The sequence below is a fragment of the Lactuca virosa genome, chromosome 3 (assembly GCF_052849685.1).
Source record: "Lactuca virosa cultivar CGN04683 chromosome 3, Lactuca_virosa_CGN04683_v6, whole genome shotgun sequence".
Lineage (NCBI taxonomy): Eukaryota > Viridiplantae > Streptophyta > Magnoliopsida > Asterales > Asteraceae > Lactuca > Lactuca virosa.
The window spans coordinates 43,685,545-43,757,633 of NC_136428.1; the positions used below are offsets into that span (position 1 = coordinate 43,685,545).

At 33.7% G+C, this 72,089-nt stretch overlaps 3 protein-coding genes, 1 long non-coding RNA gene and 1 pseudogene across 18 annotated transcripts in view; 4 read left to right on the plus strand and 1 right to left on the minus strand.

Moving 5' to 3' along the window:
* LOC145165576 (uncharacterized) overlaps positions 1-1,606 on the plus strand; it is a 5,896-nt gene extending 4,290 nt beyond the window's left edge. For 14 of the 15 annotated variants that reach the window (XR_013740130.1, XR_013740136.1, XR_013740126.1 and 11 more), the window contains 5 exons: positions 81-144; positions 271-320; positions 414-595; positions 863-1,037; positions 1,427-1,606. This is a non-coding gene — a long non-coding RNA (uncharacterized LOC145165576). The remainder of the gene's footprint in view (positions 1-80; positions 145-270; positions 321-413; positions 596-862; positions 1,038-1,426) is intronic. The other variant, XR_013740128.1, reaches the window with a different exon arrangement.
* Positions 1,607-19,674: 18,068 nt separating this feature from the next.
* LOC145165579 (putative serine/threonine-protein kinase PBL15) lies at positions 19,675-22,472 on the plus strand. The gene is made up of 5 exons (XM_079084323.1): positions 19,675-20,214; positions 20,313-20,448; positions 20,549-20,685; positions 20,805-20,928; positions 21,897-22,472. The coding sequence occupies exons 1-5, from the start codon at positions 19,804-19,806 to the stop codon at positions 22,358-22,360; spliced, it is 1,272 nt and encodes a 423-aa protein (XP_078940449.1). The 5' UTR covers positions 19,675-19,803; the 3' UTR covers positions 22,361-22,472.
* Positions 22,420-24,584, minus strand: LOC145165578 (Pentatricopeptide repeat (PPR) superfamily protein). The gene has a single exon (XM_079084322.1). The coding sequence runs from the start codon at positions 24,324-24,326 to the stop codon at positions 22,494-22,496; it is 1,833 nt and encodes a 610-aa protein (XP_078940448.1). The 5' UTR covers positions 24,327-24,584; the 3' UTR covers positions 22,420-22,493.
* An 8,433-nt stretch (positions 24,585-33,017) lies between these two features.
* Positions 33,018-35,994, plus strand: BMY2 (beta-amylase 2). Its single transcript, XM_079084324.1, has 9 exons — positions 33,018-33,420; positions 33,607-33,834; positions 33,921-34,001; positions 34,108-34,311; positions 34,389-34,742; positions 34,837-35,097; positions 35,165-35,365; positions 35,448-35,676; positions 35,776-35,994. The coding sequence occupies exons 1-9, from the start codon at positions 33,058-33,060 to the stop codon at positions 35,799-35,801; spliced, it is 1,947 nt and encodes a 648-aa protein (XP_078940450.1). The 5' UTR covers positions 33,018-33,057; the 3' UTR covers positions 35,802-35,994.
* A 420-nt stretch (positions 35,995-36,414) lies between these two features.
* On the plus strand, positions 36,415-37,523 carry LOC145162290 (PRA1 family protein E pseudogene; annotated as a pseudogene).
* Positions 37,524-72,089: the final 34,566 nt, after the last annotated feature.

Here is a 72,089-nt window from a genome sequence, read left to right on the forward strand (position 1 = left end):
CTTAAATCAAAGATTACTAATTACATCATAATCAGTAATTGACAATGGATATGAGAAATGTTTTTGCTTCATCTTACCAGGTTGTGGCAACATCCTGAGAACAGAACACTATTATCTAATCTACTCATTAAGAATTCTTCCCAGGTATGTTTTTGTAACTTATGACTCTTGATAATTCATCATGAATTCGTACAATTTATTAAAAAAGATACCTTGATTACCTTTTATCCTTATTTTTACTATGTTTTTGTATTTTTTTAATAATGGCAGAGACCAAAGATTCTTACTGTTGAAGAGAAGCTAATGGTCCTAGAATGCAAGTAAATTTTGGGTCTTCCTATTTCTTTTTTGCGTTATTTTCTAGAATTAATTTGATGTGTTTACTGTCTCATGGGTACAATCGTCTTTTTCAGGGATTTAGAGAGAACAATTGTGGAAACTGAGATGGAAATAACACTAGCAAAAAGTCAAGCTTTTCTTAGTAACCACTTTAAGTGATCTTCTAACAAAAAGTTTCTTGCTGTGATTGCCATTTACACTGGAATTGGTAACAATATAAGAAGAAATGCTTTCAGAGGATCATGGATGCCTGAAGGTCGGTTCATAACAAAATAATATTGAAAATTCTTTCTAAGTTTTTTTTATAGGTATAGATATTGATTTTGACTTTGACTTTGGATTTCTGATGGACCTCTGTCACTATGACAACCCCGCAACTGTATTATTGTTTTTTTTAAAGAGCCAAACCTCAGTAAACTTTATTAAAAAAGAATAAAAGAATACAACACAATCAAACTAACATCAAACCATTTTTGAGTAAATTACCAATTTTTCCCTATGCTTCTCTATATTTCTGTTTTAGGCCCATCTCTTTGCAATTATAGTCCATTTTTTTTACTGGAAATGGATTGGAAGGGGGAGCCAAAGAATTTGTTATTCGAGATTGGAATCCCGGAAATATCCCAATGCAAGAGGGTGTTGTCGCCCAGCCTCACCACCACCACCAACAACAGCAACAACATGTTTACGTTTTTGAGGTAATTCTTTTACGAATAGTTTTTAATCATTATATTGTGTTTATGGAGCAAAAAAAGAGCTTCGTTATGTCATATGTGATCTTAAATTCCGTAAAAAGTTAGGGCTAATGAAATGCAAAAAAATTAGCAACGTACTTTTTTTATTTGTTTTTATTTTTTATTTTTATTATTATAAGATCCTAATTCCATTTTGTTCTGTTACAACATTTTTTTATCAATGTCTTGTATTTTGAGAATCAAATTCAATTATGTTTAATGTACTTTATATTCTAAAAATATTGCATAATCTACTCAGTAATGTACTTCTTCAATGATTTTATAAAAAGAGATGAAAGTAAGATGTTTAATACGGTAATTGTACTTACTTTCTTTCGGTTAATGCTTCTCAGAAGGGATGTTGGATCGATTGGAGAACAAAGAGGTTGTGGGATTACATACACATTATTGAATCAACGGTTTTATTTGCTCATCCATGAACTGCTAAGGGACTATAGTTTTTTTTATGTTTTTCATTACTATTTGTGTATGCTATATCTTTGATATGGTATGGTAGGCTTTGAATTTGGTTTCGGGTTTCTTTTGAAAAGAAATTGAGTTTTTACTCTGCGGTTGACAGAAACGTGGTAATGAAGCTAATGAATATTAAACGCAGTACCATTTAACTATAACAAAAAACCAACATTGAAGGATTCCGGAAAAACGTCATTGAAGGCTTCCGACCCCCGCAAAGCGGGGGACACTTTTCTAGTTAATTATTAATTATCGATGTCGATCGTTTAATTTTTTAAAAAAGAAAACTCTATTTTTTGTTAATGTATTTAATTTGAGTATCATACAAAACTATTTATCCTACTACTTTTTGATCAAAATGGGAAGGATTTTATATATGTCTTTTTTAAACATCAAAATATCATATTTACCCAACTTAATTTCTATATATCATATTTATCGTTCATAAAATTTCTAAATATCATATTTACAATTTATAAAATTTCAAATTATCATATATGTCATTCTTAAATATCAAAATATCGTATATGCAGTTTTTAAACATCAAAATGTCAATGGTAATATCTAAAATATCCTCCATCTACATCATGATAAAAATATTCTCCATCTACATCATGATAATAATCAACAACAAGAAAAACTAAACAATCAAAATATACATTTTATAGAGAGGGTTGAAGATGAATCTTTTTGTTTGTCAAGAGGACGACATTCCAACAATTTAGAAGTTCACATTCCGTTATCATAAACGTAAGGATAATATGGTTAAAATTTTTAATTATTATAATAATCCTAAGGTATAAAAAATGATTATAAAATATTAAAAACATTATAAAAAGGATTTGGGCAAATATAATATTTTGAATGTTTATGAAGGATAAATATGATATTAAGAAATGAAAGTGGGCAAATATGATATTTTGAGGTTTAATCGGGGTATATATGAAATTCCCCCTAAAAATGAATCCTCGCTAATTTTTTTCTATCAAGGTTATCTTGCCATATTATCTTGCAAAATTGGCTTTTCTTCATAAATTTATATTCATCGTATTTGAATAATTAATATACTTTACTTAATGTTAATTTAAATGAACAAATTAACTTTTATTCAATTATCTGTGCCCTACATTCATATTTTGAATAATATATACAAGACACCAAACAAGGTGGAGTGAACATACCTCATGCATGGCATCATCGTCTCTATGCAACCACTCCAAGTAACTTTTCCCATATTTAATTTCCAATCTATATTAATAAGAAAACAATAAAACGTAATTAAACAAGATTAAAAATTCTATTTTTCAAGTAAATACTACTAGTGAACAGAAAAACACATTAGTGTCTAAATTTTACAAAACATTGAAACAACTTAATATCTCTGGCTAACATTAAATGACAAGTCAGATGAATATTTTCGTTTATCATTTTCAAACTTTACATTGACGTCTTAGTTTTCAATAAACTTTTTCTATTTTTTATAAAGTAATGTTACTGTATATCAACTTTTCATCATAGTCAAAGAATATTTGTTACTGTATGACTTCAGAACAATTATTTGGTACTGGGATCTTGACTAAGATTCGTGCCTTCAACATGTAAAAGCTCTCCATATAACAACAATCAATCTCTGCTACTAAGATCGCTACAAGAAATAGCTTGTTGAATGTCAAATTGTCGACGTTGTACCTCAACTACGATGACGGGCAGCGGTCGCAACAATTTTGCAGCTGTTGGAACCGGTTGTGATACCATGCCCGTTGCCGTAGTTTCTGTGGGCAAATTAATTGTGTTGACGTATCATCGCAATAGGTCAATGAAAATCATTTGAGAATAAAGTTCCTAAATTGGGCAATGCCCGACATCGGACCTTAGTCCGGACATACTAGCATACATAAACGGGTCGGCATTGGTGCTTTCGACCCGTTCCTACAGGAGGAAACTCACCTCGCAAAACTGAATGCAGAATCTCACGGTAACGAATCTCTAACGGCTGCTCCGACGACTCCTCGAGCTAACATTACCAAAATAACACTTAGTCAAAATCCAATACTCCTTCTTAGGGTAAAATGACCATTTTGCCCCTAATCTAATTTGGTCCATGATTAAAGCCCAAATCCATAACATACATGGTCCAATTCTATATAGCCTTTCCAAGCCCACTAATGGCCTACTTATGGCCCAATTTTCTAAATTGGGCCCAACTCCTCAAATGGGCCTTCCCCTAAGCCCAAACATGTTCTTAGCCCAATAACTGATTTCTGATGGCCCATTATGGCCCATAATAACAAGGTCCATGGAATGGCCCAATCTGAGGCCTAAATGACGAAACCCTAATCCAGTGAGTACGCGGGGCGTACTCCTCTATATGCTAAGCATACAGCTTGCATGGCTTGTACGCTGCGCGTACGGGCTTGTACGCCCAGCGTACAACCCTATTAAGCCAAAATCTCCAAAAAGGCTTAATCCCTTAAGACCTGTCACACCCCGAAACCGATGGCGGAAACGTTCTGGGGCGGAGGACGTCATGTGTAGCATCACAACCAATGAATAATAACAATCATAGCAACACAACCAGTACAGTGAATACTAAAATAAAAATGTTTACATCAGTTTGAAACGTTGTTTGAATTACATTCAATAGCTTTGTATAGTATAAACTTAAAACTCTTATTGCTCCAGTTCCTCGAAAATCCAGCAAGTACCTGTCTACTGATTTCCTGAGAATACAAGCAGTTTGAAAGAGTATCAGCATAAAGCTTGTGAGTTCATAAGCGGTGATTTGTAGTGAAAATCGTTGATGAGTTCGTAAAATATTTGTATAATTCCAAGAAAATCCGATATTTTCTTTAGTGAGAAAGTAGTGATTTCAATTCTGTATAAAACCATGAATGTTTGTCACTGAAAACTGTAGTGATATGCAAAATTATTACTTCATGTGACTAGCTAATGCTAATCATGATGTAATAGCATTTCGTGCGTGAAACCATTGTATGCTCGTTTCTGTTTGAAAAGCCTGAAAGTTCTCCAGTTGTAGTGTGTATTAGTTCTATTTAATGTAAATAAAACTGTTGAAGAGTGTTAAGTTGTAAACTAAAGGTGATTTATACATATTGTGAGTCGTATAACCATGCTTGATATGACTAGAGACCTTTCCAACGTTCTACAGGCGTCGAGTTAAATGACATTTGTACATCTCAGGCGTGCCCGCCTAACTGTAGCTAGCAGTCCAGATGTGGGATTGTCAGTCCCGAATAGATCTATTCACAAATATCACACTCTCCCTCCAGGAGACTCTGGTTATACTATGATAGGATTTATCCCTGTACACCTAAGGGTATAGTAGTGAAGTAGCGCCTCACAGTATCGTACAATCTAGTTTACATGTAGTGTAGTAGCGTTCTACCGTAGTGGAAATCTGTATGTATACCGTATATAGTGATAATTACAGTTATGAATACCATGATAAAGTAGTGATGTAAACTGTAAACGGTTTCTGTCTTAGTGCATATGTTTAGTAGTGAAAGTTTCTATACTTGATATATTTTAGAAAAATCCCAAACTATACCGATAATAGTTTGCATGTAAAACGTAGCGAATAGCGTGTCCGGAAAAACTATGCAATTTTAGTGAAAACGTCCCTTATGCTCAACACAGTGCAAAAGGGTTAAAGTATGAGGTTCGCATGAGTTTTTGAAAACATTTATGTTTGGCTTGTATTCCCCCCCCCCCCCCTGAAAACATTAAAAATATGGAAAATATAGGGGTATGAACTCACAGTTCTTGCGTGAAATCGCTGACTGAAATGAAGATCCTCGAGTTGTTGCACGTGACACTTAACGGAATCCTATTATCAAATAAATACATATATGTATCTAAATTAGCGATTTCGTTAGATAACGTGTTAGAGGAACACTTGTATTCGGTTGAGGAATGTTACCGGGACTTGATCGAATCAATGAAAGTGGGTTTTCAGCCAAAAACACCACTTAAAAGGTGTTTACGACCGTGAACTAGGGTTTACGGTCAACAGACAGTTTACGGTCGTAAAGTGGGGTTTACGGTTTCTGAAGGCTTGGTGAGTTTACGGCCGTAAACTCAAGAACAGGGTTTACGGTCTTTGAAGGCTCGGACCGTAAACTCAAGAACAGTGTTTACGGTCTTTGAAGATAGACCGTAAACTCAAGAACAATGGTGCTGATTTCGAAGAGATAAGCGTTTCCAGACGTTCCGAAGTGACTCCAAACGGTGTTTCTCGATGTTTCCCGAAGTTTGAAGGTGTTTTTAGGTGTTTACGGTCAAGGTTCTTAGAGAGAGAAGGAGGGAGTTTTTGGCCAGAAATGTTCAAATGAAGGTGGAGGTCTCGTATTTATAGGGGTTTTGTGGTCGGTGGTGGGGTCCACTCTTTACTGGCCGTAAACGGGTTTACGGTCGTAAACGGGTTTACGGTCGTAAACTAGTTTACGGTCGTAACCTCACTTAGACCGGAAATGTTTGGTTTTTCGAGATATTCGGGTTCCCGCGCGATTTTTGGTTCCGACTCGTAAATAATTTAATTATATATAACTAGATTATTTTCTAAACCAAGAAGTTTGACGGAAAAATTAATGAATTCGAATTTTTATTAACGGAAATCGAGTAACGGAAACGGACGAAGTTTCGGGTTGTCACAAGACCTTAAGCTCCAAACACAGATCTGAGTCCAATAAAGTGTCTTAACCCATAAAGTCGATTACTTGGTGGCTTGCAACCCACCAAATGGACCCAAACTTGAAATATGGCAACTAACTTCCATGAAAATGACTAAAACTCATGCATGACCACAATAAGACCTTCAAGATGGAAACTTTTCTATTCTTGGGACTCATATAGCACTAAGGGTGGCAACCCTAAGCCTAGAAACATATTTGGACCATAAAAATCCATTCTTGGGACCAAAAAGGTCCAAAACACCATTATCATAGATCTAAGCATACATGAGGCAAGTTGTAAGCTTTTTACCTCAAATGAGTTCTAAATGGTGATGATATCTCAGATCCTTGAGCTCAAGCTACTCAAGTTCTTCTTCCCCAGCTTCCTCTTTCTTCTTCCAAGCTTCAAACCACCAAAATGAGCTTCACAATATCAAAATCACACAAAGATGGATAAGGTTAGGGTTATAGGGTTTCTGAGTTAAGGTGGCTGGTAAGGAGGCTAGGGTTTGGGACATAATGAGGTATTTATATGGCTTAAACCCTAAAAATTAGGGTTTTGAGTCTGCTCCTGTACGCGCATCAACCCCCTGCATCCAATGCCTTCACTTCGCCCCGCATACGCCAAGCTTACGCCCAACGTACGTCTTCAGTCGGCCCAATATACAGCGGCCCACTCACTAAGGCCCAACTCAACAATCCAATATTAATCTCATAGTCCAACAATTTATTATAAAGAACTTAAATAATTATCATTACCTCAAGTCACGGGTGTTACATACAGGGCCGGTCCTGACGGTGGGCAACCCGGGCGACCGCCCAGGGCCCACGACTCTTAGGGGCCCAAAATTTCTGAAATATATAATATATATACATATATAAAAAATAAATTTTATGTATATGTCTTCTAAGGGCCCGACTACCAAATTAACCTAACTTTAGCCCAATGAAATAACCTCTTTTTATCTAGACTCTGGAATGCGTTTTGAAGTAACATTAAGCAAACACTGCCGTTTAGGGTGTCTTTCAGGAATCTACATCAGGTGGGAACCAATTAATCAAATCGACACCTCGTGAATCCTAATCGTTGCCTCGTGAATCCTAATCAAAATAATGATTCATAATCAGTTATGTCGCACGACTTCTTCCCTTATCGTAGTCTCTTACCATACTTCAGATTATAATCAGTTATGTCGATTGAATGCAAATTTGCAAAGGACCCGACGAATGAGATAAAAACCATAAGGTTAGTTATAGATTTTTTTTGTTTGTATTTTTTCCTCTAATTCTTTTGTTTTTCAACTATTATTAGTTTCTGATTTGATTTCTTATTCATGTTTCTTATATTTTTTTATTATTTATTTTCTGATTTTGTTTGTGCATCTGTGTCTCAGATTGTTGGAGACTGGACTGTCAATTCTTTCTAGCTTTTACCTACGTTTCATATTTTTTACTTAACAAGGTAATTTTTTTGTAGATATTTGATTCAAAACTCAAAAATTTAAATCCAATTCTAATTTTTCTGATGTTTTAGTGTTGTTTCTGATTTTATTTTGTATTCACGTTCCTAGTCCTGGTATCTAATCAAATGCTGAAAGCTTATATTTTTTTTTTCTGGTTTTGGATGTTCTCAGATTTCTCGAGACTTGACTTTATATCTTCTACCTACGTTTTAGATTTTTTACTTAAGAAGGTAATATTTTTTGTTGATATATGATTCAGAATTCAAAACTTTAAATCTAGTTCTAATTTTCAGATGTTTGATTGTTTGTTTCTGATTTTAATTTGCAGTTGCACCTTGATTTAAATTGAATATGATATTAGGCTTCTACAACTTTGAGACATAAATCATATACCAAAAATCAGATGTAATCTTTTCCCATAAGTAGATAGTGTTTAACTATTGACAATCTACAATGTTTTCCAAAAAACATTTATCTGGAAGCCAAAAAAGGAAGAAACGAAATTTTTTTTGATGCCTTTAATCAAACTTATAAAGGGTCCATGCATAATTTTTTCAAACCATTAAGTTCGTCTAGTTTGATTGAAGAAAAACTAATTTGAATTAAAATGATACTAATTTCTCTTTTAGGTAATGTTGTGGTCATATTTATGTTTCTAATATTAATATTGATTTTTGTGGATTTTGTAACGATGTGCTTATTTTTAAATTAAATTTTATTTATTTATTATTCTAGGGGCCCATTTTTTCTTTTCGCCTTGGGCCCGCAAGACGTTTGGACCGGCCCTGGTTACATATTCAAATCAACTCAAACCCCTTCCATTCCACTTATAACATTTCAAATGATTCACAATGACCTTAACACATCTTAAAATAAGTCCTATAATATTCCATTGACTTCCAAATAAGTCTTATTTCATCCATGACTTAATTCATAAAGTCTTAATGTATCATAAATTCAATGGTGAACCATAAAAACATCAAATAGCCACTTTAGGACTTAAGATACAAATGATTTTACAATTTATAAGTTCACTTTCTTATTCTAGTTCATCATTTTTTCCCAACATCACGATTCCAAGCTAGTCAATGGAATTGAGAAGCTTTAACCCAACCATAGTGTTTGTGAGTGCAACCAATTCATTTTGTTACTTTTGAAAACTCTTAAAATATATATTGTTAAATCTTTTGCTTCCATTAGATCAATGCCAAGTTATTTTAAGTCTAGTTTCATTAAAAAAACTACATCATTCCATTCCACTAGTGTTTCACCATTGGAATCATCAATTTTACTCATAAACATTACTAGAAACTTTGGAATCAATACTAGAACTCATGGATTGATAAATACATTAATTAGCTAAGATCCCATGGATTTATATCAAATTTAGTGGTTAGAAACTAAAGTACAACTAATTGTAGCTTACGTACAACATTAGACATGGTTTAGGGCTTTAAATCACCAATTCATCCATAGAGATGAAATCTGGTACTTCTATGGTGAGGTAATGATTTAATGGTGATTAACCATGTGTTTCTAGCATTCAAACATGAACAAAAACTTATTACAACTTGTAAACTTCTCATATCTTATAAACTTCGGATTCCATCAAGGATCTAGGGTTTTAGAATCCCATGCTCCATCAAATGATGAATCAAGCTCTAAAATGAAAAAGAGTTATGTTAGAAACATATTACATGATTAATTCAACACTCAATAACTCCTAGAGATTTCCATAAATAGGCTCCATTTTCGAATTTGGTGTCACACCAAACCTAATATGGGATATTTTGAAGAAATTAGGAAAACTAACGATGAGAATTACCTTTCCAAGCTTGCACACCTTTAATCTAATCTTCTTCAAATCCTTTAAAACTCTCTCTATTCACAAAAGCTTCTCCACAATCGCCCATATAACTCTCCATTTCCCTCAAAAATCATGTTTTTCATCTAAGAGAGTGTTTGGCGAAGCTTATTTAAAATGTTTTGAACTTTTTAACTTATAGTGGTGTCAAAACGAAGTTTTTAAAAAAGTGTTTGGATTAGCTTATCCGGTGTCAAAACGCTATAAGTTGAAACCATTTTTAGTGTTTGGCAAAATGACAAAAAAAAAAGGTTTTCTAGAGATGTGGGACAACTATAAGTTATTAGAAGTTTTGATAAGTTAGGGGTTAGTAACTTATTAAAAATGACTTATCTCCGGTTCCAAGCTACTATAAGTTGTTTTTAAAAAACAGTTTATCCAAACACTCACTTTAACTTATACCGGTGTGAAAACAATAATAAGTTAAAAAAAACTCATTTTCTAAGCTTAACCAAACACCCTCTAACTGGGCGAGAAAGAACTAGTTCATCAATATTTTTGGTCATTTTGCAATACAAACCTTCCATCTTCTTAGTTTCTAGTAAGTGGCACCATTTGTCAAGGGTTTCAACTACAATTCAGAGTTTAGATTTTTGCCGCACATTGACCCTTTTTCTAACAATTAATACATTAACCAAGTCAAACCAAGCTATAAAAAGTTTGGTAATTTGACACTTTTAGACCCTCTTGTCTTATTTTCAAGTTAATAGTTCTATTAACTTCTTCATACTCAAACATCCACTTAAATATTACTTAATTAATTATTTTCCTTTATTATTTATTATTTTAGTGGTTTCTTTGTTTATTTATTAATTTTATTCTGTTCAGTTAAATTATAATTTTCTATTCCTGAAATAGGATGTTACAAACTATTTATTATTAGACAAAACTTCAAAAATGGTCCCTGTGGTTTCTGAAAATCTAAAGTTTAGTCCCTAATTTATAAAAACCTCACAGATGGTCCTGTGGTTTCAAAACTTTTAACAAATGGTCCTTTTTGCTAACTCCGTTAACATTTAGTCGTTAAGTGAAGGGCATTTCTGTCATTTCACAACCACAGTGACCATTTATGAAGTTTTGCCTTATTTTAAAAATAAAAAATAAATCAATATAATTATTTAATATTAAAGGCCCCCCCCCCCTCTCTCTCTCTCTACCCAAAAACCCATTGATAGGCTGCCGACAAGGTGTTGGAGTAGATCGTTCTCTTTCTTAATCAGAACAGAGGAGTCGATGGTTCTCTCTTTCGATCCATATCTAGTAAACAAACAAGATCAGAGGATTGATTTTTGTGTGTTCATCAAAAAAAAAAGATTTACAGACATGTTAAGATTAATGATCAATTAATGGAGTTGCCAATATTAGAGGATCAATTTTTTCTTTGTGTGTGTCCTTCCCGCTGCTTCTCCTTATTCGTCTGCGACTGTCACACCCCCGAACCGTCGGAACGGACGGCGGAAACGTCCGGGGGCGGGTGACGTCATGCGTAGTATCACAACAATCGTATCATAGCAATCAAAGTAAACACAACCATTACATTATAATATGATTATTTACATCTGTTTGAAAACATAGTTTGTACATAACAGCATATAACAAAAGTAAAAGATAAAGACGAGACTCCAAGATGCTCCGTCTTCTCCAAAAGTTGGCAAGAGTACTTGTCTAAGGTTGCCCTGAGAATACAAGCAGTTTTAAAATATCGGCATAAAGCTGGTGAGTTCATAAGTATTTAGTTCTGGTGAAAGAAATGTTTCTTTGATCCTTTGAAAAGTGTTTCCCAAGAAAATCCTATATTTTCTTATGAAATATGTTTGATTATCCATTAGTTATTTGTTAAACAGCCTGTTTATGTAAGGTTGAGTTATCCCAGGAAAATCCTATATTTTCCTTAAAAGTTGACAATTGGTTATCTGTTCTTGTCTGAGGTGTACAAGTATCTACCATACTTGTATCGTTAGATGTAGTTTCCTTGAAAAACCCTGTTTGCTCTCTGTGAGGTGTATTAGCCTTAATTCATATATAAAACTAATAAATAAGTGGTGAACTAAATCCTAAGGGTATTAACAATACCCTCTAGTAATCGAATCGGTTATTACTTTGAGGTTAGCTCACTTGTTTCATTATTACAAAAGTAAATTTTGTTATCTAGGTTGCGAGTGTCATAACCGTACTTAGACTTGATATGGCACGTAACGGGGCTAGTATCTTTTTATGACTTTGTCACCCGTAGACCTGACGGTCCCACTGTAGCTAGCAGCGAGGTGCGGGATAGTCAGTTCCGTATAGATCTATACACAACAGTCACACTCTCCCTACAAGAGATTCTGGTTACAAGTGCTACTCCTACACTCTCGAATTCGGTGGGAGTGTTACCAAGGACGTGTCTCCAACTTTAGACTAACAATTTGCATGTAATAATACCGAAAATCATGTTTATGATGTGTATGAATCCTTTATAAAATATCACATTTTATGACAAGATTCACAAGTTCATTGCTTTAGTTTTGAAAACTGTTTCTACGTGTTGATTTCTTAATCGTTTGGTAAAACTGTTTTCTGTGTTAAAAGCATACTGAACATACAATTATTTTATACAAAATAATATACTTTGAGCACAAGTTTCCTTGTACTTTTGCTTGTATTCCCCCCCATGAAAACATGAAAAACTCGGAAAAGCGTAGGGGTATGAACTCATTGTTTGACGTGGGATTCGAGTGTAAGTTGCTAGGAATTGCTGAGTGTCAAATAAAGCCTCAGGCACAAACGGATCCTATTTAGCATGTAAAAGTACATATATGCATTAGGTGAGGGCATAACACTAGTTGTTATGGAAAGAACCACCTTAGGGACTAGGAAACACTTAAAACTAAGTGTTAGAATCACATGTGATTGAAGAGGGGAGTTTGCGGCCGTAATCAGGAGTGTACGATCCATGGGTTTACGACCCAACTGTTTACGGTCCATGGGTTTACGGCCCATGAGTTTACGGCCGTAAACACTTGGCGAAAGGTGCGATTTTCGGTGTTTCAAGGTCCTTTCTAGCCTCTAGGAAGTGTCCTAAGCCTCGTGCCCAGTTCAAGGAAGAGTTTAAAGGTCAATAATCGACCAAAAATGGAGTTTACGGCCATTGAAGGGTGTACGGCCGTAAACCCTCTGTGTTCATGCATTTCAGGTCGATTTTTAGGCGAAAATCGATGGTTTCTAGTAGATATCAAGTACAGATGGTAGTTACTTACTGTTAAGAAGTTTGGAATGAGGTTTTTAGCCACCAAGAACTAGTGTGTGTTCTTGGTGTTTTGGTGAGAGAGAAAATCTAGAAAAAGATGAGATTCATGAGATAGGAACATGGATTTACCACTAGAAGTGAGATAGAAACACAATCAAAGTGAAGAATCACTTACATTCTTGAGGATCCTTGAGCAATTTTGAAAATTGTAGAGAGAGAGAGAGAGTAGAGAGAGAAAGCTCCTGAGATGTGTAAAGTGTGAAATGAAGGCCACTCATCCCTTATATAGGGGTGAGTTTACGGCCAAGGGGTGGGGTGGGGGGTTTACGGCCGTAAACTCCTCTCGAATGGGTGTTTGGCTCGAATGCTACGCTTTGACTTTGAAAACCTCATTTTCGAATCCAAAACTCGATTGAACTGAGCTTAGAATATTTCGTTAGACCAAAAATAATACTAACGTGAACGGAAATAAATCCGAATTGATTTATTTAAAACGTAAAGTCCTTCCCAAACTAAGAAATTTGACGAAATTAAATAAAAACCCAAGTTTTATTAACGGAAACTGGGTAAGGATAACGGAAAAAGTTTCGGGTTGTCACAGCGACTCCATCCGACGGAGTTTCCCAATACCAAAAACAGTGTCGTTCAAGACCAAAAAGCATAACCCACTTCACTTTCTGATTATAAACCAGAGCATGTACAATAGCTTGCATCGATACTTCCTCCCTCTTGACTGCTGACTGCATCTCTTCCCTCCTCCATCTTCACCATCAACATCCATCTCTTCCTCCTCCCTCTCTACCAACCACCTGTGTCATCTGAATTGCCCCTTTGTGACCTATTTATCGTAATCTGAATTGCTCATTCATGACCTAATTATCGTCATCTGAATTGCCCCCTTGTGCACCAAAAATGTTCAATTTTTTGCATAATTGATGGAACCCAACCTTCAAAAAGTTTTTTTTAGCATTTGAGTTCATTTGATTTGGCTAGTGTTCCCTTTTTGCATCTAGGTTTCATCTATGTTGGTAGTCGTTGGTCATGGTGGTAGTGGGGGGCTTTGATAGAAAGCATATGATTTATTGATCTGGTTTCATCTGGAAGGTTAAGTTGACGATGGGACCAACGTTTCCAATGGTCGACCCATTATCTTCATATGCCTCTTCTCTGAAAGTACAACTATACAGGGAAGCATGGTGCAAGGAGACACCATTTGATTTAAATGTGAAAATGGATTAGTCTATTACCCTTAATCGTTGCAAGTTACTTTTGCATTTGTGGACTCTAGGATTTTTTTATCTTTCTCGGTTGCACTTGAGCTCCCTTGATTCAACAAAGGAAAATTGCAATGTCAAATCTCTTTTTCTCCTTTTGGGTGATTTATTGTGTGTGTGTTTGTTGAAAATGGTATATATGTGTTTGATTTACGGTGGTAATTAGAGTTGCGATTGTGATTCTGATTAGATTAAAGAGATGGGCGTGTTGAATGCCCTTTAACTTTTTGGTTGAAGAAATGAACATGTTGAATGTTCTTTAATTTCTGGGTTGAAGATATGAACATGATGATTTTGACATAGTTAAAGAGATCAACGTTCTTTGATTTCTCATTGATAGAGAGAGAGAGAGAGAGAGAGAGAGAGAGAGAGAGGAGGGGGTGGGTGGGGCCCTTTAATATTAAATAATTATATTTATTTATTTTTTATTTTTAAAATAAGGCAAAACTTCATAAATGGTCCCTGTGGTTGTGAAATGACAGAAATGCCCTTCAATTAACGGCTAAATGTTAACGGAGTTAGCAAAAATGACCATTTGTTAAAATTTTTGAAACCACAGGGACCATTTGTGAGGTTTTTATAAATTAGGAACTAAACTTCAGATTTTCGGAAACCACAAAGACCATTTTTGAAGTTTTGAAACCGGGCTAGATGTTTTGGACAATAAAAGGAATACAATGTTCGAAAAAATGTTACAATTATTTATTTTTGAATGATAAAAATTATTAAATGTTATTATAATTATAATATTAAAAGAATTTGTTTGATATATAAATTGATTTGAAGGGCTAAAATGACTTTTGGATTTTTAAAGTGGTAATAAATAGCATAATGGAAATCTGAAATGCAAATAAGTTAAATAACATTTAATCAAATATGAAAAAAAAAATACAAGTTTAGGGGATAAGTTTGACATTTCGAAAGTAGCATAAATGTCAAAGAAAACAGGTTTGGGGTAGTAGTTGACAACAGACCAAACTTCAGGGACTGTTCTTGAAAAAAAAGCCCAATTCTTGATCACATGTCTTCATTCTACACGATGAAGGGGGCTTCTTACTCGAATTCATACTTGCAAATTAGGATTTCTCAGAAATATTTACTCTTCAACAATGTTTTAAAAACCGGTTTTTTAGTTGAAACAGTATGGTGACCGGTTCCCGGTTCGACCGCCGGATGAACCGGTTTCTATATTTTTCATTTGTTTTCTATTTTCCTACACATACATACATATTTAAATTAAGAATTTGATGTTTACAAGTTCAAACATTAAAAATAAGTTGTAAATGAATCCAAAATACATTAAAATAACATATAACCATAAGTTTTAGTGTTTTACATCAATTCATATACGTCAAAAAAAAGTATAATACTGAAACGAAATATAGTTTTAGATAAATACAAACACATCAAAAACTTTATAATATTTACCACATGTTTTTATTTAAAGAAAACTAAATAGATTTGAAAAAAAATCACCAAAGTTTATTATGTAAATGGTTTTTCTTCATGTATTTTTATTCGGTTTAACCGGTTCAACCGGTTTATTTTGACCGGTTCAACCAGGTTTTTCTAAAAACCGGCCGGTTCAATCCGATTCAGAAATCAATGTAAAACCGGTGATAGTTGAACTGCTCCCTCCCCCGATTCCCGTTCCAACCGGTTCGACCGGTTGGTTCAAACCGGTTTTTAAAACATTGCTATTCTCTTTGACCTTTTCATTTTACATGAAAGTCCAACCATGAATGTAAATGAAACCACCGGAACCATCCTTGTAATGAGTTTGATCAATGTTTTGAAAACAAATTTTTATTTGAATTGAGTCTCGTTGACCGGTTTAACCGGTTCGACCGCCGGTTCAACTCAGTTTTCATAATTTTTATGTATATCTATTTTCCTAAACATATATGTATATCAAACCAATGATTTTCATATATCTAGCAGTGGTAGTGGTGTTCATTGGCCTATAAGTTGTGTACATTTCGGTTAACCTGATCGATCGAGCTGTTCAATTTGCTTTGGAAATTGGTTGTTTTTGTAACAGGTTAAGTGAAATCCAACTATCGAAGTCCAATAAACCGGTTCAAACGGTTTTTTACCGATTATATAACATCGATTCAACCTACTTTTTGAAGAAACCATACAGTCCGATCCGGTCTAGAATTTAGCATAAAGTTGGTTGTTGTTGAACCGCTCTCGTCCCTAGTTCCCGACCCGAACAGTTCAAACCGGTTTTTAAAACATTGGTTTTGATAAATGTATTTGTCTATGAGACTTTTTTTTAAACCACGGATGCCAATCATGTGTCTAATTATTATTAAAACTACTATATCATAATGTTTTTTTCAAAAAAAATATTAAAACCTAATGATCCAAATGAAAATTTCATTTTCTTTTTGTAAATTTCACCTCAGCATTCATGACCAGTTAATGAGTTAAGAGTTCATACTTCATAGAATCATAGGTCTTCTAAAAATAAGCAACGACCTTTATACAAAAAGAAATAAACAATAATTTTTTTATGTAAATGCTTTTAAAACAATGGTTGTTTTTGTAAACAAATCTTATCTTTTTAAATATTTGATTCTAGTTAAAAAAAAACTTGTTTACGTATCATATTGAATGATATATTTTTTCTAAAAGAAATAATTTATCATTTAGGATAATATTATAGAATAAAAAATTATATTTCTATTAAAATGGTAAAGTTTATGAGATTCGTCATCATAGTGTACTTGCTCTTATTGTCATGTTTTCTCATTGTACTTCTATAAAATCAAGATTAAATAGGTGCCGACTTGGGATCATGCATGTCTCATTGCACCTTTTTGCAAAGAAATATTAAAAAAATATGAGAAACGGATAAGAAAAATATGGTTTTATATCTGTATATTAATATATTATTGATTATATATAATAATACAAATACACACACATAATATCATATGTTATTTTATTTTAATTGGATTCCAAACAAATTAGGTAATATATACGACTAATTTGTGACAAGATGACAAAAGATATAAATAAATGAAATTTTAATATTTTAATTATTTTCTTATTTATCACAAATAACTTGATTAAAATTACATGTAAATTTAAGACTATGATTAATATAACACATTTAGATAAACTAGAATCAAATAATTGTAAAATTTCATTCAAAAATAAAAATTGTATGATTACAAGTATCGATGAATACGTAATTAAGTAAACAATAATGGCATGGGATTCTTGACCATTGGTGTCATTGATGGCCTCACTCAAACAAGAAAAGGCCAAAAATGAAAAGTTTAATATTTTGGGGATAATTCTGGCAAGAAATCGTTCTTCCCGTTTCATGAGTTTTTAATTCCAAAAGCACCCCACATGTTTGAAAATTGTGCTAAACAACATCCATGTTGGTTGCGAATGCCTTCAAATGTATTTGGTATTCAACCACCCAAGTTTAACATAAACTATTTAAATGTTAATTAATTACAAGTGGCAACACTAAGTCAGTTAAAATATTCACCCACTTAAATTCTCATGTACACCTCTGAAAAATGAATTAAATTAGCAAATTGATAAAAGAAATAGTTAAAATTTTCTAGATATATGTTTTACGACCAAAGGACTTATAGGCGCTATCAGGTGTTGTCCACTCTCCTTGAGGTTAAGGGTTCAAGTCGCTTCTTCTGAAACATAGGTGAAATTAGTAGTGGTTTAGGAGTAGACTAGAAAATTATCGTTCCAAAAAAATATGATTTACGATAAACAATTGTTAATGACCATAAATATTAAATGATTTCATTACGCCTAGTTCCCAAGGTTTAGTAAAGAAGAGAACAATAAGAGGAAAGAAAGTAAAGAGAGAAAAGAAGAGAAAGAAAAATGCAGGATAATTGTATTTTGTGTTATCGAGTTGGAGAGAAATGAAAGAAAAATTAAATATTTTGTTCATTTCTATCTAAATCCTTCCAAATTGAAAGGAAATTTTTTTCTTCCATGAGTTAAACTTAGGAACACTTTTTTTTATAACTTCCTTCTTACTTCCATTTATTTCCTTTTTTTCCCTCGTTAAGTTGAACTCATGAACAGGATGTTAGAATTACACAAATCAAATGATTTCTTTAGACCGGAGGACGGTGTGGTCACATTTCACCGTCACCTCGGCACCACCTTATTTTCTTCTCATTTTCATTTCACTCTTCAATATCCAGGAAATTGTCACACTTCACTTCATTTTACTTTTTTTGATAAAATAAAATTACTATAATTTTAAAAACTATAATTTAATAAGAAGAAATTAATTAAAAATAGTTAATAAACACAAAATTAATAAAAAAATATTTCATTGATCAAAAATAAAAATTACATAACCAAAATAAGAAACCATTATTAAAATATAACAATAATTAAAATACTACGTTATGCCGAATTCTAGACAAAATGTTAAAATGATTGGTATTTATAAAGTGGTAAAATGTTTTTTTTAATTAAATTTGTAGCGTTGAAGAAGAGAAAATGAGAGAAAGTGGAGTAAAATCTCATGGTTAGGTTCTTTACATCTCTTTCACCGCACTAGCAGTGTGCAGCGTGGTGAAAGCTCCAATTCACCCCACCAATCCACCATACGATACAATGGGGGTACTCCTTACGTCCTTAAAGTTACACTTGATAATACTTGTATCTCTAGCCTAGACATGTAAAAAACAAATCTAGGTGAGAGTATTAGTTGAATCTCTAGCCTAGACATGTAAAAGAAACAAAGAGGGCCACAACAAACAAGTCAAAACCTAATAAATAGGGAACAAATCTTTTAATCTGTACTTGACATTCACATTCATATATGTACCAAATCTTTTTGTAACTCAGGGTTACATATTATCAATGTTTTAAAAACCGGTTTTTTAGTTGAAACGGTATGGTGACCAGTTTCCGGTTCAACCGGTTCGACCGACGGATGAACCAGTTTCTATATTTTTCATGTTTTTTTCTATTTTCCTACACATACATACATATTTAAATTAAGAATTTGATGTTTACAAGTTCAAACATTAAAAATACACATAAAAATAAGTTGTAAATGAATCCAAAATACATTAAAATAACATATAACTATAAGTTTTAGTGTTTTACATCAATCCATATACGTCAAAAAAAAGTATAATACTGAAACGAAATATAGTTTTAGATAAATACAAACACATCAAAAATTTTATAATATTTACCATATGTTTTTATTTAAAGAAAACTAAATAGATTTGAAAAAAATCACCAAAATTTATTATGTAAATGGTTTTTCTTCATGTATTTTTATTCGGTTTAACCGGTTCAACTGGTTTATTTTGACCGGTTCAACCAGGTTTTTCTAAAACTGGCCGGTTCAATCCGATTCAGAAATCAATGTAAAACCGATGATAGTTGAACCGCTCCCTACCCCGATTCCCGGTTCGACCGGTTGGTTCAAACCGGTTTTTAAAACATTGCATATTATTGGCTAAAAAAGAGGGTTTTCAAGTTATAAAAATATACTTAAAATGGACCAGTTTGAAGACAAACCTAAATGACAAATCTAGTAACATAAACAATACCCCTACAAAAGAAAAGACTGCAACAAAGCATCCAATTTTAGTAGAGTAGTTGCAGAGTTGTTGCAATTTCAACATTTATATCAAGATAATGATAATCCCACAAGATTAACACTTACTTATACACCACCATTACTCACTAACCAATTTTCATCCATAAAAATCATGAAAGCGAAGGACTCACCAAAAACTACATGGAAACCCTACTGCTGTTCGGCTGAAAACAAGGTTTTTCACAGCTTCAGCCGTTGCAGACCCTCAAAATCGGAATTCTCGAAAAATGTAGCCCCATCACCTTCTTTCAGACGCATGTCTTTCTCAGATCTAAGCAGGTCGTCTTCTATGCGTCTTAATGAAGACATACAGAGCTTCGGACCAGACTTGTTTGATTTTAAACTGAGTGAGCTCCGAGGTGTAACTCAGAATTTCTCGAGTAATTTTTTGCTGGGTGAAGGAGGGTTCGGGAAGGTGCATAAGGGTTATGTCGATGAAACCATGAGATCCGGGTTGAAACCTCAACCCGTTGCTGTTAAGCTTCTTGATATTGAAGGATTACAAGGTCATCGAGAATGGCTTGTAAGCTTCTTCTTTTTATTTGTCACTGTTAGTTTAATCTAATGGTTTCTTTTCTTTACTTAAAAAAAAAATAATTTATTTGTTTTGAAAAATTAAAGGCGGAGGTGATATTTCTGGGTCAACTACGGCATCCTAATCTGGTGAAATTGATTGGATATTGTTGTGAAGAAGAAGAGAGGCTTCTTGTTTACGAATTTATGCCTCGTGGAAGTTTGGAGAATCATTTGTTCAAGAGTAAGTTTTTATATAAATATTTATTGATTATTGATTTGTTGTTAAATTTTAGGGATTGTAAAGTAATGATGATAAGGATTTTATTGTTAAATTTACGTAGGGATTTCGGTTTGTTTGGCATGGGGGATTAGGATAAGAATTGCAATAGGCGCGGCTAAAGGTCTTGCGTTCTTGCATGGTGCTGAAAGCCCTGTTATATATCGTGACTTCAAAACATCCAACATCTTACTTGATTCCGTATGTATATAATATGATTATAATTATAATTATAATTATATTAGGCTAAAACATTGTACAATTGCTGCTGCTGAATGCTGATATGGAGATAATTTAACATTTCTCATGAAAATTGGCAGGATTTTAATGCGAAATTATCTGATTTTGGGCTAGCAACAATGGGTCCAGAAGGGTCGAACACTCATGTTACGACTAGAGTTATGGGCACCTATGGATATGCTGCCCCTGAATATGTTAACACTGGTAAGTAGTTTTGAAATACCCAATCCCAAACTTACATTACAATTTACAACCACGACAAATAAGAATTACTAATATTATTTTGTTTTTTTCAAAACTATTCGTTGGTTTGTAATGATTGAAGTGAACCATTTCTTTTTAACAAACCAAAGCATTTTTAAAGATCTCTGTAATGATTTTTTTTTTTTTTGGTGTAAACTAGATATTACTTTTTATGTTAAATATTAAATGACTAGATAAATTAACCATTAGAAGATAAATATATAAAATGAGAATTTATTAGTCTAGATTACAATAAAATATGTTATGTTTTGGTGTAATTAATAGTGCCATATCAAATTTGAAGTAATTTAAGTAAATCCATAATTGAGATTAGGGGCGGTGCTCAATTTGAACATAGATATATAAGATAAATAAAGCTATATAAAATTGAAAGTAATAAATCAAATTTATTATTTATATTAGGCCACATATGAAGTATTTTCAACTGCTCCCCTTATTTGGGTTTCGGGCGGGGCCCACATAAAAATCAGCAAACTGTAAACCGAATAACAAATAACAGAGCAGTTTCAACTGCCAACCGAACCAACTGCACCCGAATAACCCGGACCCGCTAACCCGATTAAAGTGTGGTTTGGACGGTTTAAACCAAATAATACGCACCCTTAATTGATAAAATTGGTATAACATTTGGTGCAATGACTAACTAGTTCCTCTCCAAACAGTTACACAAGATATTCTAGTTATCTACATTTTTCCAACTTTCATACATTTCTAAAACCAACCTTTATATTTATTAATATTTTACGAATCTAACCCACATCTTTTTTTTATTACAATAATGAATGGTGTTGAGTAGGAGATGCCCTAAGAGGCTTACAATTCTAATTTGTTTGATGGATGTGGGACAGATTATATTACAATTCATTGCTATTGCTAATGAAATGTATTGATATGTTAAATTATTGTAGGGCACTTAACCACAAAGAGTGACATTTACAGCTTTGGAGTGGTGTTGTTAGAACTATTGACAGGAAGAAGGGCAATGGATAAAAAGAGACCAAAAAGCGAACAATATCTTGTTGACTTTGCAAGGCCGTATTTGACTAGCAGCCGAAGGGTGCGTGCAATAATTGACCCAAGGTTGGGGGGACAATATTCGGTTAAAGGAGCCAAAGAGGTTGCCCTTTTGGCCTTATATTGTGTGAGTTTGAACCCTAAAGATAGGCCCAAAATGCCTGTGATCATTGAGACCCTTGAAGGAGTTAAGAATTTGAAAGATATGGCTATTAGTTCTGGACAGTGGGCCCCACCGCCTACACAGAAGACAGCAAGAAATGCGGTTTATATGCCCAAAGAAAGCAAAGATATGAATGGAGGAGGTCGGATTTATTGGAAACAAACTCCTGTCAAGACAGTCAGCACTAAGGGTTAGTGAATTGGGATCAAGATTCAGATATTATGTAAATGATAAAACGCATATATGTACATAAATTTAGATGAATAAGTGGTCATGTATATATATAAGTGCTTTGTGTGCAACAAAATGGTGCAATACATGATATAAATTAATATGTATGAAGCATGCCAGAGTTGACAATGAGGGCATCAATTGCATACTTAAAACTCAGACTATTTGGAGTGAATCCAATTTTTTGCATCCTTTTCTGAAACTCCATCGACTTACCCATATCACCTTTCTCACAAAACCCTTTAAAAACCTCATTATAGCATTCATTGTCACATACTTGAAACTCTTCTGCAAAGAAGATCAACAATGACTCCGCTTGATTCAGATTCTTCTCTTTACAATACCCAAAAATCAAAGATCTGAAAATTGTCATATCAGGCTGGATGCCTATTTCAACCATATCCCTCATGAAAGCTTCACCCTCCATGGTTCTATTTAGTCTACACAAACACTCTATGATTACTCCATATGTGACCAAACTTGGGTTCACATTCTTGAAAAACATCTCGTCTTTTACCTGTATAGCCTCATTTACATGATTAGATTTACAAAATGAAACAATCAATTCATTGTAGATTTTAATTGTACAAATTTCTTCACCATCTTTCACTATGCGTTCCCATAGACTCTTGGCTGCAAAAGGTTTATCCACCTGGCACAAAGCAATGACTAGATCAATTTGAAGATCTCTAGATACTGATATTCCAAATCTTTGAAGCTCTACAATAAGATTCACAGCTGAAATCAACATTCCTTTCTTTTTATATCCTTCTATAAGTACTAAACAGGTGAACTTGTTAGGAGTAATCCCTTTTCTGATCATTTCATGAAGCAACATGCGTGATTCTTGCATCATTTCCTTGTTAATGTAACCACATATAAGAGTATTGTATGAGTACACATCTGGGTTCACCCCAATTTGAACCATTTTGTGGAATAACTTATGAGCTTCCTTTACATTACCTTCTTTACAAAGCCCGTTTATCAGAGATGTATGAGTAATCAAATCTGGCATCACACGTCTTATACACATGATGTTATAAAGATAGAGTGCATCTTTTAATCTGCCTCTTGTGATATAGCTATCTATCAATGTGTTATATGTGACAATATCAGGATCAAATCCTTCTTCTTCCATCTTCTCTAAGAACCCATTCACCTTATCAACATCCCCACTCTTGCATATAACATGAGTTAATATGTTGAAAGTAAACGTGTTACCACGTACTCCGATTTTCCCCATTTCTTCATAAATTCCCCAACATTCATTGATTCGATCCAACTTCAAAAGCCCATCTAAAAGAAAGTTGATAGAAATGATTTTTGGAACAAAACCAAGCTTCACCATCTTCCTAAGAGTAACAAAACCGTCGCGAATCAAACCAGCTTTTAGGTATGCCTTGAGAAGAATATCAAATACAACTGGTTCCCAGCTACAATCTTTGGTGCACAGAACCAAATTTTCAAAAATACTTGCTTTTTCAGGTTTATTCCTGTTGAGCTCTATTAACTCGGAGAAAAGCTTCATTGTCTGTGGAAACTTGCGAGACCAAGCTAGTATATGCAACATAAGACAGTAGTTATGAATAGTTGGGAGAAAGGCTAGATCGTTTTTAACCCAATTGAAGAAGGTAAGAGCTGCAAATGGATCAGATTGGCATCTAAGAAGAACTCTTGAGACTTCTTCGGTGCCCAGATGAGGGATCATGTCTTCCTCAAGAAGGGCGGTTCTTCTTTCTTTGAGATTTGTGCATATAGTATCAACGATTTTGCTAGGGTTTTGGGTGTGAGGAAGAAAATTGTATAGTGGGTTTATGAATGAATTTGTTTTTGAATCGGGTAGAGTCTGTAGGGATGAAAAAACAGAGTTCGACAAATGATGGATTTTAAAAACTTTGAGAAGGGTTGGATTCACTAGACTTCGATTCATTACTTTTAAGTAGGGTTTAATGCTACCAAAATTCAAAACATGAGAGCTGCATACCTAATTTCGATTATCCGAACTGTTTTGACGTTCCGATACTTCGCAAACGCATTGAGCACTTTATAAAATTGGATTGGAACAACACGATCGTCAATTTTAGCTGGTTTCGGAGGCTGGCGATGCCAGGTGGAGTAAGGTTGTGAGAGGCCGTCGGTGCACAACCGCGCAATTTTCCGTTCATAACATATGCGCGACGGCGCCTAAAATGGGTCCAACTCAGAACTAGGGAACTAAAATTATGGATTATGGGGTGTTTTGGTTTAGCTTTTCACAACCCAAAAGTCCTTTTTGGAAAAGAAAAAAACGAAAATGTTTGACAAAACTAGTTTTAAAAGCTATTTTTAGAGTTTTTATACAAGGAAATGAACTTTTTGGAAAAGTCAGGAAATCCTAACTTTTTGTAACTTTTCCAAAAATAAATTTTGGGTTGTGAAAAGCTAAACCAAACACCCCTATGTTTTCAAAAAAAAAATTATTTTGTAAATATATTCATGAGAATCAACTATAATAAATGAAGATTCATTTTGACACGTGTCAACCTCTCATGAATTTTGATACTTGTTATTTTATTATATTTTTGAAATAAATAATATTCACATGTCAATTGTAGGTTTTTAAAAATTTTATATTAAAAAGCCACATAATACTTCTATATTTATATATGTAAATTATTAAATATAATAAATGTGGTCGTAATTATAATTAATAGGTTTCTTCATTAATTATTTCAAAATTTTATTTAAAAAATATTTAACGTTTATATTTTAATATTTAATCTTTTGTTTAATCAACCCGTGTAATACACGGGTCTTACAGTACCATAATGTCAACAAAATTTAAGGTTTTTCAACAAAATAGTTAAAATTCAAAAAAATAATCAGAATAGCTATAACTTTCGTAGTGGCATGTGATGACCAATAACAATTTTAATTTTTTTTTCTTCAAATCTTCATAACTTTTAATACAAATTTAATTTGAGTTATTTTTTTTCATTGTATTATTTGTAACAAAGATTTTTCATAAACATATTACATTCCAAATTTGGATGTCGAAATGTCATATTTTTTTAGCTCCAAAGTATATTGCTAGTGAAAAATATGAAAAAAAAAAATTCAACTTTGATGTTTCACAACTTTGGCATATGAACTGTGTTTTAGTTGAAAAAAATTAGTGTGTTCTTTTTAACAAACTCTATCCATAGATATATTATTGTAAAATCCGCAACTTCGGGCTATACATTTAAGATATATAGATAATAATTATAATATAAATCCTCGATTAGGATTATCATTAGTCGTGTGCGTTGCAGACTACATATTATAAAACCATTATAGTAATTTATCGATAAACGACAAAATGACAATCTTGATAGAAAATTATTTAGAACAAATAATCTTGACGGAAAATGTTGTAACATTCGAAATCTAGAAGGTCAATTATGGAAATAAAACTTCATTTCTAAAGGTCAACTCATCGAGTCTAGGGGAAGAAACTCGACGTGTTGGAAGTGTTGGTCGCGCGTGTTTTTGAAGACCAACTCGACGAGTTGGAGAGGACCAACTCGACGAGTTGGACGTGGATTGGGAAACCCTAATTTCGGGGTTTTGCACCCTATTTAAACAACTTAAACCCCATATTTTGGCCTCATTTCTAGCCACCATTGTCCTAAACCCTAACCTCGAAACCCTAAGGCATTTTTGAGTGTTGTAGGCCATTTTGAGTGCGTTTGTGGTGTGTTTGAAGCCATTGGAAGGAAGGAAAGCTTGGTGAGAGTTGGTGATACAAGAAGGAGCTGCTAGATCTCGAATCCTTGCTTCATTTTCGACACTTTTCTTGTAAAAAGTCTCAACCTTGCTTTGTGAATTCATAGATCTCCTTCTTAGGGTTCTTTTGCATGTTTTGGTCCAAATGGAGTTGTTATTGGGAGTTGGACGTCCCATTTGGACAAACCCTTTCAGATCTAGGGTCCTAGGGAGCTCTTTTGGCATAAAGCTGCCAACTTTATGGTCTTAAGGGCTCCATGCATCCATTAAGCCTTTCTTCTAGTTTATTTTGAGCTTTTGAGCTTCTTCTAGCCTTGCATAAGAGTAAAGTTGGAGACTTTACAATTTGAAGCCTTATCTTGTTGATTAAGTGGCTTAATAGATTAAGTGGGTTTGCTGACTGAAGAACTCGACGAGTTCATAGGAGAACTCGGCGAGTTGGTTTGGGATTGTCCCGATTCTGATGAAAAGGAGGGGAAAACTCGACGAGTTGAAGGGAACTCAGCGAGTTGGATCGATTCTTTGCGATTATGCGGTTTGATGAGAACTCGATGAGTTGAAGGACCAACTCGGCGAGTTGGGTCATCTGGACCGTTGACTTTGACTTTTGACTTATGCTTTTGACCAAGTTGTCCCAAAGGGTGTTTGAGGTAACCTGAATTGTATTCGAGGAAAATATGGGCTTAGGATAAGACCCATATGGGATTGGGCCCAATTTGGAAAATTGAGCCATTAGTGGGCTTTTATGGATCTTATAGTTTTGGGCCTTGTTGGCTTTGGGCTTGGGCCTTGGTTCTGAGTCTTGATGGGCCAGGGTAAAATGGTAATTTTACCCTAAGTTTGGATTATGGATCATGGTTTGCATTTCAGTTGCTAATTGGATGTTGTTTGGGTATTGCTAGTTTGGGAAGTCGTTAGGTCAGCAACTAGGGTTTCGTGCAGTGAGCTGCAACATTCGAGGTGATTCTCTTGACTGTTGTATGGGTTGAAGGCACCAATGCCGGCCTATTGGGTTTATGTATTGTAGGAAGACCCGGGGGTTATCCCTTGACATTATGTATGAAAGACCAAGAGGCGGCTCCTGACACATTTTATGGAAGACCAGAGTATGAACTCTAGCAAGTAATTAGTAAGTAGTATAGTTTGTATGCTAGTTGTCTTTGTGAGGCTTGCATGGAAGACCAGGATGTGGCTCTTGGCACTTGTCTGTAAGACCTAAGGTTGTGGCCCCCAGCCTAGCAAGAAATACCACAAGGTGGCTCGTGGCATAATGGCAAGACTATGGTTGGCACATAGCACTCTTATTGATTATGGTATATGAATGATATGTATGACTCACGTTTATGTATGACATGTATGGATCATTGGATATGTATGGTATGTGGTATTTGGGGAACTCACTAAGCTTTGTGCTTACGGTTTTCTGTTTATGTTTCAGGTACTCCAGTTTTCAAATGAAAGAGCTCGGGACGATCGCAGCGCATACACCCGTGTTTTCTGCAATATGTGATATTTGGGTTTTGAATCTGATAATTGTGTTAATTGAAACGCTTTTCAATGTTTAAAACAAAGTTACAATAGTGTTTTGAATATAATAAAAATGAAATTTTTATCTTGGATTTTTGGGATGTTACAAGTAGGAGTTGCGATATGAATCTCGTACACATAAAGCACACTCAAATTCGACTTCGTATGTACAAGTTATAGACTTCCGACTTCCGAAGTTTCACGATCAGACAATGTATCGTAAATAGTGAATGAGAGATAGATTGCTTATTAGCCTAAGTAATCTAAACAAAAGTCATAGTAGTCGTAAAACCAAGAGTATACACATAGAGAACGCTCAAATTTGTTTTCATAAAATGAAGTTATGATTTTTTTTAATATTTCAGAATAACAGTGTTAGCGCAGAAATCGAATTTTAGATCGGTTGATCATTAGCCGAAATGATCTAAACGAGAATTGAAGATCTTGTGATAAGGAGTCTGTCGATATATAAACAGTCGAGAACAGATGTCATACGAGAGAGTTATAAATTTTTAACGGACTTTAACATTCTAAGCATGTTAAAAATATAACTTTAAATATAAAGTCAAAATCAGTCGGCAGAGTCTAAACGAAAGTTGTAGATCTCGTCGATAGCTACGCGTAGATATAAACCCGTTGAAAACGGAGCTCGTATGAAGAAGATATGAATTTTTAAAGGTTTTATAAAAATTCTATGTGCAGTCGCACGCACAGACAAGATGTGCGGCGCGCATCTGACACACCATAAGAACTCGCAACGTGTCACCATGGAGAAGCTGCCACGTCACCCTCTTCCGACTAGGTACATGGCGCACATGTCATTTTGCATTATATATATATATATATATATATATATATATATATATATATATATATATATATAAGTCGCTTTCAGCTCACTTTACTCCACACCCCTTCCAACTATTCTCTCTCGATTTATTTCTCTTTTAGCCCAAGATTTCTTTAGGTTTTAAGTTCCCATCTACCTTAGTGAAGCCCTATGATGTCAGATAGCCGGTGAATAGAAGCTCACAGATCAAAGTTCTACCCGCATAATCCCTGGTTTTCCTCGGAATACTTTATAAGTTAAGCTACACTTATTTTATTCAGGTGTAACTTTTAATTATAGACATAGTCGTTATTATGAACCTATAATTAAGATTTATCAGTGATTTCAAGTCATTATACTAATTGATCTACTTACGGGAGTGATGTCTAGGCTGAATTTAGTGTGATGTTAAAAGTGAGATTTCCAAACAGTATATTCTGTATACCAAACGTACCCTACCTCCGATATGGTCCTTCCTGGTTATTCATTACTTGATAGATCTTGATGTAGACATTGGGGTTATTGAGGAATCTAGACTATCATTAAATACTCGCCATGATTATGAAACTAGACTAAGGCTTAGTGATTTATACGTCTAAGTCTCTTTGGAAGTGTGAAGCGAAGCGCTGCCGAAATCGTCAGTCACCCATTTTATCAAGTGAGTGCATAGTACCTTAATGAACATGATTTTAATACAAGTATTAATTAAAATATTAAATATTTGTTAAAAAGTTTATATGTGAACTATATGCTTATTTCCTGGAATATATGTTAGAAATATATATGTTTATATACGAGGTGCGAACCAAATATGGTTCTATATGTGTTATAGGGGTGAGAAAAACTAAACCCGAAAACCCAAAAACCGACAAAAACCAACAAAACCGAAATCGAGAAACCGAAATCGAACCCAAACCGTCGGGTTTGTGTTTAAATTTTAAAAAACCAAAAAAATGGGTTTTAGGTTCGGTTTTAGTACCTCAAACCGACCCATTCCGTCGGGTTTAAAACCGACCCAACTCGTTGGGTTTGAAACCGACCCATCCCGAGATTAGTACATGTTTTCCAATGATATGCTATAATTTGACTTTCTATGTCAAAGGTAATATACGTCAAATACAAAAGAAGGTGAATTTTGGTACCAAATTACACCAAATATATAGCATGTGTTGTTGTTTTAGTGAAACCGAGATTATTATATGGTTATTTGTTACTTGTTTTTATTTCTAAAAACTTGTTAAACTTGGTTGTTGTAAACTATTAGCAACATACTTTTAAAGGTTGTGTTGATGTTGAAATTGTTTTGTTTTTTTAGTTTCTTTAATCTAGGTTGCTAAATTTGTTTCATTTTTTAAGTTATAAAGATTTGCTAAAAAATGGGTTACAACCTAAAACCCACGAGTTTAAACCCAAAACCTATCAACCCATGGGTTGAACCTAAAAACCGATGAAGCTGACCCAAGAACCAAAAACCAAAAGCAACAAAAAATCGAACCGAACGGGTTCTAAAATCCATAAACCGAAATACACGGGTTGGGTTCGGTTTTATCCCAAAATCGACCCAACCTGACCCATGGTCACCCCTAATGTGTTATAGTATATAAATAATATGATTACATGAAAATAAATAATAGAAGTTTTATTTGTGAAAAATATAAAGAAAATATAAATACTATACGTTAATATTAGGATAGGGTTGCCTAAAATAGAATTGGTATTTCAAGGAAAGTTCATGAGCCCGGTAGTCTTGCCTAGTAGGGAAATAAGACTTATAAAGGATGTTTAGTTCAATTAGGTTTGAATAACGTGTAGCATCATGTTATGGGTATGTACGTTAGGAACGGAGAGTAGACCTCTGTCCTATGACACTATTAGGTGTCGATGTACGGTAGCTCTATACCGAAGTACACCTTAGTATTCTTTTTGGATTGCCAGAAATGGTGGGTCCAAATCAAACAACTTACTGGTATATTTGGTCATCCCCCATAGTAGGATGACAACACTTGACCATTCTAGGTGGTCTTGTGAATTACGTTGCTAGTGTAGGCTCATAACCTACAGACGTAAATGAAAGGCAATACTCTATTTCATCAAATTGCTCTGAAGGCTCGGGTGCCTTATGACTTACACCGGCCAAGGAAGCCTATAGCTGTATAGTCAAACCCTTACCTTAAAACGGTTCGTTGGGGAGATAACTCACCCTGACACCCGTGGAAGGATCTGTGAGGATCGATTGGGGATGTATATGTTTGGATAAAAGGCCTTATAGATATTTAAGTTAAACTATATCTATATTGTTTGGTAACAATTGGTTTTGCAGGTCTGATAATTAAGGAATATTATCATAAAAATATTAAAGGATTGAAATCCCTATGTATCTCACCAGGTTTCCCCAAACCTGACCCGCTAAGTTTATATGCAAAAGAGGCAGCCTACAATAGAGTTCAGGACCATTAGGTCTTTACACTGTAACGTATGTATCTGTATTGATTATGACATCCTTAGAGTTTTATTAAATTGAGACAACCACTTGTACTCAAAATGTTTCAAATATACTGGGATTTTCCTCAACAATGACAAAATGAAATTGAAAGCGTAAAGAAAAAGTTTTAATTGATTCTGAAAATTAGAGGATGTCACAACTACACTCCTAATTTTTTAGCTCTAGAGTTGTCTATTTGGTGAAAATTATGAAGAAAAAAAAACTTTATAACTTTCTCATACGAACTTAATAAGAATTATTAGACCATCTGAGTTCTCCCAATCACAAATATGACCTACAAAAATCTAAAAAAAATCACATGCACCTAGATTTTTGTAGATGTTAACCTGGGAAAAAATTATTTTAAAAAAAAATCAAAAAAGAAATAAAAAATCGCAAGCCATGTAGATTTTAGCAGGTGGTGACCTGTGAAAATCTCAAAAAAATCGCAGACCACCTAGGTTTTCGCAATTAGCCTCCTGCAAAAAATATGGCTATTATGGTCATTTCTAAGTTATTATTTTTTTTTTGCTATTTTGTGGAAAAACTTTAGAAAAACAAGAGAACAAATAAATTTAACCTAATTTTAGGATTTTGTTCCAAGATTTAGCAAAAATTAATGTCTAGGTTTAGTTCATGAGTTTTTTTTAATGGAAAGAATTAAAAATTACCAAAAAGGAAGATAATAGATAATATTTCTTCTTAACTTTTTTTTTGTTAAATGTAACTTGAACATTGAAGACCTGAAAGATGTGTGTGGGAATTTGGAATATGACAGAGCATTTAGCCAAAAGCGTTAGACTTTTCCAAATGCATTCATGGCATGCCTACCTTAAGGAGCATGCCAAATACGCTCGTGGCCAAACCAGATACATTGTTGATGCACCGAGATGCTTTAGATCTTCGTGATTTCTAAGGAATTAGGTTAACAAAAATGGGGTGGAGGATTCTTTGCTTTATACTGATTTCATGAATTTTGGTTTGGTAATCGTATCTTCAGATGATAACCTGATCACCATGATATCCGAATAAACTGGAAGGATGGAGAATGAAGAAAAGGGTTTGAATCATACCGATAAATATCGGTTGTTTTAAATTTGTATACAATGTCTAAAATACCCCTATGAATGGTTTTATATTATCTTGGTTAAATGGTTTCAATTTAATTACAAGAACGCTTTATCCAATTTTATCCCTTCACACTGTAAATGCAAATACACCCTAACAATATTTGTAATTCATATTTAATGCGAACCAATGTTTTAAAAAGCTCGCCATGGCGTGTCATGACTCAAATGTTTGTATTTGCCGCCAAACTTTGACAAAATGCCGTCTTAAGTCACATATGTATATAAAAATGAATAATATATATATATATATATATATATATATATATATATATATATATATATATATATATATATATATATATATACAAAATGGTCGCCTTAAGTCACGCTTTACAAACGACATGACTCGCCACGACTTAAAAAAGCTTGAGACTTGACATTTCCGCCAAGTCACGTCTTACGTTATTTAGAACCTTGATACGTCCCTCCATCTCTCTCCTTATATATAAGTCATCAAAAACAAATTTCATATGACATTGGGTTAGTAAATAGTCCCCAACAACTTTGGGTACATCCATCCAATCTATGAAACATGTGGTTCCAAAAAAATTGTGTATTTTTGGAGTAAGGCATTGTAATACCTTGCGAACACTACATGCGACTCCTTCGACTTCGAGGTTCATTTGTTGTGAAAAATGAATAAAATAAAAAATCAAATAAAAGAAATAATAACATCAATGAAAATATCATATTTTCGGAAATCTTATTGAGAACATCGTATTTTCACAAAAAAAAAAAAAAAAAAAAAACTACAAAATACCATATTTCATCATAAAGACTTAATTTTTGAATAAATTTTAGAATGAGATTGTGATATCGGCTAAATTTGGCTTTATTTATTATTATATTATTGTTGTAATAATATGATTTTATCGGAATTCTCCAATTAAATCATAAATAAGTGAATTCTCAGTGTTAATGTTGGCGGGGAGAAAATGCAATAGAAATGAATAGTGACAATCACGACGGCAGCCCCCACAATCACCATTCGCAACCTCAGCAGCAGCGCCGCCCACGAGGCTTCGCTGCGGCAGCGATGGGCATCTCCACCATTACCACAACGATCAACACCAGTCCTAGGGGCGGTAGAAATGAGAGAGAGAAAGAGAAAGAACGAACCAAGCTTCGAGAACGCCACCGCCGTGCCATCACTAGTCGTATGCTAGCCGGTCTCCGACAATACGGCAACTTCCCTCTACCGGCACGCGCAGACATGAACGATGTACTCGCCGCCCTTGCCCGCGAAGCTGGGTGGACCGTTGAGGCTGATGGCACTACATTTCGCCAATCCACACCGTCTTCTAAATTGGTGAACTATTTTTCTTTACTTTCAATTATAATTTCATTTATTAGGGCTCTTATTTCTCTACATGTCAGCATGATTCCATTCATGCCAATTTTATCATCAAAAACAAAAGATCATTTTCATGATCAAATCACCTTTCCTCTCTAGGTCTTACAAGTAATGCTGTACTAACACATGATTTCTCAACAGGGTGTGTATCCAGGAAGGTCAGTAGAAAGTCCAGTATCCAGTAGTTCTTTGAAAAGTTATACAGTGAAAGCATCACTCGATTTTCCGTCATCAGTTCTCAGAATCGATGAGAGCCCATCACCTGCTTCTCTTGATTCTGTTGTGGTCCCAGGAATAGGTACCACAGAATGTGAAAAATACAGTGCCAGCCCCCCTATCAATTCACACGATTGTTTGGAGACTGATCAGGTTTGACCATCTTTGACCCTGCAACTGAAAAACACACTTCCAATTACATGGAAAATCATCTTTGACCCTGCATTTCATCATCGCAGCTTATTCAAGAAGGCCAAATCGTGGAGCAAGGATTAAACTTTTTAGGCACTGCATATGTTCCTGTTTATGTGATGCTTGGAGTAAGTGGTTTGTTATCTCTAATAGTTTTGATTCCACTCATTATTACCAAACAATCAACAACAAATAAAATTTCAAACAAAATCTTTATACATGATTTCACTGCAGACTGGGTTGATTAACAAATTCTGCCAGTTGATTGATCGGGATGCTGTTAGAAAGGAGCTAAGGCTTCTAAAATCATTGCATGTGGATGGTGTATTTGTGGAATGTTGGTGGGGTATTGTTGAAGCCCAGGGCCCACAAAAATACTGTTGGTCTGGATACCGTGAACTATTCAACATCATCCATGAATTTGAGCTCAAGTTACAGGTATCAACATTTCCTTCATCACTCTTTTGATTCAGTTATCATTGAAAAAAAATCTAATTTCTCCTTCAATTCTAAAGGTAGGGTTAGCATTTCATGAGTATGGAGGGAATGATTCTATTTCTATACCCCTCCCTCAATGGGTTGTTGAAATTGGGAAAGACAACAAAGATATTTTCTTTACAGATCGTGAAGGAAGAAGAAACACTGAATGTCTATCATGGGGTATTGATAAAGAAAGAGTGTTGAAAGGAAGAACTGCTGCTGAGGTGTATTTTGATGTGATGAGAAGCTTCAGAACAGAGTTTGATGACATGTTTGTTGAAGGTCTTATTACTGGTGTTGAAATAGGAATTGGTGCCAATGGAGAGCTTAAATATCCTTCTTTTTCAGAAAAAATGGGATGGAGGTATCCTGGTATTGGTGAGTTCCAGGTATATATATACTTAATTACCATTTTGATTAGTGTAACTAACAAAAAATTAAATTTAATATTAATACCCATCTAAGACACAAATCTTTTTGCAGTGTTACGATAAATACATGCAACAAAATTTAGTCAAATCTTCAAGTCTTCGTGGTCAAACATTTTGGGGTAGAGGACCTGAAAATTGTGGTGACTACAATTCGAGTCCACAAGAAACTGGTTTCTTTTGTGAACATGGTGATTATGGAAGCCATTATGGGAGATTCTTCCTTCAATGGTATTCCCAGTTATTAATAGATCATGCCAATACAATCCTCTCTCTTGCAACCCTAGCATTTGAAGAAATACAGATACTTGTTAAGGTAAATAGTTTAGTAAAAATCTTGAAATTTACTATATGAGATTCACTCATATGAAATTTTTGTCTAGATTCCAGCTGTTTATTGGTGGTATAGATGTAAAAGCCATGCAGCTGAGTTGACAGCTGGATATTATAACCCTGATAACCATGATGGATACTCCAGACTTTTTAAGGTTCTTAAGAAACACTCGGTTGCAGTGAAGTTTGTGTGTCCAGGATCGAATCTTTCTAGTAAAGAAAATCATGATCCAGAAGGGTTGACTTGGCAGGTTGTTTGTTGACTTTTTTTTTTTGATTTTTATAATGATGTTATAGAATAAATCTTTATTGATTTTGATAAGTTTTTTACAGGTATTGAATTCAGCTTGGGAGGAAGGTTTATGTGTAGCTGGTGAAAATGCGTTTCCATGTTTTGATAGGGAAGTGTTGATGAGATTACTTGAGACTGCAAAACCGAGTAATGATCCGGATCATCATCATTTTGTGTTTTTTAATTATAAACCACCATTTCCCATTTTGCCCTTGCTTGATACAACATTATGCTTCTCAGAACTTGACCAGTTCGTTAGATGCATGCATGGTACATACTACATCTTTCTCAACCTCTTGTTTGATTTTTTTTTTTTTTTTTTTTATTATTTTTTTTTTTTGCTTTAAGTTTTTGATATTTTTTTTGTAGGAGAAAATGTGGGAACAGAAATGTGAAATGTGAAGAAGACAATTCTTGATAACCTGATCTGATGATTTGCTAAAAGTAACTTTATCGCCACCAAATTAACCAACCCATAATGGATATATATTCCAAAACGCCAATAACTTTTTACTACAAAGAAATATTTTAAATATATTGTTTTGTAAATTTATTTTTTTGATTGAAAGAAATTGTGTTTGAAGATGATCACAAGATTGAAAAGTATTTTCATTTGATTTTTATGAAATATGTAACCAAAATCTCCACATTATTAAAAGAAATGTAGAACTTTGCGATGTGTTAGTGTTTACTAAACCTAACGTTACACCATATAATCAAGATAAATGGATCGTTGTTTTATGATAAATGGTCATTATGTGGTAACCCTTGATTTATTTAGAAAGAACCAAAATAACTCAATGGAAATGTATACACCATTAGAAAGTAGAAACGTGTAGAATCAAATGTCGTTTTGTGTCGATCAAATTATCTGAAATAAAAGCAATTTGATTAATCCTCGTTTTATGCATGGATGGGGTACACGTTTACGTTGATTAGGGATTGAATATCGTATTTTATATGTATGTCAGCTTTACATTTGTTCGATGAACAACACATCAAGTTTCCCGCAACACGAGTTGACAGGTTCAACCACCATTTTTTCCGAATCTATACTCGATAATAAAATTAATCAAAGATCAAACTTTTGCCACTTTCAGTGGATTCACTCTGATTTTCAGCAACAATTGAATTGAAACCCAAAAAAGCTTCAGCCTTTTCATTTTCATGGTGAAAATGAAACTTTCTGCAACTTAACTTTTTTGTAGCACCACTGGCCTTGCACCTTTTTCCAGATCTGGTCTCCAATTTCACCATACAAATCAATAATCCAAGGATTCAAATCCACGATTCATTCTCCGTTTTTTCCTAACTGATCCAACAATGTCGAAGAACTCAAACGCCGGTTATGGCACACTCCCCACCAGCACCGCCCCCACCACCGCCAATGCCTGCACCGATCTACCGCTGCCGCTACCGCTACCGATAACTCCTAATACACTGATTGCACGTGCCAGGTTCCACACCGAAAACTTCATCGCCAGGCGTCGCCCATGGCGAGAATTTTTCAACCATTCCGCCGTTACTCGGCCACTAAGCTACGACGACGCCACCCGTCGAGTCAAACGGAACCTCAACTACTTCCGGGTGAATTACGCCATGGTTATCCTCCTCATACTCTTCCTCAGTCTGATTTATCAACCAGTCTCGATGATAACCTTTTTGATCGTATTTGTTGGTTGGTTTTTCCTTTATTTCTTCCGTGATCCCCGCAGTCCAGTTGTGATTTTCAACCATGTTTTTGATGATCGTGTTGTGTTAATGACCCTGAGTTTGTTAACGATCTTCGCATTGGCTTGCACTGACGTCGGAACGATCCTATTGGTGGCGTTATCTGTTGGGGCTGCTGTTGTCGTGATACACGCCGGAATCAGGGGCACCGATGACTTGTTTTTGGATGAACAAGAGGCCGGCGATGGAGGTTTGGTTTCTGTCGTTGGTAACAAGTAGAACTTACGATTCAAATTCATCATATCAAATCATGGGCAAATTGTTTTATTTATTTTTTCTTCAGATTCTTGATTGATTAGGACATTAGTGTTGTTTTTTTTTCCACATCTGTTCGATTACTGTTGAGTTCTTTTGTTGAAGTTTGGATATGGAGCTTGTTTATGTTTCATCTTGTTTCCATATTTGATAATTTTTTTTGACTGAGTGGAAGGATTTGAAAATGGAATTCATAAAGCTATATCCTATAATTTTTTGACTGTGTTCATATTATAAATTATATTTTACCGTGTAATAATTTTTTTTTGTGGAACACACCGTAAAAGCAAATAAAAACCTTTATTTGTGAGAAACACTTGATAGTTGATACTTGATAGCCTGTAGTTGAAGCTGAAAGTTGTATTTATATTTGTATAAAAATATTTAGTTGTAAATTTTTAAATATGTAAAGTTACATAAATGACATGTGAAAGATAGAAACATATTTTTTTATGGATGACCTACTAATTTTGTTATAACATGCATATATTTTTTAAGCGCTATCCAAAATAAAATTTTGTATTATGAGTTTTTTTGTTATAAATTAAAAGTTTTAAACTTATACTTTTAATCAATTTTATAAATTAAAAGTTTTAAACTTGTACTTTAAAACAATTTTTTTAATTGGACTTTTAAAATCTAAAATCTAAGACTTCTGTGAGATCTCAAAAATTCATTACCAAACGAAGCAACGATGATTTTTACAAGATTCTATGTGCATTTGTGTCTATTTAAAAGTACATAATATTGCGATTTACTTTGGTGTTAGACACTTAATTCTTGAAATCATGTGTCTGCTTTTTTATATATATATTTTTAAAATCGCATCTTTTGTATGGGATTTCAGGAAACAACAAACTAAGTCCATTCATTGATGTTTCTAATTGATAACATTCAAAAAAATTAAAGTTTCTGACCACAACTTTTAAAAATGACGTTGTCCCATTTTTTATTGATAGAGAAATTTGTTTACTTGCTTGAAGAATCTTATTATGAAAGAAATGAGAAAAGTAACGTTACAAGAAAACATAAGTTTGCAAGGATTGTAAACAAAAATATTGAAGATGGGTGGAAAAAAAAAGAAACAAAGTGATAATGTTAAATTCTTTGATTAGGAGGGATGATTATGCCTTTACCAACATTGTTTATCATTTTAGACTTAATGACTATTTTTCTAAGATTTGTATATATTTGTGTAATTCGTGTGGAAAGAAGATAAACAATGGCCTCTCCCAATAAATCCTACTAATATTATTTTTATGTAGAATATGAATCTTTTTTGTATGCATATATTCTTTCTTATTTATTATAACACTTTCCTAGATATTGATAATGAAATATCATCCATTATCCATTATGTGTGGTGATTTTATCAAACCTAGACGTTTTCTTGCCAAAAGATAAAAGGCATGAATGGGAGTAGACTTGCCCTCGGTTTTGATAATTCTCATTGTTGACATTAATGATAATTCTAGACATTGATAAAATAATTTATTATGTATAACTATTTTATAAAAATGTATAACTATTTTATAATCATATACTATTATGAAAGAATCGAACCTATAACTCATTCACATTTTATTGAAATTAGTTTGTAATAAGTAATTATTAGAAAGGTTTGCCATGATTTTACTGTTTTGAATGTTCAAAAAATACTATCTTTGGTAATTTATGAAATACTAAATAAACAAAGAGTAAGGTTGGAAATCCAAGTCAGCTAGTTAGGACAAGACAAATGTCAAAACTGAAAAACAAAACAATATGTAAAAAGTAAAGACCATACAACAATTGTCATAGACAAAACAAAGAACCGTTGTAATCTTTTTGTATTATTATTATTTTTTAATAATTAATAAGATAATCGAATAGACGAATACAAGTTGAAAATTGTTGCAGCTAGATAAAATAAAAAGAGTGGGTAAAATCCATACAACAATTAAGATTAATCAAAAGAAAAAGTGAACAACTACCTATAAAAAACCACAGAAGATGTGAAAATATTAGCATGTATACAACGATTTTTATAAAAGAAGTACATGTAGTTTTCGATATAAATATGTCGATCACGATATGTAACACATCTTAATTAAGAGCAATGAAAAGGGGGTCTAAGGAAGGATCAAAACCTCAAAACAAACTACAACATTAATATAATTTAAATTAAGTGTTATCAAATCTCAACGTAATCAACATTATTCTACAATCTACACCAAAAAAATTAGTATTTCCAATGCTCAATAGTCATTAATCAACCGGACTTGTGCCACCTTTTCAAAAATTCATCCACGTCTATTTAAATTCGATCCTGAAATTCGTCCATTGAGATATAGATAATTTCATGAAAACCAGTTTAGTTTAAAAATTTTTGGTTCTTTGATTCTTTTTTTTTTTTACAAAACAAAACCACTACAACAGATTTTGAATTTTATACAAATCTTTATTATAGTTTGAAATTTATTCGGTTTAACCATCCAAATAATATGTCTTCACAATATAGTTTGAAATTTATTTATCAAAAGCACCTCCAAGTGGAGAAATAATACTTCGTTCGTTTTTTGCAATTCATTACTGAGAAATACCTACAAATCCTTATAGTGTTTTTTTTTTTGGGAAAAAAAACAACAAAACCACTAAGTGTAAACTACACTCGTTTTTATGGAATTTGACAAATATATTTTTTAGAACTAACACAAACTATTTAAATCCTAGTCATAAGTTGCACATTTGTACCTTTGTCCATTACGTCCCCTTAATGGAAAGACATATTTTCAAACATCTTATATATTATATCTTATAATATATTATAAAACATATTAATCATATCTTCAATTTTAAGAGGTATAAGTTACAAAATTTTTTGTACAAATCAATTATGTATAAATAATTTATTAAAATCTGTCAAAAGTTTAAAGACTTGAATTAAGGAAAGTAATTAAGAAATTCAATTTGGAGCAAAATAAAAATTTTAAAATATTAAATTAATACATATAAATTAATTTATATTTCATAAACTAGACATAAATATCAATTAATTTACATTAATAGTATAAATAGACAATATAAATATAATGTATAAACATAAATATTTTAGAGAAAAATGGAATTTTTTATGGGGCAATTACTAATCTAGCCAAATTAAGGAAGTCATTAGCAATTTATAGCCAAAAATTAGTAAATGTCCAATTATAGCCCACGAAACCGTAGGTTTCGATATTCGTCTACTATTTCGCCAAATCGTCTACTGTTTCGTGTTTTGTATAAAAAAAAATTCATTTTTAGGATACAAAACCGTAGGTTTTTTAAAACCTACAGTTTCCTCTCGAAACCTACGGTTTCCCAAACCGTAGCTACGGTTTTGGGTGAAAAAATACGTTTTTTTTTTATTTTTATTTTTATTTTTTAAATCTACTGTTTTGGGGGTTTTAACTACTGTTTTGGGGAAACCGTAAGTTTTCGAGAGGAAACCGTAGGTTTTAAAAAACCTACGGTTTTGTATCCTAAAAATGAAAAAAAAAATTTATACAAAAACGAAACAGTAGACGATTTGGCGAAACAGTAGTCAACCTACAGTTGACTACTCTTTTGTGGGCTATTTTTGGCTAAATGGTTTTTTTTGGCTAATTTTTGTTAATTAATTAAGGATTTTGGCTAGATTTGTATTTTCCTAATTTTTTATTACATAATAACCAATATTAAAATCTAATAATTATTTCACTGTAAGAAACTATAAGAAACTATTCATAAAAAAACTATTTTTCCACCAACGTTTTATACGGACACACATCTCGTATAAAACGAATAGGTGTGAGATCACTTTTATTTGACTAATAAAAATTAGAAAAGAAAAAGAATTTGATAAAGTTGTCATGTAGTAATTATGAAATCATGTCAATAAAGTTTTCATATAATACAAAAAACACTATTTAATTTTGTTTAGTATAAAAATACCAATAAACTTTTATATATATATATATATATATATATATATATATATATATATTATCATTTTGTTAAAAAAAAAACATATTCTCATTGTCGGCTATAATAGGTTCAACTAATTGACAACTATTTTATGTGAAAATGAGTTAGGATAGTAACAAAGTTTCAAAATTGCAAAAAAAACATTATTTTACTTTGTTCATTACAAAAAAAATACTAACAAACTACAAGATATGGGGTGTTAAAACTGAAGGTTGTATTTTTTTTTGTAACATGTTATATGTATTCAAAGCAAAAAAAACATATTTATAAATGGAAAACTGTTTAATTAAACATCGCATTTACGTTTTAAAAAATGTTATTTCTTTACATATGTTATTTTTGCTTATTTATACGATTTAAAATGTAAAATACGGTTTTTAGAAGCATATATATATATATATATATATATATATATATATATATATATATGTTTTTTAAAAGTATAAATACATTTTTAGCAGTATGAATACATATTTTTACATTTTTAGAAGTATAAATACGTATTTATATATTTTTTAAAATGTAAATACATATTTATACTTCTATAAAACGTATTTATACTTGTAAAAACATATTTTACGTTTTAAACCGCATAAATGTGAAAAAAAACATATATTACAAAATAACATTAATGTATAATTGAACATTCTCTTTGTATATAAATACGTTTTTATGCATGAATATATAAACTATGAAAAAATTATAATTAATATAAAAACGTAAAACTTAAAAGTTTTCTTGTGAATTTTATTTCAATGTAACGTGGAAACCTGAGATCAAGTTAAATGGTCATATATATATATATATATATATATATATATATATATATATATATATATATAGTTTGTAGGTATTTTCTTATTAAAAAAGTTGAATAGTATTTTTTTATATAATTTTAAAACTTTAAAGTTATTTTCCTAAAAAATTTCATATTTTGACCGGAACCTAAACCAAACCCATAAAATAGGTTTTTAGGAAAAATAACTATTGTAGCATAGTTGTTTTTGGTTTTTGTTTTTAGGTTTCACATGAATGCTTTTTAGGTCTTTTTTCCAAAGTTTTTTTTTTTTTTTTTAATTTTTTTATTTCAGACTTTGTATTTTTTTATCAAGTTAAAAAAACAATAACATACTAAAAGTATACTAAAAAACTAATAATAGTTAAATAGATGATCATTACACTCAATTTTAAATAAAAAAATGCTCAAAAAAAAAAAAACAAGTAAATTGACTGTAATTAGAAAACAAACAAAAACTTGCCAACAAATTACTAAAAGTAAACATAAAAAAAAAAAAAAAAGTACCTGAGGATTTGAGGTTGCACAAAAAATGCATCCAAGAGGTTGTTTTAGTTTATATAACTCAGGGACACAGTCACACAGATCTATGCTACACAAACACAGCTGAAAGTTCTTTCCGAGAATAGCATAAAATGTCACAAGCTGCTAAAATATACAGAAGGTCATAAAAAACAACCCAATAATGAATTTAGCAATACAATATACATGACATGACTCAAACAATAGATCTATAAGACTTACATGATTTGAATATACTAAAAAACAGAAAACGATAACAAGCTTCTTTGTATTGAACAAAACAAGTAATACATGTACTAACAGGGATGCAAAACAGTTAAAAAAAATCAAATTTTTTATGCAAAATTAAGCAAAAACCAAAGCTATGTCTAACCAAATGCGAACACAATGCCTCACTAAGCGAAAAGGAGAACCAATCAAGATTTGGTTTTTTCTTGTTTAATCTAGCTCGATCTTAAACTTATGATATCTAGCCTTTATAATAACAGAGAGATTTAGGTAACTTCGATTTTAACCTGGTTAACATGTTCTTCCCCAATTGTTTGCCATTCATATGAACTTTGAACTTCCAAGAATCCAATAGGCATCCAAAGTTGGAAGTGCAGGTCTTTACTTGGAACCAAAAGAGCAAATCATTTAACAGCTAAACGCTAGCATAAAATTTGATTGATTTACTCAATTAACGACAATATATACAGCTTTTCGTTCCTAGTGAAATCCACAATTCAATGAATATCCACTAAAAATTACCATACCACCAAATCAAATTTTATAGAAGAATGCAATAATTTTCATCAATTTCAAATCGAATTGAAACTGCAGATCCAAATTACCGATGGAGATCGATCTTTTATGAATTTTCCGAATCCAAATCAAAGAAGTCCAGAATCCACCAATATGTTTCCGACAAAATCCGCAACTGCTATCAAACATTCACGACGGTTTCCGATTCAGTTGATGCAAGGCGGGACCGGCGTTCACCGAAATGATTCTCCCTCACAACATTTACGAGTCCTCCGTGAGGTACAACGGCGAAAAACGATCCCGCCGGCGATACCGTTCCCGACCTGCACCAAGCGAATCAGAAAACCGCCGTAACGAAACAAAATTGCCCCGCCCATCATCTATACAAAATCTGTAGCTTTATATCAATCGGATCTATAAATATAAAACCAGTAGATTATAGATCTGCATGTTATGTGAACGTAAATTTCCAGAGAGAGAGAGAGAGAGAGAGAGAGAGGAAGAAGAACCCTATCTTTGAGTGAGAGGGTATGAAGGTAGGGGAGATGTAGGTTATTTAGAGGGTAAAGAATCCAATGAGATGGTGACACGTGGAGGTGGCAGTGAAGGTCCGGTGAGACGTTGGTAAATTTATCAGGCGGCAGTGGTTGTTGAGTGAATGGAGGGTGGGAGAACGGGGTTCCGTACTGACGAATTGACGAAAATACCCCTTTCAAGTAGCCGGTGGTATAGAAGGGATGACGGGTAGAAGAGTAAAGAGACGTGAAGATACGTCAGAAAAGGTCGGCGTTTGTTTGACCGGAGAATGAAAGTCAAACTTCGGATTCGGTATTTCTGCATCCTTGTTAAAATCCAAGAGCGTAAGATAAATAAAATATATAAAAAAAAATTAGACTTTTGTGGTATCATATCCCAGTTCTTTAAAATTAACCTTTTTTGTTTCACATCATATAATTTGCCTTTTTTGTTTCTTTAAATAGCATAATTTTGGATTGAATTACTTTTGACCATATGATAATTCATCATAATTATAATTTTTGACGACCAAGACATGCGTTTGTTAAAATATAAGCTCGTTGTTCCTTTCAACTGACATGTTCGATTGTGATCTCCCTGTCTTCAACTCATTCTCGTATGTAGTGGAAACGGGATTTGATGTGCTTGCTTCGGCCATGAAAAACTGGATTTTTATTAATGCAATTGTCGATGTGTTGTCGCTTTTAATTACCATTTTTTGTATTTTTGGAAAGGGAACTTCCCTAACGAGGGTTTCCGGGCCAGCTTTCGCGTACCGACTAATCCTCCGCTGTAAACATGAGGCTTTGCCTCCTGCCCTGGAGTCACTGCAGGCGAACCTTCATTTTTTGTACTTGAGAACCAATTACTTCTCCCAAAAGATCTCGTAGCCAAACTGCTTGACAACTTGTTGTAGAAGCACACTTCTTGTACTTCAGAACCAGTTACTTCTCCCAAAAGATCTCGTAGCCAAGCTGCTTGACAACTTGTTGCAGAAGCAGCCATATACTCAGCTTCACAAGATGATAACACCACTGTTTCTTGCTTTTGATAGCACCATGTGATTGGTGATTCACAAAAGTAAAATACATGCCCGGTGGTACTTCTTCCATCATCTTGATCAATGTTGTGTCTGCTATCACAATATCCAACCAGTCTTTCTAGATTATTGCGACTGTAACGTATCCCATATCTGATAGTTCCTTTTACATATCTTAATATTTGTTTTATAGCGGCCATGTGTGACTTCTTTGGAGTTTGCATGTAACGACTTGCTATGCCAACTGAGTAAGCTAAATCAGCCCTTGTTTGAAGCAAATATCTCAATCTTCCAACTAGGCTTCAATATTCCATTGCATCCGTGTCTTCCTCGCCTTCTCCTTTTGAGAATTTTGCATTTGGATCCATTGGAACTAGAGTAGGATTACAGTGATACATTCTCGCGTCCTTGAGTACCTTTTTTGCATACCCTTCTTACGTTATTAGTATGTTATCCATATTTTGATATACCTCTATTCCTAGGTAGTATCGTAATATTCTAAGATCACTCATGTCAAAATTCGTTGCCATTGCTTGCTTGAACTTGTTTATAATTAACACGTTCGTTCCTGTAACGATCAAGTCATCAACATACACTCAAACTAGGATTAGATAAGATTCTATCTTCCTTTGGTATACAACTTGTTCTTGCACGTACCTTTGGAACTTAATATTTTTAAGAATCCCGTCCAACTTCATGTTCCACGTTCGAGGAGCTTGACGTATATAACGCTTTTATGAGCTTGAATACGAAATTCTTTTTTATGATTTCCTTGTTTTTCGAAACCTTCAGGTTGTTCTACATATCCTTCCTCTTGCAATTCGCCATGTAGAAATGCAGATTTTACATCGAGATGATGTAGCTCACAACCTTTTGAAGCAGCTAGTGCTATTAACATTCTAACGGTTTCGATTCATGCTACCGATGCAAAAACTTCTTCAAAATCGATACCGTGTTCTTGGAGATATCCTTTTGCTACAATTCTAGCCTTGTACTTGCTAATTAAGCCACTTGCATCTCCTTTTTACTTTATGGACCCATTTCAAACCAATAATGGTTGTGTTGCTTGGTCTTTTTACAAGTCTCCAAGTTCCATTCTTTTCAATAGAGTCGATTTCTTCTTCCATTGCTTTTACTCATAATGGATTCATCTTGGCTTCATGATAGGTTGTCAGTTCATCTTCATTGAGAGCCAGTAGTAGCTCATGATTCTCTATGAAAAAATCCACTTCGAAATCATCATATCTTCTAGGAAATTATGTGTTGCGATTTGACCTTCGTAGTTGTGGAGCTTCATCTTATACACCCATTGGAGGTGACATCGATTGTGGTCTCGACTCACTTTCTTCACCATGCTCAGTTTCGTTTGTAACTTCGTGGGCTTCACTCACTACCGATCCACTTCTAGTGTCAACCAACTTCGACCAATGAACCTAAAACATGCCGAGTTTTTGTGTAGTCTCGTCTTCTATTTCCCAACTCCAACTTGAGTTTTCATCAAATATGACATCTCGTGACACCGTGATTTTTTTCAGCTCTGGATCATATAAACGATAAGCTTTGGAACTGGGTTCAGACCCAAAATACACCATTTTTTTGGATCGATCGTCTAGCTTCTTTTGGTGAGGAGTTGTGATTTTTACGTAAGCTAGTGTCCTAAAAATTCGTAAGTGTTCAATATTAGGCTTGCGGTGATAGAATTTCTCATATGGAGTCGAATTCCTTAGAGGTTTTGTTGGTAGCCTATTTATAATATAGGTTGCATGTCGAATTGCCTCTCCCCAAAGAAAGTTTGGGACATTTTTGGCTTTTAGCAAGCTCTGTGTCATCTCGAGGAGTGTACGATTTCTTCTTTCTACCACCCCATTTTGTTGTGATGTGTATGGAGTCGTGAGGTGTCGTATCACACCTTCGTCTTCACAAAGCTTGTTGAATTCATGTGAAGTGAACTCTCCTTCTATGTCTGTGCGAAAAACCTTAATAGATTTTTCGCATTCTTTTTCAACTAATGTCTTGAATCTTGAAATAACATATGCCCTCGCTTTTTTTTTTCTTTCATAAGATAACTCCACATAAACCTTGAGTAATCATCAATAAGTACGAAGATATACCTATTTCCGACAATAGTTGATGGTGATATCGGCCCGCAAAGATCTCCATGCACGAGTTCTAGGACATTCTCGGACTCGATATGAAGAATTTTTCGAAAAACTGCTTCGTGTTTGTTTTCCAACTAAGCATGACTCACAAAGTTGATTTGATTCGGTGATGGAGGGTAGTCCTTTGATAAGTTCCTTTTTTTTACATAGCTGAAATATTATCAAAGTTGGTATGCCCTAGTCTAGCATGCCATAGCCACGATTGCTCACTAAGACGTGTGTGTAAGCAAATTGGCTTTCCAACTTTGATTTTTGTTTTGTAGAGACGATTCAAGGAAAGTTTTACTTTAAATAGAAGAATATTTCAGCTATGATAAAGGTGTAGATAATCACCTTTCATTGACACGTCACACCCAATTTCGGTTGCTTGTCCTAAACTGATAATATTAGTTCTAAGTTTCGGAATATAATATATATCAGTTAATAATTTTTGGCTTCCTTCTTCACCCTCGAACAAAATAGAACCTTTGCCATGTATCTCGAAAAAATATTCATCACCAAATTTCATTTTACCTCTAATTCTTTCATTAAGTTTGGTAAAGAAAGATAGATTACCTATCATATGATTACTTGCACCGTTGTCCAGGTACCAAGTATCGTTGCTGTTTTCTTGATTCTCAAATTTTCTTGGTATGACACCTTCTTCATTCAAGAAAGTTGTCTCGTAGAGGGTTTGAACCATAAAAAATGTGGATCATGATTTTCAAATTCAGATACATGCACTTCTTCTTTCTTGGTTTTTCGTTCCGGACATTGTGATGCAAAGTGACCAAACTTGTCACACCTATAACATTACACTTTGGAGCGATCCTTATTCTTTCCTTTTGACTTTTCAGAATCTCCATTATTTGAGGTTGTGGTTCAATTTTGTTGATAGGAATTGTTGTGACGACCTCCACGTCCTCCTCGTCCCCCACCACGACCTCCTCGACCACCACAACCCGATTCTCCACCTCGAGAAGAAGTCTCGGTTTTGTTGAACAAGAGTTTGTTTTGTTCGTTTATTGGCTCACTTTCTCGAATGCGTTCTTCGTAAGCTTTCAAGCGTCCAACCACGTCTTCGAATCCAATCGTCTTTAGATCTAGGACGTGTTCGATTGAAGCAACAATATGGATAAACCTTCTTGGTAAACTTGTAAGAAATTTCTTAACAAGTTTGCTTTTGGATATTGTGTGACATCCCCATTTTCACCGCCAGAAAAGGCCGATTTTGTTTATGCTTTATAAAAATCAGAGTACCTCTTTTAATGAAAATGTTGCGGAATTTGTTCCCAGAAAAACATGATAAATACGTTATCAAAGCATTTCCGAAGAAATGTATTTTTATTCATTTTAAAACATTGGGATGTCATCGTCAATACATAAACATAAGCATAAACAGAACTTACATTCATTTACACTAGTGATCTACATCTCTTTTAAATCTCTCAGTGTAATGTAACTTCATATTGACACCTGTGATACAAATAAACTGAGTGGGTCAGGTTGGGAAACCTGGTGAGTACATAGGGTTTTCAACCCACAATAATATAGTTATTATGTTTAATCATCAAACAATTAACCCAATTACCCATCCCCATTATCTTATTTACTCTTAAAGATCTACCCTAAGAATCAACTATTTCTTGTTCATTCGTTCCTAAGGATCATCCTAAGGAATAGGCACGAAATCCATCATTGCCAGGGTTTACTCCACGGGCACTAAATCCATAGTTGCCAGGGTTTGCTCAACATGCACTAAATCCATAGCTGCCAGGGCTATTTCGTTTATCAACAGTATCGTTTCCGAGAATCCACTCGCAATACATGTCAATGGGTTTTTATCTCGTTTATCGAAAGTATCGTTTCCGAGAATCCACTCGTAATACATGTCAATGGGTTTTTAGAGTACATCTGGTGAATACACAGTTCAAAACACCTACAGGTTGCGAGCCTGCTAGTGTCCACTGGACTGTCTAGAATAGTCCGTGGTTGTCATCCATACTCTGCTGAATGACGGGGCCAACACATGGGTAAAAGGCTTCTCTCATGGTTTACCTCTCACCCTTATCTCATGGTCTATATCACTTCTCATCATTTTATTTTTGTCACACAACAACTATTTCATCTACCCATGTTTTACCCAACACATTTTGTAGATATAAAATACATATACAGTTTAAATCATTTAAAACATGTATAAAAATCTTTCACCCAGCACAGACGGCAAGTATACAGACAATATGCACACATAGCACGTACTTTATATTAAATACTTCATATCTATGTGTAAGATGAAAGGGACTATGCACTCACCTGAAAGGTGGTGACTCGAAACTCGGACAACGCTTCGTTATCTCAAAACAATTTTCCCTTGACAAAACCTAGTATCAATATCACTAGGGTTTAGTCTAACGTTAACCGAGACTAATTAATAGTCTAGCTATTATTATTATTATTATATAAGCGTTAAACAACACTATATAACTCATAATAATAGGTCAAATAATTATTATAAGGTCCTAATAACATTACTATATTAAAACATAAGCTATACTAAAGATAGGTTAGGCGTAACGCACTTACAACGGGTTTTTCTCAAAAACCGGGCTTCGCCGGAGCAACGTTCCCTAGCCGAATGGCTCCTTTCTCGGGACTCCGGGAGCCTCGGGGCTTCCTTCGGGTGCTAGGGAGGTTCCCTAGGCTTTTTGGGGGGGTTTAGGGGCTAGAGAGAGGTTCTAGAGAGAGAGAGAAGAGGTTGGAATGGTGTGAAGAATGAGGGAACCCGACACCTCTATTTATAGGCTGGAAAACAGCTCTACTCGTCGAGTCCATGCCACATGTCACCTTCTGGTGGCTTGCCTTGGGGAGAAAGCCTTGGCCATAATCAGCCACGTCACCCCTTTTGCAGCAGTACCCTGCCGACTTCTAAACCCCGTAACTTTCGCATACGAACTCCGTTTTCGACGTTCTTTTTTTCCACGCGTAGGTAAAAACAAGATCTACAACTTTCATTTAGACTCCATCGGTTAATTCTCGACCAATTATAAATTTAACAGTAGGATGAGATTAGACTGTTAAATGACCACGAAGAATTCGTAACTCCTTCATACGGACTCCGTTTTCGTCTGTCTTTTTACCGTTGAGTTCCTATTAATGAGATATTTAACTCTCATTTAGGTTGCATAACCAAAAACCGCTCGAACTAAAATTCGAGTTTCAGGTCGTGCACTGCTATGCCAAATCCTAGAAAATTCATAACTTCCTCATACGAAGTCAGATTTGGGCGTTCTTTTTATGGATGTTCTCGGTTTAACATATACTACAACTTTTGTTTAGATCACTAAGGCTAAAAAGTACTCCATTGTAAATTCACTATTTACGTCTCCCGGTGTCGTGCCGGTTTTGCCGAAAAACTTCGATGAGCCATAACTTCTTCGTTATAGCTCGGATTTCGGCGTTCTTTATATGTACGGAACCTTTGAGACATATTCTACAACTTGGTTAAGATTATTAATTCTAAATAATATTTTGTCGAAAATTCGTTTTTGACCCCTATTATCTCTAAATTGACTAGCCCGGATCTACGGGCGTTACATATTGTTTCTCCAAGAGAAGTAGAATTTGATGAGATGCCAGATAATTGACTTGCAAACTCATCGATTGTACTTGATTCCTTCATCTTCAAGTTATCAAATTCGTTTATTAGGGTTTGTAAACGAGCTTCTCTTACCCTGTCTGCTCCAAGGTGGTGAATTTTGATGGCTTCCCAAATCTCCTTTGCCGTACTCATCATGTTGACTTGCAATATTAAGTCTTAGGGGATTGCTTGGAATAAAACTGCAATTGCTACATTGTTTCTCTTGATATCCGTCGTTCCTGGATCAACAATGTCCCAAACTTGGTGAACATTGAAGATTACTTCCATACGGATTTCCCAGACAGTGTAGTTAGTCTCCGTGAGCATTGGAATGAGGAATGAGAATGATGAATTCTCCTTCGTTCCGTACGTGCCTGGATCCACTGGACCTGTCATGCTGGGTGGATCAGTTTTCTCCTTCTAGCTTTGATACCAATTGAAAGACAATTGATATGCAGAAAAAATAAGAACACAAAAATTGAAAGGAATAAACTCTTATTGTAATATAGAAAATAACTCAAAACTGGATTACAATCTCTCATCTCTTGCTCTGTAACGCCCCATTCCTGGTATGTAATTTAAATATTGAATTTCCTTTCTTAAGGGTTACTCGACGAGTCAGTAGCCCCGACTCGTCGAGTAGAAGTGGGATTGCACATGGACTTAGCGGGGCGACTCGACGAGTCCATTCCCGACTCGGCGAGTCTGCAAGTCTGGATGAGACCCTAATTCTTAGGGTTTGTACCCTATTTAAACGTCATTATAGCCCCCATCCCAACCTCCAGCACCTCTAGAACGTTCCCCCTCAAAACCCTAGCCCCCATTGGTGAGTTTCAGTGATTCCTTCTTGATTTTGAGTGATTTTGTGTATTCTTGGAAGTGTAGAAGAGAAGGAAAGAGAGAAGGTGCAAAGGAGAAGAAGGAGATCCAGAAGCTAGCTTCCATTTACTACTTTATCTGGTAATAAAGCCTCTACCTTGTTCATTTTCCTAGTAGATCTTCATATATGCTTGTTTTGCCACTTTTGGGACATTTCAAGGTCCAAACTCGAGATTGGAGCTCCCTTAGGGTAGTGAACTATAGATCTGGACATCATTGAGCTCCAGGAGCTAAAAGTAGCTACCTTTATGCAATCAAGGCCTTGTTCCAAACCCTAGATTCCCATTTCTAGCTTATTTTGGTGTTTTAGCTTCATACCTTTATGCATGCACGTAAAGTTGGCAACTTTACGTGTTATATTAGCCCTAGAAGCTCAAATCTATGAATTGGATGCACTGGAATCGATTAAAATCAACTGTATAGTGAAGACATGCATAGGACTCGACGAGTCGTTCATCGGACTCGGCGAGTCGGATCGCAAACCCTTGATTTCCCCGATTTGAGAGTTGTGAGTTGAATCAGGGAGTGGAAGAGGACTCGGTGAGTTAGAACAAGGATCTGGAAGTGGAGGGACTCGACGAGTCTACGCCCCGACTCGGCGAGTCGAGTCGCGAGTTAGAGAATTGTGAGTTAGGGAACTCGGCGAGTCCATAGTAGGACTCGGCGAGTAGAGTCAACCTGGAAGTTTGACTCTGACCAGGAGTTTGACTTTGACCAGGGGGTAAATTGGTCGTTTACTCAATGAGGAATCATCAGTTGATTCAGAATGTTATGTGATTGTAGCCGGGGAGTCGCCGAAGCAGCAAACAAGGATTTCTCACTCGGGATATCAGCAGCCAGTTATACGAGGTGAGTTCTCCTTCAGTAGGAACAGGTCTACGGCACCAAGGTCGGCCCGTAGTATGATATGATAGTAGCTGAGTGTGGGCGAGGCCCGTATCCTATCTTAGCAGAGTGTGGGCGAGGCCCGTATCTCATAGTAATAGTTGACTAGGATGTATGAACAGTAGATTAGCTTTACATGTTGTCTGAGTGATACTTGTATGTTGGGTTTAGTAGTTGAGTGTGGGCGAGGCCCGTATCTCATCATAGCCGAGTGTGGGCGAGGCCCGTATCTCGAAGTAGCTGAGCATGGGCGAGGCCCGTACCTCAGAGATAGTGGAGTGTGGGCGAGGCCCGTATCTCCTAGACAGTGGAGCGTGGACGAGGCCCGTATCTCCTAGATAGCGGAGTGTGGGCGGGGCCCGTATCTCCCAGTTAGCGGAGTGTGGGCGAGGCCCGTATCTCCACGAGTGTGGGCGAGGCCCGTATCTCCTAGTTGCATGCTATGTGTAGATTGTATGTGGTAGATTGGGGAGACTCACTAAGCTTCGTGCTTACTGTTTTCAGTTTTGGTTTCAGGTACTTCCACTAGCACTGGGAAGGGCTCGGGATGATCGCATGGCACACACCACAGTGTTCAGCCTGGGAGTTAGACTCTGATATTTGGATATGATATTTTGACACGAGATTTGATATGTGACATTTGTTATGATATTTTGAGACATACTACTTATGGTTTTTATTATGATATTGGATATTATGGTTTTCACAATGAATTAAAAATGAAATTTTTAGACTGTATTTTTGAGATGTTTCATGCTCTCTCTAAAATCGATATGATCCTATTTGATCATAAGCATGTATATATATATATATATATATATATATATATATATATATATAATCCTACTTGATTACAACTTGCCATATAAACGACTTTTTTGATCCCTAAGCAAACTAGATTTTCTTGAGTCCTAAGCAACTTCTTAAGACTCCTTGTTGCCTAAGGAATAAACCTTCCTACACCTCATCGTGTATAGAAGAGGTATAATCGGAAATTACTAATACACATTGCGGTTGATGAGGAGACACTACAGTGTGCCGTGAACACAACACCCACCCCCAAATTTTCATTGCGGTATGACCACTGCACTTGAAGCCCTTACCACACCTCTTTTGTTCCGTGTTGTGACTGTTGGCCATTTGTGACCAATTGAAAAAAAAAATAAAAAAATAAATAAAAGTGAGGTGGGGGGGGGGGGGGTATGACATGACGATAACGTGACAATGCGATAGTGTGGTAAATGTGATATGACACCTTGTGGTCTAACTCAAGATCCTTTATATTAGAAAACTTAGTGGCCTATATACCTGGTATACAGGGTTCAATGTTTGAATCTTGGGGTTTTATAAGGAGTTGATCAAACGAAAATATATGACGTACTTCAATAACATATCGTCTAACTCTTATTCACTATCTTTCCAAAAATGGAGAGCCGTAGTTGGAGGTCGGAAACCCAATTTCTATCTTAAAATTAATATTTGAGAAAAACATAAAATATTCTAATTCTATTTATTACGTTTTAAAAAAATAAATAGTTAGCTAAATATTTATAATAGCAATTGATTTCATAGATGACATATTGAAATTAGTAAATTGATTAAGGGACATCGTTTTGGCCAACTCTTTATATAAATGGTCCACATACATAATGCATATATTTCGCATTTTTTTTCTTCACTTTACATGATTCTTTATATAAAAACTAAAAAAAAAAAAAAAAAAGACTCATTTTTTACAAAATTTAAAGCTTTTTTTGATGCTGCTTAAAAGTTCTTTGAAGAATTTTATCATAAAAGAAGTTTAAATCTTTTTTGCAAATCAAATTGAGAATGTATGAATTTTACAGATCTTATTCGTAAAATTATCTAATATTTATTTATTTACTTATTTTTTGTATTTTTACAGGTTAAAACTACCATATAAATATTTTTTTGGTCCTGAAAATGGTCTTTTGAAAATTTTACCACAAAAAAAAATTCAAAAGAATACATATTTTTTTGAGTAAATTACACGAATGGTCCCTATGGTTTGGGGTAAATTGCGCGTTTGGTCACTAACTTATTTTTTTAACTCGGAAGGTCCCTATTATTTGTTTTGTTACGCATTTAATCCCTACTATTTGTTTTTGTTACGCGCTTGGTCCCCATCTTACCTAAAAAGACTATTATTTAAATAGAGAAAAATGATAGGGTATGTAAGGTAAGGTGAGGGGTGAAGTTGGGGGGTGTGTTTATTTAAATAAACTAAAAAAATCAAGGGAAAAATAGTTTTTTTAGGTAAGACAGGGACCAAGCGCGTAACAAAAACAAACATTAAGGACCTTCCGAGTTAAAAAATAAAGTTAGGGACCAAATGCGCAAATTATCTTAAACCATAGGGACCATTCGAGTAATTTACTCTATTTTTTTTAGTTTTTTTTTGAAGTGACCGTGCATATTCACATGACATCTTTATTTTTTTTTTCTTTTAATATTAATATAAAATGAGATTGTACTACAATATACACTTAAGCAATTAACTTTTTTTTTTTATAAAAAACAAACTAATAATATTTTAAAGAAAAAGATTTGTCTAAATATATATTAAAACACAAACCTTATGAGATTATCTTAAACAATCTGGACACTTGATTGTATTTCAATCCCATGTTTTCCACATTTAAATCAAATTGCTGACATTATCTTCTCCATATTTTAAATCTTGAATTTTCGGTTATAAAGGTTTTAATGTGGTCAACTTTAAAAACATATTACTAAAAACCATTTCGATTACAACATTAAATATCAACCATTAATATAAATCCGTTTATATTAGTAACTATTAATATAAAATCCATTTTTATTAGGAAACCATTAATACCAAAAAATCATATTCAAATTATCACATACATATGTGATTCATCTTTGAATCTGCGACTCACACTTATTTCAATACCTAACTTTTGCATGGTGGTTATCCATGCATTTTACACATCAATTATCTAAGCAATCACATATCTCCATGCAACATCCTTTCAACACTCTTCTTCTTCTCTCCTTGTTCTCGGCCTCCCAACTCACCATTTCAACTTCAAATCACTTCTAAATCTCTCACTAAATCTTCAAGAAACTCCTCCATTTTTCCTTCAAGAAAACCGTGAGGTGGTGGGAGTCCTTCATCAAGTTGTCATCCAAGTTCAACCATTTTGGTAAGTATATTATGTTCAAGATGTTAAACTCCATCTCTATGCTAAGATCTTCTCTCAAAACCTCACCATCTTCGTGTTTGCTCCTTAGAAACCCATAAGTCCGAGAACTACTCAAAGGAGCTAGCTAAGGCGAAAATCCTCCTTCAATCTTCTTCCAAAACCGATCCATCAACCCCAAAGTGAGTTTATACCCCCTATTTTCGGTTTTTACTATGTTTTGGGGGAGGATACAAGTTGCTTTGTGTAGCTCTATGTGTTTATGCATTATTATGTGTGTTTTCCATGTTATATGTTGTGCTTATGAGATGGATCTTCATAGATTTCGAAAGATCTACTAAAATATGGTGGTATTTGTAAACTAAAACACTTTATGCAACTTATTATGAAGATGAAAGGATTAAAACATGTTAAGGATGTTGGAAACTAAGTAAAATCGTGTAAAGGGGCCAAAAATTGACGAAGTAGACAAAAAGTGAGGATCTTTTGTCAACTCACGGTTTTTAAGAGGACTAAAAGAGTCATTTTTTAAATAAAAGTGGGTCTTTATGATATTCATGGTTTTAAAAGGGCCAAAAGAGTAAATTTTCACAAAATGGGCCTCAAATTGGGCCTTCACGGTTACATGGGCTAAACTTGTAAAATTTTGGGCTTTTATGAGTTAAATTGTCATTTTAAACAAACTTGAGCCAAAAATGTAAATTTTCGGTTAAAAGGGCTGAAAATGTAAATTTTATTAAACTTGGGCTGAAAATGTAAATTTTATTAAACTTGGGCCGAAAATGTCAACTTTCATAAATTTGGGCCGAAAATGATAAATTCTAACAAAAGTGGGCTAAAAATGTTGTTTCATTTAAAACAAGCCCTAAAAGGTAAACTTTTGGTCTTAGGGACCTAAAGTGTCATTTTTACCCAAAATGTGCCTAAATTGTAAATTTTCGGTTTTATGGACCAAAAATGTAATTTTTATAAAAAGTGGGCCTTTTATGTCATTTTAGTAAACAATTAAGCTTGAACAACCAACGTAACAACAAACGGATTAAATACGTCATTTACACTTTTAATTGGGTCTGGAATTTACATTACATGTTTATTGGGCCTTAGTGGCCCACTTACATGCTTATTGGGCCTGGAATATACATTACATGTTTATTGGGCCTTAGTGGCCCACTTACATGCTTATTGGGCCTGGAATATACATTACAAGTTTATTGGGCCTTAGTGGCCCACTTACATGCTTATTGGGCCTGGAATATACATTACATGTTTCTTGGGCCTGAGTGGTCCATTTACATGCTTGTTGGACTTGGAATATACATTACATGTTTATTGGGCCTTAATGGTCCATTTACATGCTTGTTGGGCCTTATGACCTTAAAACATACTCAAAGACATTATTTACTACATTAAATAGTGTGATACAATATTCACGTAAATATAGTTAAGGTTCTTGTGAGACACGTTCATTCATTCGTACATACCTAGTGTACAACCTTTAGTCCTGTAGTTATAACCAGAGTCTCCTGGAGGGAGAACGAGAGTTTTTGTATAGATCTATATGGGGTTGACAGCCCCGCACCTGAGCTGTTCGCTCTGCTAGACTAGGCCAGTCTAGGGTGACAAATGTCTTACCTTAAACAAGTCGACGCCTGAAAAATGTCATGACAGGCAGATCCGTCATATCAAGCATGGTTATAACGCCTCACATAGAAATTAACTTCATTGTAAAAATTTACAGAATACATAAACGATTCTACAATTACAATTCTATACAAACACCAACTTACGGTCTTTGGGTCTTAATACTACAACACTTTTGCAAGCAGAAAATATCGGATTTTCTGGGAAAAACTTACATTATAATTCACCTTCTACTTACAACAGAAAACATGGGATTTTCTGGAATACTTCCCTTATACATTTTCAAAACAGAGAACATGCATGCTTAAATACAAGATTTGATACAAAGCATTCAAACCATTTACTTCTTTTACAGAAAATATCACATTTTATGGTGTTTACAATGTGATACAAACTTTTCATACAAATATACTTCTGAACTCACCAACATTATATATGTTGACTGTTTTCAAAATAACTTGTATTCTCAGGAAATTGTTAAGCAGGTGGGCATCAAGAATATATGGAAATTTGTTGCATTTTGTTGCTATTATAAACATTTATATTTTGGTATGTAACTCTTGTAAACAAGTACAATGATGTAAACTCAGTATTGTTGTATTATTGTACGTGTGATGATGATGCTTTCCTTGTTTCTATTATATTCACTGTGATGATATTACAAGATGAAGTCACCCAACCCCCGGACGTTTCCGCCGTTTTCTCCGGTTCGGGGGTGTGACATACTATTTCTGTTTGTTTGATTATCTCAACCTGGTTACTGTTTTTGATTATATATAATATCTTAAATTGCTGGCTGAATTACATGATTGCAATCTTGATATAAATCTCAAATAATCTTGATATATGGTAATACTGAATGGAAATGGAGGATAAATGTATAATTGGAATAAAGAGGTATATATATTTTTAGTGTTTGAAGGTAAATTAATATCCTAATATGATGGTTGAATTTCAACAATTATAACTTGAAATTCAAATCATAACTAAAGGGTATTGATATTGTTGGATGAAGTTTTCTTAAATGTTAAGTATGATTTTAAGGTTTAGGGGCAGAAATGTAATTTTATTTGGGATAGAATAAAGCAGGAAGATTCAGATTTACCTTTTGAAGGTATTAATAAACTCCTAAATTTACGTGATTTGTTTTAATTTGATTGTAAATTAGATGCAGGAAACCTTTAAGTAAGGAAATAGAAGGGCTAAAGGGTAATTCGACTTAGGAAACTAGAAAAACATTGGGCTGAAAATGCAATTCAACAATAGATAGTGAGATGACACGTGTACTAAAATGATTCTTTTAGCATGATACTTCCATTTTTTATCCGAATGGTTAATCATTAATTTAGTATGGACAATGTTCATCGGAAAGGATAATATCGATAATTTAATTTAAAAATGGATCAAATTGGTTGCTGCTACTATTTCTGTTTGTTTGATTATCTAAACTTGGTTATTGTTTTTGACCTTATTGTCGAATATAATAACTTCATATTATACCATTTTTAGGAATGTACTTTTAAAGTACATTGTTATACCATTTTTAACAATAACCTATTGTGATTTTTTCGTGTGTTAAATGTCTCTTTTATTCATAGTAAGGGGGTGGACTTTATAAACAATTTAATCCAGAAATGGTTAAATTATAATTATTCTAATTTGTATATGTTTATGTACAGTAAATACAACCTTTCAAAGATTGTTTTATGTGACTAACAAAATTATGTTTCTATTTTTGAAATCTCATAAAACATTACATAAGGTTTTTTGGCTTAACATATTACATCATTCAATCTAGATGAAGTCAAACAAAACAACAATGTATAACTTTTCATATTAAATGCTTACCTGTTAACTTGGACTCGATCCTCAACAACCTCTACAAACTGCAATAACAACATACGTTTCTTTTTATCTATCAATAGCTATGTATTTTTTTACAAATTATAGCAACATACTTACCAAGAAAAAAAACTTTTAATTTTAAACTACAACTTAGTTTTTTACCGGTAACAACAATATACAACACTTAATATCAACATCCATGCCTACCGGTTTCTCTAAATATTAATACATGAACCATATCAGAATTAGGATAAGAAGTTAGAATCTAAATTATGAATGATCTTATTTCCTTGAATATCAGATTTACGGTATTATAGACAAAAGTTTTATTTGATTCTTAAATTTTCTATGTGGTCGTATTTATATGGTAGAATCAAATTGCAAAATTATAATTAATATGTTTTATTAAACTTTGTATGTAGGTATGCAACAACAATATATATATATATATATATATATATATATATATATATATATATATATATATATATATATATATATATATATATATATATATATTTGAAGGAACATTGTTCAAAATAATTTGCATAATCTAAATACATGTTAATTTAGTTCATTTCATACACTTTCCTATAACATTGGATTTTTTTTTGTCATGTTACATTCAAAAGATGAGTTATTAGAACAGTTACCTTAGATGTTTGACGAAATGTATCAAAGCTTCTGACACAAGTTCACGACGCTCACTTCACAACCAGGTATAAATTTTGGTTTTTTTTTTTCTAGATTTTTAGCATCATGTGTTTTTGTTGTTTGCAACTTTGTAGTGTTACATACTTTTTTTTTGTCATGTACTCAGGTTTTTCTATCTCTGATAGGGCTTCATTTTTTATATTTATTATAAACTATCGATTCAATCTATTGCACTTTGTTATGACTTTTATCAACGTGATAAGATGCTAATAAATTGTCCATTTCTAGATCTTTTAGAAAAAAATGTTCTAACTCGATTACCATCCACGACTGTGGTATTCTATTGTGTTGATTAAGCAATCTATGATTTGGCTAGGATGGTTTTTAAGGATTATGCTTGGCCTGATAATTGATCATTCTATCAGAAAATACATCCAACAAAAAGTGAAAGACGATTTTTTAAATTAATACCCTTATCTAACTTTAAATGATCTTTTTTTCAAGTTTGATGGCATGCAACAGAGTTTTGGCTGAAATTTCAATTTTGTCGGCATGTAACAAGTTATGACTTAAATAATGATATTAGATATTTGGGCAATCAGGTTGTCTTCGGTTCTTCAATTATTTTGCAGATAGTGATCCAATTTGGTATTATTGATATCACAAAAGGCAAGTCTCATGTCTCTTTTAGCGTATCCATTGAGTTCAACAGTTTATTGTCTATATTTGTTTTAAAAAATGTTAAATCTTGATTTAATGAATACAGGTCGGCAGGTAGTAAATGTGCAAAAAGAGCAAAATATTAAATATGGGATGATCATGGCTATGTCAAGCCAAAATAAAATTCTAAAGTAACAAATGATAAATTCAAAAGGTAATCACTTGTAATGTAGAATACATATTATACTTACCAAATAAATAATCAAAAACTAACCTCATCCCCAAATAAATTACATTTTAACTAACATAAATAAATTATGATTACACTGTCTTGATTTTTAATTATATATTATAAAGAGTCGGTTAATATATAGTCAATATTTTTATATTCGTATCGGTTTTGACTATAAAAACTATATTCAAATAATAAAAATGAAATGAAACATATGCGATGGTAATAATGCGAAAATAACCCTCAAATTTGGTCTGATACAAAAAAATAGTCTAAAACATATTTCTAAAAGCAACAAGAAATAACAACGAACTTTCAAAAAGAAATGAGAAATTACAACGAACTTTTCAAAACTATCAAGAATGTATAATATAGGATGATAATAATGCTAAAAAACACCGAGTTTGGTCTGATGCAAAATTTTTTTTTATATGAAAGTAGGATTGCAATAATACTAAAAGAACCTATATGTTTTTTATCTGATGCAAAAATGGTCGAAACGTACTTCTAAACCCATAAGAAATAGCAATGAACTTTAAAAAACAACCGATATATAGCAATGTACTTTCAAAACTCTCAAGAATGTAAATTACAAAATGAAAATAATTATAAAAACATTAGTCTGGTCTGATGCAAAAAAGAAAATTTTTATTTGAAAGCTAGGATGCTAATAATGCTAAAATTGGTCAGATAATGCACATTTTGCTATAATTGGTCTATGCTTGATAGTCGGAGGTACATGCTATACTCATTTGACAAATTTCATTCATTCAAAAAACATTCAATTCCATTCCTTACAATTGACACTTCTTTCCATTAACCTTTTATGATCGTTTGGTGATGTATTCAACTATCTTCTCAGTAGGTGATTTACATCTTAAATCGTTTAATAGATCCCCTATTCATCTAATTGTAGGTTATCGACACCTCCATCTTTTTAACATTCTCATCAATTCAGCCCCATTTTATTAATCTCTATTTGAAAATTTTAATTTCCGTGACCTGTTTAAGGTTGTCCGTTGAACCCATTGAGATGGTGATGAAGGAATTAGAGCTTTTAAGTGCATGTCCTGGTATGTCTCTACCTTGTCACATGTTTAAGAAATAGAACCTCAATTTACCTATATCCTTAATGGTTTTGTCCATGCTTTAATTACGATCGACTACTTTTGTACTAAATGGGTATATAATAAAAATCAAGTTTTTTTTTATCTGTTTAGCATCGAAGCAACAAGAAAACATTGTTTTTTTAATTCATCTTGAATAACCATTTAATAGCTATATGTAAAAGATACGAATACTCGACACTTAAGACCACATACCTTACTCAAACGTCCGCAAATGTATTGAAGTAAGCATTCATTTTTCTATCATTTTATCATCATCATAAAATGAAAAAAGACATCCTTATGTGTTTAAATTGTTTAATCGGTCTCATAATAACAAGTAAGTTGTGTGCCAATTCTGTCTTTTGACATTTTTAATGAGTCACGGGCAATATCTAAATCGAGCAAACATAACTATTTTAATATTTATTGGTTAGAGTTTCTTTATATTTAATATTGTGTGTGTGTGTGTGTGGGGGGGGGGGGGGGGTTATGTGGTTCATTTTGAAGAAACATAAATAAGTTGCTATTTTTTTGAAATAAACAGATCTATTTTGCAATATAACCATAAAATAACAATGTATTTTGAAAGTATATTGTAAAATGTTGGATTATACTTGCGTATACCCGTTTTCACGCATGACCGGCTATATATAGTTGTTTCCCGTGTCACAAGTAAAAATGTTTGAAGGTACTCATATGTGACGAGGAAAGACGTTTAACTAATAAAACAAAAAATGTTGTCTACAAAGAGATTCTTCAACAACTATATATATTTACCGTATTCAGCTTAATTTCTACACATTTCAATAATACCAATGACCCTGATTTTTTTTTTTAAATTATTCTGCAATATCTATATACATTTGTATTTTATTTATGCGTTCCCCACGTTTAACGCGGGTCATAATCTAATTTTCATGTATTATACAAAAAGATTATCGTATCGTTCAAAGTTTGTTGTAAATATGTAATGGCTATTGGCCAATAATAAGTAAAATAATTTTCAGTGGTAACGTTTGCAAAAGTTTGTTGCGTAGGTTTGGTTGTGTTTTGACATTCAAAGCTTTTATGAAATGTTGCTTTTCTCTCAATTATTCCATATATAAAACCCAAAAGAAAAACTTATTCTATGGTGGATGCTTCTACACATGTTTTTGAATATTTTTGGTCCTCATAAGGATGCAGAAAGTAGACTTTTGGAGACGATCTTGAAATAATGTAGTTTTTTTAATAGAAAAATTAATTTAATATCACACAAATGTTAATTAGATATATAAGATATATAACCAATAACCCCCCCCCCCCCCTCCCCCCTCCCCCACACACACACACATATATATATATATATATATATATATATATATATATATATATATATATATATATATATATATATATATATATAGGCTTAGGTTATTCCATTCAAAGTAATTATTGTGTTATTGTATGCATAAATGTGGGCCAATCAATTTCACTTATTTTAAGAAAGTGAATAATACATATTATTAAATTAAAGATAATTAGAAAATACCATCTAATTTCATTTTAAAGGTATTTTAGTCAATTAACATAAATTTAAAAAAGGAAAATTGCATATTTTAAGGGATAATAAATTCTATTACTTTTAAAAATCTGATTGTAGTGATGATAATTCTCGGATATTCTGACAGAATATATTTATCAAAAATAAAAATATTCTTGAACCATAAAATAATAGAAATATTTTTGAACCTATTTCTTGATCATAACTTTAAAAACTTCTTGGAGAATAACAAATTCTTGAACCATCAATTGAATAATAAAAACAAACATTACATTAATTCTTATAGAATACGGGTAACAATTGCTAAGAATTACATTTATTGTTAAAGAATAAAACTAAAAAAACTTTCAAATCGGGAAAAAAAACATCAAAATCTAACAAAGACACTAATACATTCTAAAAGACTAATGTTGCTAAAATTAACATCAATTTCATGGTCCATTCTTCAAGTATCAGCTGCTTGTGTGAGAAAATATCAATATTCCCTTCCAACAGAATTGGAATTCGTGTTTCCATTTTGATAGAATTGGAATTCAAGATTCAGTTACGGTATGCATTCTGTTGGAAACAAGCAGCCCACCTACGTCCAATGGCTCCATTGAGGCAATTGACCCCACATCTCGTCCATGCATCCACTAGGTCTGATGAAAACCTTCAGCCACATCGAGACCTCCTTTGCCCTGACCTTCTTCCTCTTTTGTATCTTCATCACACTATTACCACAAGTGAAGCCAGTCAATTCCATATCAGAATGTAAAACTGCAATTTGAGCATCTCACAAAACCTTCCATCTTAAACTGAATCTGACTATTTTACCCTTCCATCTTAAACTAATGTTAGAATGAAGAAATAAAACTGCAATATGAGCATCTCACAAAACCTTCAGCGAAGCATTGTTTCATTCTTTCCCATACAACATAATCAGAATGTAAACGAGTTGTTATACCCGAAAAAATTAAATTAACCCCCAATTTTAAGCAATTTGAGCATCTCATATTCCCCCTAGATTATCAAACAACTTATGTTTGAACCACGTCTAAGAGAAACATAAACCCACCGTTCAACAGCAAGCATCAAAGAAACATCACTTAACAGCAAATAGAGAACGGATATCGACATAGCAGAAAATAGAGATGATCGTGAAGAGAGAACAGAGTACGTACAGATGCAATGTGCAACGTTGGGGCGGCGATTGAGAAGACGCGGCAGTACGACGACAAAAATCATGGATGTAAGGGTTGCCGGAGGAACTCGGTGGATGTGGTTCAAGGGTTGGCGACGGCGGTGACCTGGAGGGACATGGTCGGAGATGCGAACAATGTGGAGATCTGGAGACGGCCTCCAGATTTGATGACATCTCGAACCCCAACTCGTAATACGTATTTCGCACCCTCCTTAGGATTCTTCGATTCCAGATATTTCTTCTCTGCCAAAATGCGATTGACATGCGTCTTAATTTTCTCCTTCAAACGTGGAGGTTTATCCCCATATATTTCTTCTCTGCCAAAATAGTGGTGACGGTCTTCTGTGGGCGATGGATTTAACCTGGTAATTTTGGGCGACGTATATTTTATCTGTTTTGGAGCTAGGGTTAGGGAGGATCGAATGGGATAAAATACACTGATTGTCGATCGTTTTAAAAAGGGAGAAAGGTAGGTCAAAGTAACTACCATAATTATAGGAGTGTATTTGTAGAAATTATTAATCAAATTACTAAATTACCCTTATTTATTTGTTTGATTATTTATTTATTTTTTAAATTTTGATTGGCCTACATTTATGCATACAATAACACAATAAATAGTTTAAACACCTGAACCTCTCTCTCTCTCTCTCTCTCTATATATATATATATATATATATATATATATATATATATATATATATATATATATATATATATATATATAGAGAGAGAGAGAGAGAGAGAGAGAGAGAGAACCATTATTAATAAAGGAACCAATGAACCAATCTAAAACGTCGTAATTTAAAATGATCAACGACAAAAGGAAGTGTTGTAGACTTTTACAATGGATATTGATGTTAATTAATAAAAGACAAAAAATTGAAATTTTTGGTATAATTAGTTTCTTTTAGATAAAAATAAACTGAAAAAACAACAAAATGAAATGTGTTTTTTTCGAAAAAAAAAATTGTTTTTTTATATATCAACATAGATCTCTATGGAAAGATGATGAAAAATCGTGAGCAACGGTATATTTGGTTTTTTTTTCCGATAAAAAAGTGGCTTAAAAAAATATTTAAACGAAAAAAAGAGGTGAGTTTTTTTGGTAAAAAGGTGAATTTTATGGTATAATTAGTGTATGTGCGTCCAATGTACAAGTGTACACCCATTTTTTTGGCCGTTGGATCGCTTTAAATTTTTACGCTCATGATTGGTTTGTTGGTTTTTTTATTAATAATGGTTATCTATCTAACCTCACCCTATATATATATATATATATATATATATATATATATATATATATATATATATATATATATATATATATATATATATATATATATATATATATATATATATATATATATATATAGAGAGAGAGAGAGAGAGAGAGAGAGAGAGAGAGAGAGAGAGAGAGAGAGAGGTTGGATCCATTAGGATCAGTAACTTTTTTAGGATCAATAAGATCATTTTTTCAACCCCCATTTTAGAGTTTATCTTATATCGAAAAAAATAAATAAAAATATGTAAATTCATCATTTTTCAATCTCTTTCCATATTGGTATTCGAAAAAAAAAAATCTATAACATGTGCATCATATGCACATTATTTGGAAAAACGTTTTATAGAGCTTATTTTCTATCGAAAAAAATAACTAAAAATATGTAAATTTCTCATTTTTCAACCTCTACCCATACTTATATTCGATTTTTGTTTTCGTATAACGAAAAATGTGCACCATATGCACATAAGTAGAAAAACGTTTGTTTTGAATTTCTTTTTTTTTTCTTTTCAAAAAAGCATCTTCTATAGCAGCGTTCTAACTTATTAAAATATGTTTTTCATCTGTATATTAATGTGTATATATGCATATTTTCATTTTGTGTATATGAGCATATGGTGCACATTTTACGTATTTTTTCCCGAATACCAATATGGAAAGAAGTTAATAAATGATATATTTATATATTTTTAATTATTTTTTTTATATAAGATAAGCTCTAAAACCAAGTTTGAAAAATCATGCATATTTGAGTTTGTGCATATATGCATATTTTTTTTTTTACTTTTTCAAGATATGTTTTTTTTTTTAATTTTCTAAAAACATTTTAATTGACTATGATGTTGATACAGAAGTTGAATTGTTAAAAAAACTTCAAAGTTTTTTATTTTTTATTTTTATTTTTTTTACAGAAAATGTGCTTATGGTGCACATTTTTCATAGAAAAAATTTATTATTATTTTTTTAGAATATCAGTTGAAAAATGATGAATTTACATATATTTATTTATTTTTTCGATATAAGATAAACTCTAAAATGAAGGTTGAAAAAATGATCTTATTGATCATAAAAAAGATAGTAATCTCAATTGAACTTTACTGTCTCCCTCTCTCTCTCTCTCACACACACACACACTCTCTCTCTCTCTCTCTCTCTATATATATATATATATATATATATATATATATATATATATATATATATATATATATATATATATAGGTTCCGTTGAGATTCCAAAAAAATAAAGATATAGAGATTTAACCTCAACCACATATTTATTATTTGCCGCTTTAGTGTTCCGGCGTACCGGCGGTGCGGGAGAATTATAATAATAAATCATTATTCAACGCCGTCCGTTCTTTTTCCCACGTCACCTTCCCCACCACCACAACTGCTACCGCTACCGCCACCACCACTACCACCACCTCTACCACCAACCGAACCCACCACTGCCACCTCCGTCACCTATACCACCGCCACCTCTGCCACCACCACCACCTTTGCCATCAACCACCATAATCATATATGATTACTTAATCTGTGAACAAACATATATGTGTAATCATTTATGATTAGGAATATATGTATAAACATGGATAATCATATATGATTATGCCTCTCTGTTATATAATCATTTATAATTGGGCATACCTCGTTGCTGCCGGTACGTTGGAGCGTTAGAGCGGAAAATGAGAAATATATGTCTGATGTTGAATCTCAAGATCTCTATTTTTTAATATCCCACATATGTTAATTAGATATGTAAGATATATAGTCAAGAATTGTTTTATTTCCATATAAATAATATATGATTTTTACTCTCGTTTAACTACATGTGATTAATATCTTTTATATACACAAAAGAGATTCAATCAAATATGATTAAAATATGTTATGAACACATTATGCTTTTGGTTTAATCATATATTATTTTCTAATTTTATTTGTATTTTTCAGAACAAAATAAAGAAGATCCTACAGAGAAACATCCTACTGAGAATAAAATGACAAAAAAATCATCAAAAAATGTAGTTGAAAAAAGTATAATTCAATCACAAATGATTATAAAACATAAAAAACCAACACTTTGTTTTTTAATTACATGTGATCAGTATGAGTGACATCCCCATTTTCACGGCCAAAAAAGACCGATTTTGTTTATGATTTGTTTGAAAATCAGAGTAACATTTTAAAAAAAAGTGTTGCGGAATTTGTTCCCAGTAAAACATGATAAATACGTTATCAAGGCATTTCCGAAGAAAAGTATTTTTATTCGTTTTAAAACATTTGGGATGTTATCGTCAATACATAAACATAAGCATAAACAGAACTTACATTCATTATCACTAGTGATTTATATCTCCTTAATCTCTCAGTGTAATGTGACTTCATATCAACACCTGTGATATAAATAAACGGAGTGGGTCAGGTTGGGAAACCTGGTGAGTACGTAGGTTTTCAATCTGCAATAATATAATTATTATGTTTAATCATCAAATAGTTAACCCAATTACCCATCCCCATTATCTTCTTTACTTTTAAGATCTACTCTAAGAATCAGCTATTTCTCATTCATTCATTCCTAAGGATTATCCTAAGGAATGGGTACGAAGTTCATCGTTGTCAATGACATAGCTGCTAGTTCTATCACTTAGGCGCAGCTGCCAGAATTGTGACATTCTCTATGAGGCGCATCTGCCGGTATTGTCCTTTAGGCGCATCTGCCGAGGTTATGATGTTCTCTATTAGGCGCTTCCGCCGGTAGAGTCCTTTAGGCGCATCTGCCAGGTTTATCTCGTTTATTGACAGTATCGTTTCCGAGAATCCACTTGCAATACATGTCAATGGGTTTTTAGAGTGCAGCTGGTGAATACATAGTTCAAATAACACCTACAGGTTGCGAGCCTGCTAGTGTTCCACTGGACTGTCTAGAATAGTCCGTGGTTGTCATCGATACTCTGCTAGATGACGGGGCCAACACTTGGGTAAAAGGCTTCTTTCATGCTTCACCTCTCACCCTTATCTTATGGTCTATATCACCTCTCATCATTTTGTTTTTGTCACACAACAACTATCTCATCTACCCATGTTTTACCTAACATATTTTGTAGATATAAAATACATATACAGTTTAAATCATTTAAAACATGTATAAAAGTCTTTCACCCAGCATAAACGGCAAGTATACAGACAATATGCACACATAGCATGTAATGTATATTAAATACTTCATATCTATGTGTAAGATGAAAGTAACTATGCACTCATCACTTGAAAAGGTGGTGACTCGACACTCGGACAACACTTCGTTACTCTTAACACAATTTTCCTTTGACAAAACCTAGTATCATTACCACTAGAGTTTAGTCTAATATTCACCGAGACTAATTAATAGTCTTGCTATTATTACTATTATATAAGCATGAAACAATATTTCTCAACCACTATATACAGACAGGGGCCAGACATAAAACACCGGAGGGTAGGACCATTTTGGCATATAGCACTTCTGAAATCCAACAACCCTATGCGGCCCTTTAAACTAGATTCCCCGTACCGCGAGTGGTTAAAATATATTATAACGACACTTATATAACTCATAATAATAGCCCAAATACTTATTATAAGGTCCTAATAACATTACTATATTAAAACATAAGATATACTAACGATAGGGTAGGCGTAACTCACTTACAACGGGTTTTTCGCAAAACCGGGCTTCGCTGGAGCAGCGTTCCCGAGCCGAAAGGCTCTTTTCTCGGGGCTTCGGGAGCCTCAGGGCTTCCTTCGGGTGCTAGGGGGTTTACCTAGGCTTAGGGGGGGGGGGGTTTGGGGGCTTAGAGAGAGAAAGTGAAGTTGGGAAGGTATGAAGAATGAGGGAACCCGACACCTCTATTTATAGGCTGGAATACTGCTCTACTCGTCGAGTCCATGGCCAGGTGTCACCATCTGGTGGCTTGCCTTGGGGAGAAAGCCTTGGCCCATATTCAGCCACGTCACCCGATTTCGCACAGCACCCTGCCGACTTCTAGACCCCGTAACTTTTGCATACGAGATCCGTTTTTGACGTTCATTATTTCCACGCGTAGGTAAAAACAAGATCTACAACTTTCATTTAGACTCTGTCGGCTAATTCTCGACTGATCTTAAATTTAACAGTAGGAGGAGATTAGACTGTTAAATGACCGCGAAGAATTCGTAACTCCTTCATACGGACTTCGTTTTCGTCTGTCTTTTTATCGTTGAGTTCCTATTAATGAGATCTTCAACTCTCATTTAGGTTGTGTAGGCCAAAAACTGCTCGAACTAAAAGTCGAGTTTCGGGCCGTGCATTGCTATGCCAAATCTTAGAAAATTCATAACTTCGTCATACGAAGTCAGATTTGGGCGTTCTTTTTTTGTATGTTCTCGGTTTAACGTGTACTACAACTTTGTTTAGATCACTAAGGCTAAAAAGTCCTCTATCGTAAATTCACTATTTACGTCTCCCGGTGCCGTGCCGGTTTTGCCGAAAAACTTCGACATGCCATAACTTCTTCGTTATAACTCGGATTTCAGCATTCTTTATATGTACGGAACCCTTGAGACATATTATACAACTTGGTTAATATTATTTATTCTAAATAATCTTTTGTCAAAAAGTTGTTTTCGACCCCTATTATCTCTAAATTGACTAGCCCGGATTTACGGGCGTTACAATTATCTCCCCCTTAGGATGATTACGTCCCAGAATCATCAACGAAACAGAGCTCACATTATGACTCCATACATTATCTCTTCATCCTAAGTAATAACCGTAACTTTGATGTTTCTTCGAACGAGTATCTAACTCTAAGACTTCCTGACTGCAGGTGGTGCTCGATCTTGGACCCGCTCTCTATCTCATGTTAGACTTCCAATCATGATCTTCATGTCACGATCTCGATATTTATTGGAGACTCCTTCTTTAACAAACTTGAGATAAGTTTCGGCTTAAGTCAGATGTTACATCAAACTTGGTTCTCCGAACCACGTAACATACTCCTCGTAGTCGGACTCAATTCGATATGACCATTAGGGTTGGAATAACAAAAATCTTCTTAGTCATTACCGAAACAATGGTAACGACATACTTGAATAAAATGGTATCAATTACTATCTTCTTGGTAACCTTGTGACTTTCCCCGATCCAAGTGTGAGTCCTGTGCTTCCGGTAGTATAGGCCTCTACTACCTTTCACACCTACTCATACTCGTCCCAAGTATTGTCTCGTAGTTCTCCAAGTCATTATCACAAACACATTTTTAACACATACAAATGTGTCTAAACAATCATATAATTTTCCCTAGACTCTACTAGGACTTCTTCCATGCGTATCTTCAATCATCAATCCTGCTTCAACTCGGTTGGTGATGGAAATGTCAGACGATGGGATAACTTCCCGGATTATACCAAAAATATTTCTTCTTCTAATCGAAAGTGTACTTCTCCCATACTAGACGTATTATTTATTAGACGTATTCTAAAGGCAAGATATCACTCTTACGATATCTTCCGATAGGTACCATTCAGTATCGTAAGCCTTTCTCATTTCCTCCATTTACTCAATTCACTACGAGTCTTCACCATGATGTTCTACACACCAAAGTAGGCGTTCGGTGTATCGAGATGAGAATATAGATAAAGGAGGGTTTAGACGTGTAATCCTCCTTATTACTCCGAAAAGTTACATGCCAGTTCTAATACCGTAATTAAATGTTTAGAAATCTGAACACATAAAGTTTCCAGTTCCGGTCGGAAACAGACCATAGATCCGATCATACATTTAGCATCATAAAGCATCATAAATCATTTAGCACATATAAGCATTTTAGGCATCTTCCCTAATTAAGCTAGTGCTTGTGTCTATTCAGGTGTAATTCCTAAAATATATTAGACACACTCCTCACGATCATCGCTTAGCATTCTAAGTTTAAGTCTAGAAATAAATCCTTATTCCTAGTTCGCTTAAACTAATGCTCTGATACCAACTGTGACATCCCCATTTTCACGGCCAGAAAAGGCCGATTTTGTTTATGCTTTGTTTTAAAATCAGAGTAACATTTTAAATAAAAGTGTTGTTCCCAGTAAAACATGATAAATACGTTATCAAGGCATTTCCGAAGAAAAGTATTTTTATTCGTTTTAAAACATTTGGGATGTCATCGTCAATACAGAAACATAAGCATAAACAGAA

What these genes read in the sequence shown, in the direction of transcription:
- LOC145165578 (XM_079084322.1), bottom strand. Translation starts at nt 24,326, where the DNA reads ATGAATCGAAGTCTAGTGAATCCAACCCTTCTCAAAGTTTTTAAAATC.
- LOC145165579 (XM_079084323.1), top strand. Translation starts at nt 19,804, where the DNA reads ATGAAAGCGAAGGACTCACCAAAAACTACATGGAAACCCTACTGCTGT. An exon ending in GGAGAATCATTTGTTCAAGA is followed by an intron (nt 20,449 to 20,548) that starts GTAAGTTTTTAT and finishes AAATTTACGTAG; the next exon opens with GGATTTCGGTTTGTTTGGCA. An exon ending in CCAACATCTTACTTGATTCC is followed by an intron (nt 20,686 to 20,804) that starts GTATGTATATAA and finishes GAAAATTGGCAG; the next exon opens with GATTTTAATGCGAAATTATC.
- BMY2 (XM_079084324.1), top strand. Translation starts at nt 33,058, where the DNA reads ATGAATAGTGACAATCACGACGGCAGCCCCCACAATCACCATTCGCAA. An exon ending in ATTGTTTGGAGACTGATCAG is followed by an intron (nt 33,835 to 33,920) that starts GTTTGACCATCT and finishes TCATCATCGCAG; the next exon opens with CTTATTCAAGAAGGCCAAAT. An exon ending in AAATACAGATACTTGTTAAG is followed by an intron (nt 35,098 to 35,164) that starts GTAAATAGTTTA and finishes ATTTTTGTCTAG; the next exon opens with ATTCCAGCTGTTTATTGGTG.